Here is a 72,089-nt window from a genome sequence, read left to right as displayed (position 1 = left end):
GTTTGAGCAGGGCCTTTTCATCAGAAATGTTTGTGATGTATGCTCGTGCTGCATGGGCAGCCGCTTCACAGCCTTGGGGGATTCCAAATCCTAGCTGGATTGGTTTCAGCAATTCAGCCGCTTGCTGGCTGACAACCCTCGTAGCAGCCTTGGCAATCAGGCGTCGGAGAGTGTTGCCAACAGCGATTGGCCTGATTCCTTCGTCCTTCTTTTTGAGAGCACAGAGGGAGGCACCAAAAAAGAGAGGCCTGATGACCTCAGGTATCTCACCAGCCAGACACATGTTGACGAACCTTGTGAGTTCCATAAGAAGATCTTGTGCAGCATCACCAACCGCAGGATTTAACATTATATATATATATATATATATATATATATATATATATATATATATATATATATATATATATATATATATATATGTATTATATGTTGTTGAATATGACAAAAAGGGACATATTTAACTATTCCTCACTCACTCCCGCATCCCCTCGTCCTCTCCAACAATCCCCCCCTTCCCCATCCCTTTGTCCTCCCCACTCTACCGTGTCCTCGACCTTCTAATAATTTCCCACTCCACTGTTCCCTCGTCTTCCCCACAATCTTCCACTTCCCCGTCCCCCTCGTTCTCCCTACCATTCCCCCACTTTCCCATCTTCTCGTCTTCCCTACCATCCCCCACTCCCCTGTCCTCTTATCCTCCCCACCATTTTCCACTACACTGTCTCCTCGACCCCACCATCCCCAACTCCCCTGTCCCCTCGTCCTTCCCACCATTACCCCCTCCCTTGTCTCCTCGTCCTTCCCATTATCCTCCCCTCCTGTCCTCTCGTCCTCCCCACCATTCCCCACTCCGTCGTCCGATGCATTCCCAAATGATCTAATGTTTCCATCAGAAAATTGGGAACATCAAATGATCTGATGTTCCGATCACTTAAATTTAAGAAAAACAGTTAAAAAAGAAATGAAAATTAATGAAAAAAAAAAATAAACTATACTCACAAAATGAACTGTATGATAAACAACACAGCTCAATTCGAATGCAATTTCACACAAAATAAATGAATCACAATGAAAAGAAATAGAAATCTATGAAAATTTAATTTATCAATGAAATTGGAAACATTGAAATGGAATCAAAACATATTTAGTACAACGTGTTTTGCTCTTACGTGCAAAAGATGGCGCTGTTTCTTAAAAATGAATGTGTTTACCTGGCATAGGTGTGGCATCTATACTTTTACTTATGAAATGAACGGTATGGTAAGCATCACAACTCAATTCCAACACAATGTCACACAAAATAATTAAATCAGAATGAAAATAAATCGAAATTATTTGAAAATTAAATCGTACCTATTAGCCAGAATTGAAATCATTTGAAAATTAAATTTATCAATGAAATCGGAAACATTGAAATGGAATCATAACATATGTAGTATATCGTGTTGCTAATATGTGCAACAGATGGCACTGTTTTTCAAAAAAGCGTGCTTTTACCTGTCACAGGTGTGGCATCTATATAGCAGGTATATAAAAATACGAACGTATTCGAATGGAATATTGTGTTAAAATTTCAAGCAATCAGTGAAGAACTTTCGGAGATTACAGCGTGTTGTGCTTTTACGTCCAACAGATGGCGCTGTTATAAAAAAAGCATGTTTTTTTCGTGTCACTGCTAAGGCATGTATATATATATATATATATATATATATATATATATATATATATATATATATATATATATATATATATATATATATATATATATATATATATATATATATATATATATATATATATATATATATATATATATATATATATATATATATATGTGTGTGTATATCACGAAAATAAACACGTGATTAAGAATGTGACAATGTCAGACCACGAAGGAAAACTGAAACAGGAAATTTCCTTAAGTACTTTCGTATATTAAATACATCTTCAGAAGGTCATTTTACAGATCGAGTGATGGGTATAAATAGGCAGGAGAGAGTGGTGAAGTAAGGTGAGGTACAATACTTGGACAACGCAGAAGGCCCATTGGCCCATCAGATGCACCCAATTGGCCCATCCGATGTAGCCCAATGGCCCATCTGATACAGCAGACATACAAGCATAATACATAGGTAATTATAACATAAAGAGGTAAATATATACAATAAATTAGTGAGACAAATGTTTTTCAATGATTCTACTTAAATCGCCCTTTAGCTGATCTATTAGAAATGGATCTAAGTTATATAGACCACTGCTAATATTCAAATTACTTTCTTTGGTGATCTGTATCAAAGCGGATTCAATTATGTTTCTGTTATAGGTGCTTTTACAATTTGTTATTGAAGACGCACTCTCCCAATCAATTTGGTGAGCTTTTTCTGACAAATTTGTCAGAAAATATATATATATTTCCTCCTATATATATATATAATTCCTCCTGTTTTGCGGGTGAATTCCGTGGGACTAGAATTCTCGTGCAAGGCTGGTTATCCGGCCATTGAGTTGGTGATGTGCGACATGCTTCGTGTCCCGGTGGAGGCTGTATATGGAGTTGAGCTTGTTACGGCCCACCGGAGGTGGAGTATCCGGACTTCCTCCGGCGGAACGAAGGGCGTTCGTTGCAGTTGCCGGATGGCGCCGGCTCCGTTACGGTCTCGGACCGAAGTGGGGCCCTGACATATGTCAGTGTGCACAGTGCGCCCCTGGTGATGATGTGGCGATTCCGGGTGCTTCGCGCTCTACGTCGCTGGTGGTGGCTGATGTCCATGTGTCTGCTGTTGACGATGGTTGTGCGTCTTGACTCTCAAACCGTTAGAGGTGGGGGGGAAGTGGGGTGAACGTTGCCCCCCCCACCCACCAAGTGAGACAGTGCGCCACTGTCTTTAGGCCTCCCCCTCCTTGTGACGTCATGGGACGCCTGAGGGTGAGTGAGGCCTGTGATTGGGTTAGGCACCTCTGCTCCGAGCTGATTTTGGCGCGAACAGCTGTTATTGTAGGCGGCACCATGGTGGTGTGCCGGCTTCCTTCTGATTGGTCAAGACAAAGTAGGGGGGAGATATGGGCATTTTGAGTTTCCCTAGCCCGCGAAATCGGTAGTTTGAGCTGGGTAGCAGGTGGAGGAGGACGTAGATGGGTGGAGGTGGGAGTCTCCCATCTCCACCCACGTTAATCACGGACGTTACCATGTTGTCCAGCAGGTATGGCACTCCTGCCATCCCGGGTTGTGTCTAGGCCCAATTTTCGTGAAATTTGGGGCTGATGAGGTACGGAAGGACCAGTAAAATAGCCTCAGAGACAGTGGGCACCCATGAGGCAGCTGGCAGAGCCTCATGGTGTAACAGGTGGTTCAAATAACCTGTCTAGTGTGGATGGACAATTGGTGGAATCAGGGCAGTGTAATTGTGGTGAGATTACAGGCCCCTGTTGGACTTTGAATTCCGCCAGGCGGCGTCAGTGTGGTGACGCCGCCGGCCATTGTCACCCGAGTGTACGAGTGAGCATGCTGAGGATGGGGTGTAAAGTGATCTCCCCAAACACGTGTGTATGCTAGTGGGCGCCAACCAGCCGCCCGCGGGGCCACCCGCGCCACCCACTTTGGCCAGCAGCCTGGAGGGGGGGGCACCCACCCAGGTCCCCCGCGCGGCCAAACCCCCAGCTCAGCCGGGTGGCGTGCTATGACGTCATGCGCTACCTGTGGCCACTCCTTAGGGCCACGTGGTTAGGCCACCTTCCCCTGGACATTCTAGGGCCACACCTCGCACGAGGAGCGAGCTAGGTATTTACAGCCAGAGAGGTAGTGACCAGGAAAAGGATTGTGGTGAATACCAGGAGCCGTGAGTACTTTTAAAAGTGTTACAAGTGAGGGAGCAGCTGAGTGACAGCTGTCAGTGGCACCTCCAGGTGACTGGTAGGGCGGTACCTGGAGATGGATGTTGTACACGGTACCACACTGTAGTATAAAGTTGTATATAAGTGTGTAGACTGACTCGAGTATGTAACCGGTCAGTGTAGAGATTACCATGTAAATGATCCAGTTGTCGATTCTATATAATCGGTCAGACTGGATTAGTGCGATGGAAGTACCAGCATGTAAAATTCAGCTCCTGCAGATGTCTGATATCAGGTACCTGTGTAAAAATGTCGTCAACATACCTGCAGTATATGGCCGGTTTCAAGTTCATGTCGACTAAGACTTTTTGCTCGATGGTACCCATGTAGAAGTTTGCAAATAGGACACCTAGGGGAACAAAAAAAACGGCCAGCCTACTCATGAGAAACTCTCCAGACACAAAGCAGAACGCTTTAAAAGAGACCAACGTCGTCTATGCCTTCAAATGCCCTCTTGGGGACTGTAAGCCTCAAAAAACTCAGTATATAGGCAAGACAACAACATCTCTTTCCAGGCGTTTAATGATGCATAAGCAACAGGGCTCCATTAAGGAACATATAGTCTCTTCCCACAACCAAACCATCACCAGAGAAATCTTAGCAAACAACACAGAAATCATCGATAGATACAGCGATAGCAGGCGGCTTGACATCTGCGAGGCACTACACATCAAGAAGTCAACACCAGCAATCAACAGCCAATTAATGCACAGCTATATTCTACCCACTTCAAGACTCCACTCGAATATAGAAGCATCAAGAAATATGGGCCAATAGGCCCTTTGCAGTTACTTCCATTCTTCCCTTTAACTTACAAAATATTATACCCATTGTTTCGTGTTCTGTCATGTGTTGAAAGTTTGCTTTCACCTCATCCAAAACTGTTGTAACATATCACCTCATCCAAATGCAGGTATAAAATCGAAGATGTTTAAACTCTGTTCAGTTATAGTTGTGTGTGTGTAAACAAAAGTCTTTGAAAATGTAATAAGTTTTACGAAACGCGCTCAAGTGTCGCGTCAGACTAGAAATAAAAATGAATTTTGGAGAATTGATTTTTGAATTACCATCAACGGTGAAAAGAAACGTAAGAAAGATCGAGAAAATTCGTGAAGAATTATTAATCTTACTTTTTCGGTCATATTTAATAATATATATATATATATATATATATATATATATATATATATATATATATATATATATATATATATATATATATATATATATATATATATATATATATATATATATTAGTATATTTTGGTAGCAGTCTTTCCTGTAGACATATATTATTAAATATGACCGAAAAAGTAAGATTAATAATTCTAACACGAATTTTCTCGATCTTTCGTACGTTTCTTTTCACTGTTGGTAGTAATTCAAAAATCAATTCTCCAAAATTCATTTTTATTTCTAGTCTGATGCGACACTTGAGCGTGTTTCGTAAAACTTATTACATTTTCAAAGACTTTAGTTTACACATACACAACTGAATAGAACTTACACATCTTCCATTTGTTTATATCTACATTTGAGTGAGGTGGATGGGGTGAGGTGGTATTAATAGGGTATTAAATTCCTAAACACAAGACAGAACACGAAACAATGGGTATTGAATGGAAGTGATTGTAGAAAGCCTATTGGTCCATATTGCTTGATGCTTCTATATTGGAGCGGAGTCTTGAGGTGGGTAGAATATAGTTGCGCATTAATTGGCTGTTGATTGCTGGTGTTGACTTCTTGATGTGTAGTGCCTCGCAGCTGTCAAGCCGCCTGCTATCGCTGTATCTATCAATGATTTCTGTGTTGTTTACTAGGATTTCTCTGGCGATGGTTTGGTTGTGGGAAGAGATTATATGCTCCATAATGGAGCCCTGTTGCTTATGCATCGTTAAACGCCTAGAAAGAGATGTTGTTGTCTTGCCTATATACTGGGTTTTTTGGAGCTTACAGTCCCCAAGAGGGCATTTGAAGGCATAGACGACGTTGGTCTCTTTTAAAGCGTTCTGCTTTGTGTCTGGAGAGTTTCTCATGAGTAGGCTGGCCGTTTTTCTGGTTTTATAGTAAATCGTCAGTTGTATCCTCTGATTTTTGTCTGTAGGGATAACGTTCCTATTAACAATATCTTTCAGGACCCTTTCCTCCATTTTATGAGCTGTGGAAAAAAAGTTCCTGTAAAATAGTCTAATAGGGGGGTATAGGTGTTGTGTTAGTTGTCTCTTCAGAGGTTGCATGGCGTTTCACTTTCCTTCTTATGATGTCTTCGACGAAACCATTGGAGAAGCCGTTATTGACTAGGACCTGCCTTACCCTACAGAGTTCTTCGTCGACTTGCTTCCATTCTGAGCTGTGGCTGAGAGCACGGTCGACATAACCGTGTCGACCGACCGGGTCCTGAAAGATATTGTTAATAGAAACGTTATCCCTACAGACAAAAATCAGAGGGTACAACTGACGATTTACTATAAAACCAGAAAAACGGCCAGCCTACTCATGAGAAACTCTCCAGACACAAAGCAGAACGCTTTAAAAGAGACCAACGTCGTCTATTCCTTCAAATGCCCTCTTGGGGACTGTAAGCCCCAAAAAACCCAGTATATAGGCAAGACAACAACATCTCTTTCTAGGCGTTTAACGATGCATATGCAACAGGGCTCCATTAAGGAACATATAATCTCTTCCCACAACCAAACCATCGCCAGAGAAATCCTAGTAAACAACACAGAAATCATCGATAGATACAGCGATAGCAGGCGGCTTGACAGCTGCGAGGCACTACACATCAAGAAGTCAACACCAGCAATCAACAGCCAATTAATGCACAACTATATTCTACCCACCTCAAGACTCCGCTCCAATATAGAAGCATCAAGAAATATGGACCAATAGGCTTTCTACAATCACTTCCATTCAATACCCATTGTTTTGTGTTCTGTCTTGTGTTTAGGAATTTAATACCCTATTAATACCACCTCACCCCATCCACCTCACTCAAATGTAGATATAAACAAATCGAAGATGTGTAAGTTCTATTCAGTTGTGTATGTGTAAACTAAAGTCTTTGAAAATGTAATAAGTTTTACGAAACGCCCTCAAGTGTCGCGTCAGACTAGAAATAAAAATGAATTTTGGAGAATTGATTTTTGAATTACCACCAACAGTGAAAAGAAACGTACGAAAGATCGAGAAAAATCGTGTTAGAACTATTAATCTTACTTTTTCGGTCATATTTAATAATAATATATATATATATATATATATATATATATATATATATATATATATATATATATATATATATATATATATATATATATATATATATATATATATATATATATATATATATATGTTAAGATTTCTTTTGTGATGGTCTGGTTGTGAGAGGTGATTATATGTTCCTTTATGGAGCCCTGTTGTTTATGCATTGTTAATCGGCTGGAAAGAGATGTTGTTGTCTTGCCTATACACTGAGTTCTTTGGGGCTTACAGTCCCCAAATGAGCATTTGAAGGCATAGACGACGTTGGTTTCCTTCAAGGCGTTCTGCTTTGTGTCTGGAGAGTTTTTCATGACTAGGTTGGCTGTATTTTGGTTTTATAGTAAATCGTCAATTGTATTTTCTGATTTTTGTCTGTAAGGATAACTTTCCTATCAACAATATCTTTCAGGACTCTTTCCACCGTTTTATGAGCTGTCGAAAAGAAGTTCCTGTAAAATAGTCTAATAGTAGGTACATGTGTTGTGTTAGTTGACTCTTCAGAAGTTGCATGGCATTTTACCTTTCTTTTTATGATGTCTTCAACAAAACCATTAGAGAAGCCATTGTTGACTAGGACCTACCTTACCCTGCAGAGTTCTTCATCGACTTCCTTCCTTCCTGAGCTGTGGCTGAGAGCAGGGTCGACATAAGCGTTGACAACACTCCTCTTGTACCTGTCTGGGTAGTTACAATTGTCATTGAGACACATTATAATGTTTGTGTCCTTAGCGTAGACTGCAGTGTGGAAGCCTCCGCTCTTTTCCGTGACTGTTATATCTAGAAAGAGCAGCTTCCCATCCTTCTCCATCTCGAAAGTGAAACTCAACACAGAATTCTGCTCAAATGCCTCCTTCAGCTTCTGCAGACGTCTGACATCAGGTACCTGTGTAAAAATGTCATCAACATACCTGCAGTATATGGCATATTTCAAGTCCATGTCAACTAAGACCATCTGCTCGATAGTGTTCATGTAGAAGTTCGCAAACAGGACACCTAGGGGAGAACCCATGGTGACCCTGTCTACTTGCTTAAACGTGTGCCCATCTGGGCTCAAGAAGGGTGCCTCTTTAGTACAAGCTTGGAGTAGTTTCCTTAATCTCTTTTATGGTATGTCAAGAGAAGCCGGATCACGATACACTCTGTCCGCTATCATCCCGATTGTTTCATCCACAGTTACGTTGGTAAACAGTGATTTTACGTCCAACGAGGCTCTTATCCATGTTGCCCGTGTTCCCCACATTAAATCAACAAATTCTTTTGGAGTCTTCAGGCTGAAAGCACAAGGTACATAAGGAGTCAGCAAGCCATTGAGTTGCTTAGCCAGTCTGTACGTGGGTGTGTGTATCTGGCTGATGATTGGCCGAAGTGGGTTTCCAGGCTTGTGGGTCTTGACATTTCTATACGCATACCCAGGTTTGTATTCCCCAATAACCTTTGGCAGGTGGAGTCTGGATTTCTTGGCGTTAACAGTTTCGATTACTCTGTTTACCTTTGAGTTCAATTCGGCTGTAGTGTCCTGTACCTGTACCTTGGTCCTGTCCCAAAGCGGCCTGTACTCCCACTTTGAGCTCGGGAGGACAGTATGTTGCTTCTGTATTTGCCTCGAATCTTTCCTCCTTTTGCAATAAGTTCTGCCTGCAAGGTGTCTTTAGTGGTAACCTTCTTTTGCGTCTCGAAGTCGAATATGTCGTCCATTAGGATCTCCGACTCCACTTTCCAGGCCATCTCACTTGGTCTGGATATAACGTGACAGTTTATATCCAGATTTAGGAGAATGATTTGGTCCTCAGTGAGGTTGATTCCAGCTAGGTTCAAGAAGCCATCTCTGGGTCGTGGAATTGCTGTGGCTGTTGCTGAGCCACAGCAACCTTCCCCTGTCTCCCAGTCCTTCCCCACCATTCCCCTCGCCCTCCAAACCATTCCTCACTCCTCTGTCCCCTCGTCCTCCCAACCATTCCCCACTCCCCCATTCCCTCGTCTTCCCAACCTTTCCTCACTCCCTCGTCTCTTTTTCCTCCCTATCATCCCCCACTCCAGCATCCCCTCGTCCTCCTAACCATTCCCCACTCCACCATCCCCCTCATCCTCCCCACTATCTCCTACTCCCCCGTCCCCTCGTCCTCCCAACCATTTCCCTCTCCTCCATCCCTTCGTCTACCCCACTCCCCTGTACCCTTGTCCTCCCCACCATTCTCCATTCCCTTGTCCCCTCGTCCCCACCATTCCCAACTTCCCTGTCCCCTCGTCCTCCCCCATCATTACGCCCTCCCCTGTCCCCTCGGTCTCCACCATTCCCCACTCCCATCACCTCGTCCTTTCCACCATTCCCCACTCCCTCATCTGATGATCAAATGATCTGATGTTCCCATCAGAAAATTGGGAACATCAATTCCCAATTCTGTTTAAGGCTATTTTGATTTATAGATGTATAAGTATATAGATTCATTTAAATATGCGCAGTTTGGGTATATTATATACGCATTTGCGTATTTAAATATACGCAATCCCTTCCCCCAATACTTTGGGGGAGGGATTTCTGGTCTGTATTTCATCTGGGAATTATGTATTGTGGGGCTGGGTTTTCATCTAGTAAATCGAGGCTCTTGGGCCACCAGCTGTGGGAGCGGTGCGTCTCACCTTGGAGTAATCTTACTGACATTGGGCCTTCTAACATTTTGATGGTGTTCCACACCCCGATGGCTTGGTGCTGTAGTCTGATGTTTAGTAGCTATATGTTCAGGAGTTCATGGAGCTCCTGGATTGTCTGATCATATGGTGGACGGTGTTTAGCTGCTCTCCTTAGTGCCTTATTTTGCACTTCTTGTAGTTTTTGCATGTTAGTTTTCTTTAAGGTGTGTAGTGGTTCTCGGGGATATTCTAGATGCGGCGAAACTAGAGCCTTATATAGGTGTATGTGTATGTTTGTACTGAGGCTTCGGAATCTCCTCAGTTTTCCTAAGGCTGCTTTGGCTTTGTTTTGTCGGTCCCTTACGAAAATTTTGATCCCTGTTCTATTGATTGTGAATCCCAGTATTCTGCCAACCTCCGCATATTGTATAGGACGATTGTCAAGTATAATGGGATTCGGATTTCTTTTTGCAATGGGTATTATCTGGAGGGAAGGAAGGAATTATCAGGAGAAAGCGCCAAGCCATTATGAATATATAGCATGTATTATCTGGAACTTTTGTTTGTGCTAATTTTCCATTGCTTCTTAAAGTTGTTTATGAATTCAATTGCTGCCTTGGTCTTGTTGGCTAGTAGCGGCTTTGATGGTCCTGGTTTGCATATTATTTGGGTGACATCGTCAGCGTATGTGATGTATTCTCCATGCTGGGGTTGGGGTAGGTCAGTTGTATATATGTTGAATAGAGTGGGGGAGAGGCAGTTTCCTTATGGTACTCCACCTTTAAGTTCTATGAAGTCACCCAAGCAGCTGCCGATATTAAGCCTAGCAGTTCTCTTGTCTATAAAGCTGCAGAGAGTAGCAGTAAATCTCTGTGGGAGTCCTAGCTCTTATATCTTATATTTCAGGCCTGTGTGCCAAACTTTGTCGAAGGATTTCTAAACGTCTCTAAGCACTATATTACACTTATCTCTTTTCGACATTGCGTTAACTATATGCTCGTAGATCAGGGCTATAGCTGTATGGGTCCCTCTGCAGTTTCTAACCCATGTTATCTGGTGTTATACTTCGCTTCCTCTTCCATGTACTTCACACATCTCTGATTATTTTTTTTCGAATATTTTGCTTGATACTTCGAGGAGGGAAATTGGTCTGTAATTTTTAGTTTGTGTTGGAGGTTTTCCTGACTTGTGGATTAATCTGATTGTGGCATTCTTGAAGTATGTGGGGACTAGTCCAGATACAAGAGCTGCATTTACTATACATGTGTATTGATGGAGTGCAATCACTGGTAGGTAGGTTAATACCATCTTATTTATCCTGCTACTGAACTGGCGCCTTGTTATTGAAACCTATTATTGTTTTATGGACCTCAGCAATAGGTATGTGTTTCATAAGGTGGCATTCATTGCGACTATTGTTAAGGTCTATTGTTTGCGTCGAGAGTAGTGTTGCAGGTCTGTTATCGACTTGAGTAGTAAAATATATAACGAAACAAGTATAACAAGGCTAGTAGGTGGGGCACAAGGACCTAGACTCGTTTTCGAAAGCACCATTAGGAAAGCGCTCACACACTCGGGATTAATAAAATACATGTTGTTCTGTAGAGTTTACTTGTCCAGAACAGTTTTTGTGTGTAAATGCTCAGTGCAGCACTCAAAAGGCCAATACCGGACCGATCTTGTGTGTATAACAGTCATATGCATGTGATAAAATAAAATTGAATAATTACATTTAACTTGATAAGAAAGTAGTTTTAATATATATAATATATCAGATTGTGAATGTGATATTTAGGAAATACTTCATCAAAGTGATGATATAAACATTACATAAAACTATCAAATATGTCAGTTCACAGTTTGCAACGAAAATTCATTAGAAACGAATTTTTTTGTTACATAATAAGGAATTAACATTTGTGCATTTCATTAAACAAATCTGTGTGTCATAATATGGAATTAAAGATCTGGTTTTATTTATCTTGCTTTTAAGGTGTTAATGTTTACCTTTAACATTTGTTAATGTGTAGATTTACCATGTTTATATTTGTACTTCTAACATGTGTTAACATGTAATTTAATCATGAGTTAATGTTTCCTTTACAATGTATTAATGTGTACTTTTAACATTGTTCATGTGTACTTGTAACATATGTTAATATGATGCTTTTATATTTGTTAACGTATATTTTAACAAGTTTTAATGTGCACTTTGAACAGGTGCTGATATATACCTTTAAAATGTGTCAATGTGTGCTTTTAACATGTGTTAATGTGTATGGCCGAAGAAAACTATTAAAACAGCTAATTAACTATATTGTATCATTCATACTAATAAGTGACATTTGACTTCCGTATATTATGCTGATATTCCCTACTCTTATTGAAATTCCGGTTGTAATCACTAAAGATTTTCCATTTCTTGTTGTAGTCTTCTAAATTGTTTCACTTACTGTTGTAGTACTGTTAGCTGATAGCTATACTACCGTTCATTTTTGGTTGTACAACTCGAGGTCGTTGAGCTTGATACACTACACTTTTCAGGTTGAACTAGAACCAGATGTTGAGCCAGTTGTACCACCCGAGGTTATTGGACCCGTTGTACCACCAGAGGCTGTTGGACCCGTTGTACCACCAGAGGCTGTTGGACCCGTTGTACCACCAGAGGCAGTTGGACCCGTTGTACCACCAGAGGTTGTTGGACCCGTTATACTACCAGAGGATGTTGGGCCTGTTGTACCACCAGAGGTTGTTGGGCCTGGTGAAGTACCTATACTTGTTTGACCAGGTGTAGTACCAGGTACTGTTGTACCCTGTGGAGAACCTGGGCTTGAAGAACCCGGTGCAGTTCCTGTGGTTGATAGAATGGGGAATGCTGAAACTGAAGTGGTACTCGGGATTGCTGGAGGCGGTGTGCTAACTGGGATTGTTGCCAGTGGTGTTTCCGTGGGAACGATTGTCTGGGTTGGTGGGGCTGGAGGTATAGTTACCGTGGTTCCTCCCTTTTGGCTGATGCTCACCTGAACTACTGTGATTTCTTCCACTATAGTGGCTCTCAGAGTTCTTGCATCTATGACGATACTAATAATATCGGTAACAGTTGTTATCACCGTCGTCCGAAAGGTCTCATCGGGTATATATTGTTTAGTAATAATACTTTGTGTTATTGTAGTCGCTATGATCACCGCCGTTATCAGTTGCCCGTTCAATGAAGTTAATGCGTCAATGTTACCTAGTTTTATCACTAACTGAACTTGTGTGATGATCGTTGTAATCTTGATGATTTCATCTGCAGGGCTGCGTTTTCTTCTTCTTCCTCCTCCTATCGATGCGTTAACTGCGGCCACAAGGCTAGCCAGCTGACTCTGAAGGATTTGAAGATTTGTAATAGCGTTGTCTGTTTGATTTAAGGCGCTTAGGAGTTGGCTAAGTTGCGAAGTGAGACTCGCCAATGTTGCATTGACGGTTGAATTGTTGGCCGTAGAAGTTATGATGGCTGTAGTAGTTATGTTGGTACTCGGAGTAGTTGGGTTTGGTGCTGAGGTTGTTAACTGGCAACTGACCAAGGACTCCGGGGTGATTATCAGGGGCGAGATGGTAGGTACAATCACAGTGGTTCCTCCGAGTTGGCTGATCTGTGCCTGAACGGTGTTGATCTGGTCGACCGTACTGCTTCTCTGTGTATTAGCAGCAAATATAGCTTTGTTGACGCTGACTAGAGCAGACTGTGCGCTTGTTAGCAGGCCTGAATTGACTAACAACGACCGATTAACTGCGCATGATAATATCTGGGCTAATTTGGTCTGCGCCACAATTAGCTGGGGAAGGAAACCATTGGCAGAGGTAAAGTCACTATTTGCCAACGCGTCTGTTGTGTTGTCGATGATATATTGGATCAACAGAATTTCTTGTGAGGTGCTGCGTCTCCTCCTCCCTGCTCCAAGTATTGCGTTAATTGTGGTAATAATGTTATTAATTTGAACTTGAAGGGCTTGCAATGTTGTTAATATATTAGTTGTACCGTTTAGAGTGGCGAGTAACAGGTTGAGTTGCAAAGTGAGATTAGCCAGTAATGCTGTATTGTTCACTGTAGTTGTGGTGACTACAGTAGTTGTTGTATTTACTATAGTAGTCGTCGTGTTGGCTGAAGTAGTCGTTGGGTTGGCTGTTGTAGTCGTCGTGTTTGCTGCTGTAGTCGTCGTGTTGGCTGAAGTAGTCGTTGGGTTGGCTGTTGTAGTCGTCGTGTTTGCTGCTGTAGTCGTCGTGATGGCTGCTGTAGTCGTCGTGTTGGCTGCTGTAGTCGTCGTGATGGCTGCTGTAGTCGTCGTGTTGGCTGCTGTAGTCGGCGTGTTGGCTGTAGTTGTCGTGTTGGCTGCAGTAGTTATCACACTGGTTGCCAATGTTGTCACGTTGGTTGAAGTTGTTATAGTGTTTGTTGCAGTAGTTGAGTTTGCTGCAATAGTTGTATATGATCTTGAGGTTGTTGCATTTGACACTTGGGTTGTTGTCGAAGCTGTATCAGTCGAAAACGACAAAAAATTTAACGTTAGTAAGTACAAATTAAAACTGTACATATAAGTATTTTAAATAGGGATTATTAGATAATAATATTTCATTAAACAAAGCTTACAGAGATATTGATATGCACGTGAATGAATGTATTTATATCTAAAAGAGATCGTCTGTTGAATTGTTTGTTCGAGCTTAAGGGCCAGACACTTGGAGGTAGTTAACCTCACAAAACTTTACAGGGTGATTTATGTGTGTATGGCTGGTTTCTTAATTGGTTAGTGTCGACCCCAATGCCTCTCATTAAGTAGGACTGACTCCTATTGCGACTATCAACAACTATGAAGCCTGAAATATGGGTTTGATTATCCTTAGTGTTAATATTAGATATTTCTTCTGTTATCGACGTTGAATCAATGTATATAACATTGATTCAACATTGGAAAAAGAACATAATGAAGAAAAACAGGAAAGAGGAGGAGAGAACGTATGAGAGGGATGGAGATGAAACGTGAGACAAAGAAAATGGAAGGCAAGAGGAAAGGGAACGGAATAACTATTCTGTTCTCTCTCCCTGAGAGTCTAGTTTCTAACCAAACAAGGTTAGATGCCAGACTTTTGGGGCTAGCCTCTTGCAACTCTGTATAGTGAGTGTTGATTTTTAGTCATGTAGGGTGGGCAGGGTCGGCCCCTTTGCCTCCCTTGAAGGAGCCTCGGCCTCCACACCCCTATCCAAAAGTCTATATAAATGTTCAGCCAAAAGTACGTAGAATTTAGCATTCATTTAAATATTTGTGTATTCATGCATTAACATGCAAAACGAATGTTCAGGCGACCGATTTGCATTCTCGGTACGACCTTTCGATTATGGTGATGTAGATAATGTGTAGTGAAAATAATTGTATTCATAGCGGGATATGTGTTGAAGAAGAGGCGAAGCTTGTAAGTTGAGATGGTTATGGCACGAAAATGTTTGCAGTGATGAAGACAGTGTTGTAAAAACTGTTAAAATGATGTGGGGGAGATGTGGAAGGTGTGTGACAAGGATGACGCAGAGGGGTATGTCAGAAGAGATGGGAAGAGTATGTGTGGGGGGGGGGGGAGGGGGGAGGATGATGGTTAGGGTAGGTGTGGGGAAGACCTGGGAGAATGTGTGGGAGAGGCCTGGGCACAGGGACTACCCGGGTGTTGCCGGGTACCCCGTCCAGAACCAGAGATAAATGTTTTAGCAATTTCACTGGGCATCACATCCTGATATGTTTATGTTATTAGTTATATGAAATATTTGTTTTGAATATATTTGTGACACAATAGTCCGAAAAATTTCATTTTAAAACAATTCAGTGACAAAGAAAAATATTGGTTTTATGTAGAAATTTTTGTTCAGGTGAGAACAACATATAAATTATTTACCGATTTCATATCCTGAAGCCAACACACACACGCACACATACAAACACACACACATACACACACACACATACACACACACACAGTACCTAAGTACCCTGGAGTACCTAACTACAGTACCGGGAGTACCTAAGCAACAGGACACAGCGAGTCACCGTGAAGGGTGAGGCCTCGGAGTGGCGGGGAGTCACCAGTGGAGTCCCAAAGGGATGAGTCCTTGGACCTTTACTGTTTCGGATATACGTAAATGATCTCCCAAAAGAAATTGATACGTTCGTCTCGAAATTTGCTGATGATGCAAAAATTATGAAGAGGATCAAGACAGAGGAGGATAGTATGAGGCTACAAGAAGACCTAGACAAACTGAAGGAATGGTCCGACAAATGGCTGCTAAAGTACAACCCAAGTAAATGTAAGGTAATGAAACTTGGAGGAGGAACAAGGAGGCCAGTCACTGGATACTGAATGGGAGATGAAGTCCTTCACGAAGCGGAAAGAGAGAAAAATCTAGGAGTTGATATCACGCTAAACCTGTCTCATGAAGCCCACATCAAAAGAATAACATCAGTGGCCTATACGAGGCTGGCTAACATCAGAACTGCTCTCAAAAACCTGTGTAAGGAATCCTTCAGAACCTTGTATACCACATACGTAAGGCCAATCCAATCCGCGCCTCGAGCCCGTATCTAGTCAAGCACAAGACGAGGCTGGAAAAAGTTCAGAGGTATGCCACTAGGCTAGTCCCAGAACTAAGAGGCATGAGTTATGAGGACAGACTAAGAGAACTGCACCTCACGTCACTGGAATACAGAATAGCTAGAGAAGACATGATCACCACATACAAAATTCTTAGGGGAATTAACAGGGGTGGGCAACGATGGATTATTTAACACGGGTGGCACACGCACAAGGGCACACAGGTGGAAGCTGAGTACCCAAATGAGCCACAGAGACATTAGAAAGAACTTTTTCAGTGTCAGAGTAGATAGTAAATGGAATGCACTAGGAAGTGATGTGGTGGAGGCTAACTCTTGACGGTTGAGAGGCGGGACCAAAGAGCTGAAGCTCACTCATATAAGCAAGCACAACAAGGTGAGTACAACTAGATGAGTACACACACACACACACACACACTCAAATTTTTTCAGTGTCAGAGTAGTAGAATATGGAATGCATTAGGCAGTGATGTGGTGGAGGCTGACTCCATACACAGCTTCAAGTGTAGATATGATAGAGCCCAATAGTCTCAGGAAACTGTACACCTGTTGATTGACGGTTGAGAGGCGGGACCAAAGAGCCAGAGCTCAACCCCCGCAAGCACATCTAAGAGAGTACAACTAGGTGAGTACAGTGAGTATACCTTTGATACAGTACTACGTAGATGGGTACTATATAAACTTGAGAGGCTGGCGGGAGTAGACGGAAACGCACTATCATGGGTAAGGAATTACCTAGCAGATAGGTGTCAGTGACACTGAGGGGCGAGGAGTCCGACTGGCATAGTGTAACATACGGGGTGCCTCAAGGATCGTTGCTGGGACCCATTCTATTCCTTATTTATGTAATTACTTGATTACAGGAGTTGAGACTTTTAGGTTGATGTTTGCAGATGATGCAAAACTAATGAAGAGGGTTGAGACAGATGAGGATTGCAAGATTCTCCAGGACGACTTGAACATGTTGAAGAGCTGGTCCGAGAAATGGCTGCATGAGTTCAACACTAACAAGTGCAAGGTGATGGAAATGAGAACAGAAGCCTTGGGACCGAAAGGTCAATACACATAGGAGAGAAACTATCTCCCTGTAACAACTAGAAGAAGAGACCTGGGAGTGGACATAACACTGAACCTAAATCCATAGACTCATATAACGAAAGCCACAACAGAATGATGTCCGCCGCATACGCTGGCAAAAGTTAGAATAAGAGACACTTGAATAAGGGGGACAGTTATCTACAAATTAGCTACCATTAGAATAAATATGTATCAGAAATAATAAAACTCCCAAAATCAAACGAGTGCTGTTATAAAGATTGCCTTTAAGAGTACTTTGAGAAGCTGCCGAAACTTTGGCAGTTGTACATGGTCTTCCAAGGTGGCTATTGAGGTTAATATCAGTTACTGAAGTCTAGATTCCAAACAGCAACCATGAAAAGTAAATATTTAATGTAAATCCGATCACAGATGTTCAAGTATATGCTTAAGTGATGGTAATCGGATGTCTTACCTGGATAACAACAGAGACAGTTGGTTCCCTTGCAGCCCTTTTTGTTTATCAATCCTGTGCAGAGTTTCTTATTGTCGACACAGTGACCACCAAGAACATTGCAGGCGCTCAATGGCTTGCAAGCCTTGACACAGCAGACGCAATTCTTCTTGGAGCAGCCCTTGGCTATCTGGCGCTCCTTCGTCCCGCACTTCTTCTTGCACACGCCCTTGTATTTCTTACACTTCTTTTTGGGTTTCAGTGCACAAGCTGTTAGGAAGATAATTATTACAAACTTATGTTCAATAATACTAAAAGAATATAAATATTTTGCTATCTCAGTATTGGCTTTCATATAAATTTAATCATTGTCTTTATTATTGTTACTATATTTTATTATTGTTTTCTCTAGAGCTATACGGAATGTTATGAAAGTAGGAGCATTATGTGAAAAAACACAAACAATTGCAGTACATAAAATGACGGGAATTAAAACTACAGAATTTTGCATTATTCCAGACTATCAATTCGTAGCCTATCCTCTCTCTATGAACCTGATCATAGATATACAGTCCCTAAATATAAAAGAGCATTGCAGGCGATGAGTCACAATAACGTGGCTGAAGTATGATGACCAGACCACACACTAGAAATTGAAGAGACGACGACGTTTCGGTCCGTCCTGGACCATTCTCAAGTCGATTGTGATGAGGACAGGTAGGAACAGGAATTAAATAGGCAAGAGAGAGCTGAGGAGGAAAGTCAGGTGTAGGGGATAGTAGTAATGAGAACTGCAGCAGGCCTATTGGCCCATACGAGGCAGCTCCTATTATAACCACCGAAGGAGATGGTAATAGGAAAAAGAAGAGGATAGTAAGGGAGCGTAGAAGACAATGAACTGAATGAAATGACAATGAAATGAAGACAATGACAATTCCTGCCTCTACTCTACACAGACGCCGTCTTGTAGAATCGGCTCTTATTAACAATGTACCCAACATGAACTTGAGTCCTGGCTTTGTTGCTGTGGACTCTTCCCTTTCACAGTATATACTCAAATGCTCTAATCTTTCTAACAAACGTGACTTAACATAAGCTTTCCCCCTTCCATTTCTTTCTTTCTCTTTCCCTTTCTTTCTCTCTTCTCCCTTTTTCTGTTCATTGTCTTCTACGCTCCCTTACTATCCTCTTCTTTTTCCTATTACCATCTCCTTCGGTGGTTATAATAGGAGCTGCCTCGTATGGGCCAATAGGCCTGCTGCAGTTCTCATTACTACTATCCCCTACACCTGACTTTCCTCCTCAGCTCTCTCTTGCCTATTTAATTCCTGTCCCTACCTGTCCTCATCACAATCGACTTGAGAATGGTCCAGGACGGACCGAAACGTCGTCGTCTCTTCAATTTCTAGTGTGTGGTCTGGTCATCATAAAAGAGCATTGTCTGAGAAAGCTGATAGAATCGTAACTACATTTGCAGATGTGTCTTGAATGAATACCCTGTGATAGAGGTGACCAATGCACAATATTACATCACTGTTGGTAGATAAGAATATTTATAAGACAGAGGATTTGAGGATAAATAGTAGTGGACCCCAACAGATCCCAAGTAAACAGCAGGGGGACCGAAGAAGTGTACGTAAGGTCAAACATAAAGCTGTAAAGTGGCAAGAAGAATGATTATTAAGGTAAAAAGGAAAGCAGCAACAGTGACAAGTAGAGCGGAAGCAAATGAATGGCCGGCTCTACAATATGCAGCTCGAGCTCTGCTCGTCTCTGCGATCACAATAACCTGCTTGAGAGAGTCCTGGGTATTATACTAGAACATTGTTGTCAGAAGTAAGAGCGCTGAGCTCAGAGGACAGTTTAAGAGATCTGAATCAGACAATACTAGAGTCGAGTCTCTCTCAGTACGTGACTTCCGGAAGGAGAAATTGTCGTAGTGATGTCAAACAACTTTACAAATAAAATACTGTCACAACTACTTACTATAATTGAGAGTCCAGCAAATGGGTCATTATAATTATCTACTTAATGATAATTTTGGTTTCAATATTCTTGTTCCACATTGTATCACTTAACCTAAATTCCTTCTGATAGATCTAGTTTGAGGCCGATGTATATTTCAAATAAATTCATGTTACAGACTTAAAATATATTTTTGAGCAGGTTTTGTATCTCTCCATAGAACAGACATCAGTCATCATATGTATCTGTGCAAATAAAGTTAACTACAAATAAATCTTGAGCAAGTTTCACTTTCAAGTATTAGACTAATAGCTGAGACATCCAGAAAAAGCTAACATCTCTTATCCTAAGCTAATTATTAAAAAGTATTATAATCGCGAAATTATATTACTATCCCACGTATAGTGGAGAGACACACTACACACAGACATCACAATAGCGTGATGCATCATATGAACAAATCCACAAGGGCTATGGCGAGGGTTCGAACCCTCGTCACAGCCCTTGTGGATTTGTTCATAGTGGAGAGATAATGGATAGATGGATTGAATCACCAGGCACAAAATGTAGAGGCAAAAGTTTTATTGTTAAAAGCAACTGTCATGCTAATAACTTCCTGCTCCTTCCATTCCAACAAAATGAACCCATCAAACATTGAAAACAAATAGACACTTACGTAAGAGGCAACACTCGCACGACTTCCCCTTGCACTTGACAGCGACAACTTTAGTCTTGCAGGTCTTTTTCTTCTGACACTTCCCGCCGGCTTGAGTACACTTTTTGTGAGGTTTGCACTTTCTTTTGGAGTCAAAATCGTCACCATGACTCTCACCCGAAGCTGGATAACCTTTCCTCCCGTCAGACTGCTTCCCTTCCTCCTTTACTGCCGGCTCGTCACCTTTCTTACCCGCCTTGGATTTACTTTTCTTGGGCTTTTTATTGTTTTTTTTAGAGTTCTTGCTGTTTTTAACTTTGGTTTTATTCTTCTTGGTATTTTTGTGTTTCTTGCGTTTGTCCTTATTTATGGTTTTAAGGTTTTTCTTAGTTTTTTTGTTAATTTTCATCTGGTTCTTGCTAGCTTTGTTTTGCTTCTTTTTGTGTTTATTCCCCTTTACTTTAATGCCTTTAACTTTCTTAGCTTTCTTCCCATTCATCATATTCCTTTGTTTATTTGACGCAGGCTTCTCATTTTGATTTTTTCGGGGTTTTGTTTTCTTTGAGTTTGTTTTCATTGATTTTTTATTTTTTTTCTGTTTTCGGCCGCCTGTCTTTCGATTTTTGTGTTTCGACTCTTTTAAATTTTTTCTTGATTTCTTCTTTTGTTTTTTCTCTGTAGTAACTTTTCGTCCCTTAACGATCTTTTTGGCAGTGGGAACTTCTTTATCAGTCTTGTCACGTCCCTTAGCAGCCTTCTTGACAGTGAAAACCTTTTTGCCATTCTTGACGCGACCATCTTTCTTCTTCTTCTGCCGCCGTTGTTTGCCACGTTGGAGTTTATCCTTATTCTTGCCTCCGCGATCTTTCTTTCCGCTCTTGGTGCGACTAGTTTTTTTCTTACTCCTGATGGGTTGATCTACACTATTCTTTATGCCTTTCTTGCTTCCTCGACGTTTTTCTCCTTTCCTTTTGATAGAACTTTTCCTCCTCTGCCCTTCATGACGCTTTTGTCCATTCTTGGTGCGAAAACTCGTTTTCTGTTTTTTAGTTCGATGTTTTAACGATTTCTTAACATTTTTAGTTTCTTTTTTCTTGGAAGGAACAGGTTTTCCTCCATTCTTGTCTCGGCGACCTGTTCCTACTTCTTCAATTCTGCCGTGACCAACACTTTTCCCGCCATGTTTGTCAGTACCTGTATCTCTTCTTCTCTGAGTCAGCAGGTCTTGACCATTTACCTCCTGACGATTTGCTACATTTCTTTCCCCATGCACCTGTTCCTGCAGAGTGAAAATACTTTGAACAAAACATATTATATATACATGCCCGAATGCCCGAAACGCTTTGCGTAATAGTGGCTTTAGGCATTGTATGTACTAGCTCTACCTATAAGTCTACCAATCCTTGTAAAAATTTATTGTATGTATGTACCTTACCTAAATAAAATTGTATTGTATTGTATTGTATTGTACACACACATATATATATATATATATATATATATATATATATATATATATATATATATATATATATATATATATATATATATATATATTTATATATATATATATTATATATATATATTATATATATATATATATATATATATATATATATATATATATATATATATATATATATATATATATATATATATATATATATATATATATATATATATCAATCCTTCCACGGAGGAAGAATTGAGACAGGAATTTCCTTAAGTACTTTCGTATTTGATAAAAAATCTTCAGAAGAATGGACTTACATAGATTTATATATAAGGGGAAAAGACGTGAGGTGAAGTACAATGTCATTAATGAGATGAAGAAATATTAATAAGGTATTAGTGAGAAAAATGTGTATCAGTGATCCTACTCAAATCGCCCTTTAACCAATTAATCAAAAATGAATCCAAATTATACAACCACTGCTAATGTTAAAATTATATGATTTTGTAATATGTATTAAAGCAGAATCAATTATGTTCCAATTGAAAATGATTTTACAATTCGTTACTGAAGAAGCGTTCTCCCAATAAATTTGCTGAGAACTTTCTGATATATGAACAAACAAAGCATTATATAATTGGCCATTTCTTACAGAGTGACATGTGACAAAATTCAAAATTTTAAATCTTTAGATGTTCCCCCTACATAGAACCTATTACAGTTTTACTAGGTGTTTTGTAAATGACGCAATTATCATTACGAGGGCTATTTCTAACTAATAATTTTCCAACAGTATTTTCGTAATTAAACTATACATGTATATAAAAAAGTTTCAAAGCCTTGACAATATTTTCGAACCTAGAAAAATATAGTAAACATAATATATTTTTTTGGGTGAATTTTCTCACTACATATAACATTATAATATGTATGACGTTCTTTGTTATGGCAAACTTCGAAAAAACTCGGTGGATAACAAAGCTTGAGATCAATAGAATCAATATTCTTGAACTCTTCATCCAAAATTTTTGGAGTAACAACACGAAGAGCTCTTAGATAGAGGAAAAATAGATTGTTTCACATTGTATCTATGCCCTGAGAAATATTGAACATAACATAAACTATTCGTAGGCTTTCTGTAAATACTGAATTTTAGTGAAAAATCTTCCCTATGAATAAGAATATCTAAGAATGGCAAACATTTGTCAATTTCAGTCTAGATAGTAAATATTATAGAGATGACTTGGTCATCACGTTTAGCTACAAATTCGTCTGAACTTATATTTGCAGGCAATATTTACAAGATATTATCAACATATATATAAATATATATATATAGCCTACATTGCCGACATTACGGATGAAAACGCCCTGATAAAACTGGACTTCAAAAATGCTTTCAATCTGGTTAGAAGGGATGCAGTACTCAGTGCGGTTCATCGCCTTTTTCCTTCCCTCTACCCATTTGTAAACTCATGCATCTAACTCTGCTATTCGGGGAACATGAAATTGAATCACAAGGTGTCCAACAGGGTGACCCCCCCCCCCCTTGCTCCTTTTCTTTTCTTTTTTGCCTAGTCATCAAGGAAGTCACCGATAACCTGTCCAGTGAGCTCAATATTTGGTTTTTGGACGATGGTACTCTAGCCGGCTCCCCAGCCTCACTCTTGGACGACATAAGAATAATTCAGGAGCAAGGAGCAAGCCTAGGCCTCACCCTGAACCCTTCCAAGTGCGAAATAACCTCCACCAACCAGCACATAATAGAGAAAATAAAGGTTGTTTTGCCTGACATTCATACAACCAACCCTGAGGACAGCACACTCCTAGGTGCTCCTCTTGGAAGGAATGCCATCAACGGGGTCCTTGGTAAGAAGATCACTGACCTGAAGAGGATGAACGAGAAGATTGAAGACATCGATGCTCATGATGCACTTTACCTCATCACCAGAGGCTTGTCTCTCCCCAGGCTGACCTACTTTCTAAGATGTTCGCCATCTTTCAACAATATTAAATTAGAAGAGTACAACAGCTTGCTGAAATCAACGCTAGAAAAAGCCCTCAACATTTCCCTCAGCGACTCACAGTGGAAACAGGTCTCCCTTCCTGTCAGACTCGGGGGCCTTGGCATGCGCACAGGAACACAAATTGCTGTACCAGCGTTCCTGTCCTCTTCAGTGGGGTCTGACAACTTGTTGAAGGAAATCCTACCTGAACACCTAGTTCAACAGGCAGGGGTACATGATAAATGGCTCACAAACTGCACAACCAAATGGGTCTCTCTCGCAGGACCAGCACCTCCAACCACCGCCTTTTGAAGCCCATAAGCAATCCAGCTGGAATCGCCCCATTGCCGACCAAGAAGCTGCGACTTTGCTAGAAGCTGCGACAACACCACATGACACTGCCCGACTTAGAGCTGTAGCAGCGCCCCATGCAGGTGACTTCCTATTAGCAACCCCAATATCAGCAACCGGCACCCGTCTCACACCGCAGGCCCTCCGAATTGGCGTGGCTCTCCGCCTCGCTGCCCCAATTCACACCGAATACAGGTGTATTTTCGGCGAGGCAGAGGCCGACAGGTACGGACGGCATGGCCTTCTCTGCTAAAGGACAGGAGGATGGTATGCAAGACACGGCGAGGTTCACGACCATATTAATTGAAGCCTTACCACAGCCGGTTGTCCAGCAGAGAGAGAGCCCCGTTACCTAATGTCCCGCAACTCTGATGAGCCTGTCAGTCGCCCAGACGGAATCACGGTGAACCCCTGGAAGAATGGTAGACAGTTGGTTTGGGACTGCACTTGCGTCTCAACTGAAGTCAACACCTATGTTGACTTCAGTGCTACACAAGCAGGAGGTGCTGCCAATCACCGAGAAGCAGCCAAGTCATGTAAATACAGAGACCTTGAACACCACTACAATTTTGTCCCCATTGCCTCAGAGACACTTGGTGCCTGGGGTAAAAGTGCTGCTAGTTTTTTTTAAGGAGTTGGAGTCCAAGCTAATTGAAACAACTAGAGACCCTAGAGCTGCCAGTTTTATCTTTCAGCGCCTTAGTGTGGCGATCCAGAGAGGAAATGCTCACTGCATCCATGGTTCCTGCCCGCCATCTGAGGAGCTGGAGGAGCTATATAACCTGTGACAAATAGTCTTGAGATGTTACTACTGCTCGGCTTAGACTCGGTTACAAGTATCTCTGGGAATTCTCATTATCTGCTGATGTAGACCTGACCAAATGTAAACTGTGTCAACAAAATTATTCGCACACCCTCCGTCACTATGTGATGGAGTGCGAAAAGATACGTGAATTTAGAGACAATTCTATAACCAATGTTCCAGCGATGTGTCAATATTTCATTCAAAATGATCTGCTACCAGAAATTTTAGCCAAATATCCCCAGTTTGCTAACTGTAGGTAGTAACTGAGTGATTGTAACCTATCCACCGCTGCCCACTGGATGGGGGGCGGTGTGCAGGACAAACATATAAATTTTGACACTAGCTCTCCACATATGTCAGTTGCTTAATTTAGAACCTGTTCTTGAGGTCGATCTCGAACCCATTGTTGATGTGATGACTTATATTGAATTTTGTAACTAGCTCATCAAGATTGTAACTTGCTTAGCTAAATGAATTGTGGGGTTCAGTCCCTGAGCCCATTATGTGCCTCTGTAACCTTTTCCACTACCGCCCACAAGATGGGTATGAGGTGCATAATAAATGAACTAAACTAACTAACCCTGCATGTAACCAATGTTGTAACTTTTGTTTGTGTAATGACATTTTCAAATAAAATTAGATATATACACACATACCAAAAGAATAGGGGTGGTAGGAGAAGAAAATATCAAAGTGTTCAGTGAGGATCCACAAGGTCTTCTCTGAGTACTCTTTATTTTCTTCTCCGAGGCTACGGGTGCCTACAATTGCACCAGAGGTGGTACCCCTTCTTTTATATATATATATATATATATATATATATATATATATATATATATATATATATATATATATATATACATATATATATATATTATATATATATATATATATTTATATATATATATATATATATATATATATAATATAAATATATTATATATATTTAAATATATTATATATATATATATATATATATATATATATATTTATATTATATATATATATATATATATATATATATATATATATATATATATATATATATATATATATATATATATATATTTATATATATATATATATATATATATATATATATATATATATATATATATATATATATATATATATATATATATATATACAGTATGTCGTACCTAGTAGCCAGAACTCACTTCTCAGCCTACTATTCAAGGCCCGATTTGCCTAATATGCCAAGTTTTCCTGAATTAATATATTTAATATAATTTTTTTCTTATGAAATGATAAAGCAACCCTTTTCTCTATGTATGAGGTCAATTTTTTTTATTGGAGTTAAAATTAACGTAGATATATGACCGAACCTAACCAACCCTACCTAACCTAACCTAACCTATATTTATAGGTAAGGTTAGGTTAGGTAGCCAAAAAAAGCTAGGTTAGGTTAGGTTAGGTAGGTTAGGTAGACGAAAAAACATTAATTCATGAAAACTTGGCTTATTAGGCAAATCGGGCCTTGAATAGTAGGCTGAGAAGTGCGTTCTGGCTATTAGGTACGACATATATATATATAATATAAATATATTATATATATTTAAATATATTATATATATATATATATATATATATATATATATATATATATATATATATATATATATATATATATATATATATATATATACTTAGCTGCTACTATCACAAATAATAATTGGTCATATTACATGTGTGAGCGTTGCAACGCTTAAGGCAATTGTGTGCTCAGAACCTGCCACACACCTTAAACACCAGGTCTGAATTTCTTCTAAGATAACCTCTGGTGATTTAGTTATGTTATTAACAGAGCATACCTGGTTCACCAGAGGTTATCTCAGGGGGAGTGAATTGTCCTTGTGTCGCGACAAGACCGCTGCTATAGACGGTCTTAGCTCAACCCGGTCTCTCGTGTAATGTGTATCATTAGAATACGTTACCTTAGAAGACTGGCTTGGGTTTGTGCATTTCTGGTTAGGTTAGTACTTTGTATTTTGTGCGTTGTAGCAAATCAAGAGAACTGGCTGTTCCGCAAGTTCCTGTACTTTATTTCAGCTTTTGAACTTTTCAAGCTTTAGATTTAGGATATTTTCTCATTTTTGTACCTATTACTTTTATTAAAGGTAGTGACATTTGTAAGTACTAAACTCTAAACATTGCTGATGCGTTTTGAAGTGTTTGTCATATGACTCTCCAGCAATTAACTCCAATTCATTCAAAATACAGGCATCATCTTGTTTAATTAACTATGAATATTACTCGTAATTGTTCTTTGTTTATCTTTCCCCTATTCTTTTTTTATCACTACTGCCCAATACACCGGCCTGTGAGGTTCATACCGACAGTACTCTTCATAACATAATATTGCATTTAATGTGGGTTACACGTACGAGATCATACATACCTGCACCAGAAGGAAAATACAGAAGACTAAAGCAGATAAAATTATGCTTTTCATGTTGGAAATGTGCAGCTGATACTGCAGGTGTGATGCAACTCTTGACTCTGCTGTGCAGGAGTACACTGGCGTGTAGCTAAGTGGTCAAGTCCCACCGACAAATGGCAACAACAGGGGTTGGGAGCTCAGTCTCTCCGGTGAATGGCAGCAATTGAGGCTGGGAACGCAGTTCCAGAACGTTCAATGGCTGGCCAACGACGAGATGCACTGACACTGTAGGTACTGTGGGAAGATCTTTTATACTGGATCAGATCATTCATATGCAGATTAGTGGGTTTGATTAACAGGTGTTGTGTTCTGTGACGCAGACGGAACACATAGTACTCCCATCGGTTAGGGCCCTAATTGTTTATTCAGCCCGTTGTTACGATGTAAATATCGTCCAATTTATATGCGTTTACTATATATAAGTAATTTTCGTAATCTATTCCATATGAGCTAACCTATAAAAACAGACTACACATTTTAACAGAAAATGTACATTAGCAATGCTTTAAATTTAAAAAAAAACATTCAGTTTATACGATGTATATCGAATGTTCAAGTACAGCCTCATTTAGTATAAAATCGTTTATATTACTATTTTGACTTAACACTTACTTTCCATGTTAACATACTGTTAGACTGAATAGATTTTATTTATTAACCAACAGCTCCTCAACTTCACATAGAAATTAACAATACATTCTATCATGCTAACTTTTTTCCTTGGAAGCGTTAAAATTAAATAATTTTTCTCAAAACTTTAAAATACGAAATATATTTTTTCGTGTCCTGTTAGTCAATTATCAGTACCGAAGAAGGTTAGCTAAAAACAGTGCTTCTTATCGACAGGTCAGTTTCAGGGTGATCAGAACGTCAACGTACATTACCACATATTTGAAACACGTACTAGATATACATGTGAAGATGCTTTAGTCTCCTGTGTTATATATGTTTTAGTTAAAACGGCTTGAAAGGCCAATTTGAATAATTAATTGAGTATTCCTGACCTTTAATAACCGTGGAGCTAAAAATTCATATACTCACCTAGTGCGTAGATGAGTACGTGAAAATAGGAACTGTTCTCCCTTAAGTTTGTATATTTATTTAATAAACTACATATTACTTTTTAATTAATTTTCAGAATTTAATATCGATTTGCTGAAATTATAATGTGTGGAAAAGAATACATCAGTTGCTCTACAATTTTGTGCACAAGAACACAGCAGCTGCTTTACAATTCCTTCATTGATACGAATTTTAATGAAGCACTTTATCGTTTTCATGCCTATTTTCCAGTTCTCCTTCAAGATTCGCAAGATATATAAATAGAAAATGTGGCCCATTTGTGGATATAATATGGCCAAGATGCTTTTCAGAATACTTTATTAGACTATGCCAATAAATTTTAGTTTAAGATCGGGATAAAAAGAGTTCAGTTGAAAAAAGTACAGACATTTATCAGGATTGAATGTGAGGTTGTATTCTGCACTATATCTTTCTCAAAGTTTTCTTAATTAGCGTAAGGTTTCACATAGGAGATGAAATGAATCCTAGCGCTTTCGTTTTTCTCTCCTATGTGGATAGTTATGCATAACTAAATCATGTGTTTTTGTTATTATTCTTGCATTTATAAATTTTTCAATGAGACTAGAGTCAAGCTCAACAGGGTTTTCTTTCCCCGCTGTTTGTTTTGCCCTGTGATTACTTGTGTTGGTGACATCAATGACTTTACTACAATGGTTTACTACATTAACAGTATTCTCATTTTGATTGTGATCTTTTAGTTGTTAACTGGTAAGATTTGTGAAAACCTACATTAACTAATGATTTGTTATTGCTAATTAGTACATAATTTATATATAAGAAACTTATTGACTTTTGGAAACATATATTATTGATTTGACAACCTTATTTTTAAGAGAGGTTAGACGAAACGGCAATTTAAAAGGTAATTCCTGGTATTTAAGTATATATGAAAAATCTTCATTAATTTATTCAATGAATGCACATATAATTAATGTTGTAATGATGTGACTTGGTGGATATAACGCATGTGAATATCTGGGTTGTGTAATGTCACCAGAGTTATCCAGTACATATGTGACCGAGGTCATGAGAGGGGTCACGAAAATGTTGCTAGATAGGGAACATAGTCCTCCCGAATGGTCACAACGGACAGAAAATGATGTTCTAAATTTCCCGAACCTAGTATAAACTAACGTAACCTAAGACCCACGCATAAAAACAAACGTGAATGTTAGCGAGCCGCTATGATATTTATTACACCATGTATTGTCCGTTGGGAATTTTGACGTCAAACTGCGATGACGTCAAGATTATAGAGAACTGGTTGAGATAAAGGTGTAAATCAAGCGTATATATACCTAATATTTGGGTGTTGGGAGCATGTTTGGGTGTTTGATATAAGAAGAATAACATTCTTTCAGAAAAAAGAGTGAAGTATGTAATTATCAAAAGATAGCTATTTTGATATATAATTAATAACTTTCATTATTATTTCAGAGATAGCAAAGAGTGATAACGAGCAATGCAGACTACTTGAACGTTGTATTGAGGTTTGTGAGATAAGAATGTTAAAAGGTGATTATGGACAGAAGTAATGTTATGAGAGCGGAGAGAAAAGGCATCACTATATATTATATATTTGTAAATATTTAAATGACGGAAATGGTCAAGATAGTTCATACCTGGAGCATGTGAGTGCTAAAACAATTACTTGTTCAAACAAAGTTGAGAGAAGAGTCAGCACAGGAAGGAAAGTGGCTGTGGCAATAGCAAACCTATTTAGTAAAAACAAATAAGAATGGGCACAGCCATAGGTGTGCATAAAAGATTGGTGATGTCAGCTCATATAATAGCGGTAGTGGATGGTAGTGTTCAGTGAATGCTTTTTAGTTTGTTTTCCAGTATTCTCTTGCCGGAGGGTTAACTCCAAGACTTCTCCGTAGTCTTTTAATTTACATGACATAGTCTACGGCGGAAACATCCAACCGTTTCTCTCTTCTGCAGCAGCTAAATTTGTGTCGGGACTCAGATGGTGAGAAAGTTGAATTTGGCAACAAAGAAAGTAGAATTTTAGTTGTTGAGTATTCTTTGGTGCGTTATATGAATAAGGCCTTCTGTTCCAGGGATTTAAGAAATATAATTAAGGTATGATATCCTGACAAAAAGTGAGTGACATAGTAGGTAGAATGGATAATTTATTGTCAGGTAATGGGATCAAGTTCAGTGCCTGCCTCTCAATATTTGGAAACGATATTTGCCGAGGTAGGAGGGAGTTCTTGATAAAAAAAAATAATATTAAATTATCAATAAACCAGGTGCTCTGAAAAGTGGGTTAACCTCCTGGTGAACATGTATACAAACGATAAGATCAACAATGTTACCTTTACTCAGATTGGTCACGCAGCCGGTGTTAGGTCACGCCTCCTGGACAACGTGGCTGCTTTGGGAGGCGTTCAATGTGCGGTTTCCACTGGATATGTTCCCGGGCAAATATGTACACTGATTTCGTGTTACTGTAGTTGTTGTTTTTGTTTGTATTCTTGGCTTGTTGGGTGCTGTGCGAAGTGTCTTGTTATGTTTCTTGATGTACTTTATGTTGTGTTTTATTCTCGGTCCTTCAGGCCAGTGCATGTATATTGTTGTGTTTGTACCTGTTTGTTTTCTGGTTTGCGTGGTTTGCTTGTTTATTTTGGCCTCGCCCTTTGTTTGTTGCGGGGTGGATGGTTTGGTGTGAGTGTTTTTATTCCTGTATTGTTTCTGTGCTGTACGTTTGCACTGGTGTTTTCATATTGCTTTACCTGTTGTACGTGTTTGTTCTTTATGTTTTGTTTGGTATGTATTGTGATTGTCCTGTTGTGTTTCCTGTTATGCCTCTTGATGTATGTTTTATTTTATGAAGGTTTTGTTTTGTGATGTTACTGTGCTTGCTTGTTTGCCATTGTATTATGTTTTGTGCCTTGATGTATGCAGTATTTTTCTATGCATTTATCGTGTTTGTGTTTTGTTGTGCTGTGCTGTGAGCCCTTCTGGCCGGTGGTCTATTGTTTTAATTTGTTCTGTTCTGTTTTCTGTGTTGTTTTTATTGTATTTAATTTGCATGCTTTGCATGTAAAAAAAAAAAAAAAAAAAAAAAAAAAATTGGACGGTCGGGGATGGAACGCCAACCTGCGTGCAGCATGAAAGGCGCATACCTCGCTAAAAAGAGGAGGTCCGGAAACTGTAGTTTGCGCGAGCACATATACACGAGTACAAACATTCGGGATAATTAAACACAAGCTTGTACTGTCAACTTTACTTTGTAACAATTTTGTTAATACTTAGTGCAGCACTCAAATGGCCAACACAGGGCCAGAATATTGTGTCCTATAGCTATGTATCAACGTAAATATACATTTATATATTTACCTTCATTAATAAATAACACTGGGCAAAGGGTAAGACAAATATATAATTTTCAGCAATCTCTTCGTTATTAATATTCAAGAAACAATTTGAAGCTTAGTTGTACTATGCTCTAAACTTAGTTTATTTTTGTATTTTTGTTAATATGTGTATTGCTAAAACATGGTAGCTTAAAAATTGACATGACAGTATAACTATGTCTCTCTAATCAGCTTGATAAACCATTGTTCAGCAGCTGAACATACAATAAACTTGAACGGAAGCTTTCAGTATCTGAAAGTTGGGTGGGTGTGCAGCAAGACTAGTAACTGTGTGACTCACTATAGATATAAAGTGCCTCGTATAGTGACTGTTGTGAGCCTCTTGTAATGTCACTTAATTGTGACACCTCTTTGTGTCACTTGTGACACAAAGATTATTGATGTGTGTAATTGTGTGGGTGATTAGATATGTATGTGTATGTATATGTGTATACGTATATATATATATATATATATATATATATATATATATATATATATATATATATATATATATATAAATATATATATATATATATATATATATATATATATATATATATATATATATATATATATATATATATATATATATATATATATATATATATATATATATATATGTACATGTATGTATGAGGGTGTGTACATGTGAATACAACATTGATAATTTTGTAACTAGCGTCAAAAATTGTTATTTACTTAGCTAAACGAACTAGAGGGTTCAGTTCCTGAACCGATTATGTGCCTCTGTAATCCTTTACATCACCGCCCACGGGATGGGTATAAGGTGCATAATAAAGAAAGAAATTGAATTGAATTGATTCAGTATCTGTACAGCATTTCAATACTGCTTAATCGACTGTTTCCGTTGATCTCTTGACTTTGCCATTAACATGCCGCTCCGTTATTATGAGCGCGAGGTGCTGGATTATCAGACCAAGCTGTGTCTCAGACCACCTGGTTGTTGAAGCCACAGTATTTAAAACAGTTATTGTAACTAAAGTTGCTGTTGCCAGAGTATTTATGACTATTGTACTGCTCAAGGTTGTAGATGTTTTCGTAGTTACAGCTGTTGTTGGAGGCGTGGTAATCATAACTGTTGTTCCCGAGGTCTTGGTAGCAACGATAGCTCTAATTATTGTTGCTCAATTTAAATGGCAGTGAAAGTTATGTCTTGTAGTTCCCGAGGTTGTTGTAGTCATGATAGTTATAGCTGGTGTTGTACCCGAGATCGATGTAGCCATGGAAGTTATATTTGTTGTTGGACACGAGGTTGTTGTAGTCGTTGTAGTTATAGTTGTTGTGCTCGAGGTTTCTGTAGCCATTGAAGTTATAACTGATGTTGTAGCCATGATAATTATAGCTATTGTTGTAGCCATGGTAGTTATAATTATAGTAGTACCCGAGAATGTTGTACCCATGGTAGTTATAGCTGTTGTAATGGTAGTTATAAATATAGTTGTATCCAAGGTATTTATAGCTGTTGTAACTGGGGTTGTTTCTATGTTATTTATATAGCTGTTGTAGTACCCAAGGTTGTTGTTGCTATGGTAGTTATAGCTGTTGTTGTACCCGAGGTTGCTGTTGCTATGGTAGTTATAGCTGTTGTAGTACCCGAGGTTGCTGTTGCTATGGTAGTTATAGCTGTTGTTGCACCCGAGGTTGTTGTTGCTATGGTAGTTATAGCTGTTGTTGTACCCGAGGTTGTTGTTGCTATGGTAGTTATAGCTGTTGTTGCACCCGAGGTTGTTGCTGCTATGGTAGTTATAGCTGTTGTTGCACCCGAGGTTGTTGAGCCTGATGCTGATATGTCCTCCCGCCTGTAATCACTTGATGGCTGTTGTTGTTCGTGTGTCTGTATTATCTTCCAGTAGCTTAGGCTGTAGTTGATGTAGTACTGGTAGTTGATGTATCGGTAGTCGATGTGCTGGAAGTTGATGTGTCGGTAGTCGATGTGCTGGTAGTTGATGTATCGGTAGTCGATGTGCTGGTAGTTGATGTGTCGGTAGTCGATGTGCTGGTAGTTGATGTGTCGGTAGTCGATGTGCTGGTAGTTGATGTATCGGTAGTCGATGTGCTGGTAGTTGATGTATCGGTAGTCGATGTGCTGGTAGTTGATGTATCGGTAGTCGATGTGCTGGTAGTTGATGTATCGGTAGTCGATGCGCTGGTAGTTGATGTATCGGTAGTCGATGCGCTGGTAGTTGATGTAGTACTGGTAGTTGATGTATCGGTAGTCGATGTGGTGGTAGTTGATGTGTCGGTAGTCGATGTGCTGGTAGTTGATGTATCGGTAGTTGATGTGTCGGTAGTCGATGTGCTGGTAGTTGATGTGTCGGTAGTCGATGTGCTGGTAGATGATGTATCGGTAGTCGATGTGCTGGTAGTTGATGTATCGGTAGTCGATGCGCTGGTAGTTGATGTATCGGTAGTCGATGCGCTGGTAGTTGATGTATCGGTAGTCGATGTGCTGGTAATTGAAGTACTGGTAGTTGATGTACTGGTAGTTGATGTATCGGTAGGCGATGTGCTGGTAGTTGATGTACTGGTAGTCGATGTGCTGGTAATTGATGTACTGGTAGTTGATGTATCGGTAGTTGATGTATCGGTAGGTGATGTGCTGGTAGTTGATGTACTGGTAGTTGATGTGCTGGTAGTTGAGGTGCTGGTAGTTGATGTACTCGTAGTTGATATTGTGCTAGCAGTCGATGTTGTAATAGCAGTTGATATTGTAGTAGTTGTTAAGGTTGTAGTAGACATTGAACCAGTGGTAGACGTCGTTGAAGTAGTAAATATTGTTGAGCCAGTAGTAGTAGATGTTGCTGAAGCAGAAGTTGATGTTGTTAAAGATGTAGTAGAAGTGGTTGCTGCACCTGATGGACTAGTTGATGTTCCCAACGAGGTTGAGCTAGTGGAAGTTACCGGGGTTGTTCCTGGACCTAAACTGGTTGTAGATGTTGTTCCAGATGAAGATACTCCCGAAGTAGACGTTGATGAATCTGTCGTAGAGCTCGAGGTCGTTGAGGAACCTGTTATCGCTGAGGTCGTCGTTGTACTGACTCCAGCAGTTGGCAGCGTTGGCGGCAGTGTTTGTACAAGCACTGTGATTCCTCCCAGTGAGCTGATCTCCTGTTCTAATGTCTTTAGTTGATTTATTATATTATTTCCAAGCACTTCTGCAGCGGTGATGGCAGCGTGAACGCTGGTAAAAGCTGATTGCACAGCTGATTGAAGGGTTGCATCGACGGTCGAGGTCCCTATGGATTGCTTTATTTGATTTAACGTATTCACCGCTGCAATTATTTGCGGGATAAGACTTTCTAAAGTAACAAAGTCATGCTGATTTATTGCTGCTGTACAGTTGTCGATCACACTTTGAATGTCCTGTACGTCAGTTAGGGAACTACGCTTCTTCCGTCTCCCAAGTAGTGTGTTAATTGCAGCTGAAATATTAGCAATTTGAGCCTGGATGGTTCGCAGATGCGTAATCGTATTAATTGTGGTATTTAAGTTAGAGAGCAGTTGGTTGAGTTGTACATAGAGAGAAGCAAGTGTTGCATTTATGGTTGTTGTTGAGTTTGCTGCAGTAGTTGTCGTACTGGACTGTGTGGTTATTGTATTTGATCCTGTCGTTGTTGTACTTGATCCTGTGGTTGTTGTACTTGATCCTGTCGTTGTTGTACTTGATCCTGTTGTTGTTGTACTTGATCCTGTCGTTGTTGTACTTGATCCTGTTGTTGTTGTATTTGATCCTGTCGTTGTTGTACTTGATCCTGTCGTTGTTGTACTTGATCCTGTCGTTGTTGTACTTGATCCTGTCGTTGTTGTATTTGATCCTGTCGTTGTTGTATTTGATCCTGAGGTTGTGCTTGATGCCGAAATAGTCGAGCTTAATCCTGTTATTGTACTTGATATTGAAGAAGCAGTGTTTGATCCTGAAGATGTGGTGTTTGATCCAGATGATGTGGTGTTTGATCCTGAAGATGTGGTGTTTGATACTGAAGATGTGGTGTTTGATCCAGATGATGTGATGTTTGATCCAGAGGATGTGGTGTTTGATCCAGATGATGTGGTGTTTGATCCTGAAGATGTGGTGTTTGATACTGAAGATGTGGTGTTTGATCCAGAGGATGTGGTGTTTGATCCTGAAGATGTGGTGTTTGATCCAGATGATGTGGTGCTTGATCCAGATGATGTGATGTTTGATCCAGATGATGTGGTGTTTGATCCAGAGGGTGTGGTGTTTGATCCTGAAGATGTGGTGTTTGATCCTGAAGATGTGGTGTTTGATCCTGAAGATGTGGTGTTTGATCCTGAAGATGTGGTGTTTGATCCAGAGGATGTGGTGTTTGATCCTGAAGATGTGGTGTTTGATCCAGAGGGTGTGGTATTTGATCCAGATGATGTGGTGTTTGATCCAGATGATGTGGTGTTTGATCCAGAGGGTGTGGTGTTTGATCCTGAAGATGTGGTGTTTGATCCTGAAGATGTGGTGTTTGATCCAGAGGATGTGGTGTTTGATCCAGAGGATGTGGTGTTTGATCCAGAGGATGTGGTGTTTGATCCTGAAGATGTGGTGTTTGATCCAGAGGATGTGGTGTTTGATCCTGAAGATGTGGTGTTTGATCCAGAGGGTGTGGTGTTTGATCCAGATGATGTGGTGTTTGATCCTGGGAGAGTTCCGGTTGGGTTTGAGGTCGCGAGTGTCGTCGATACTAAAATTTTAAAGAATATTACAATATTAGATATTTATCATCTAGAAAAATCGTCAGTCAAGAAAGCCTCATGGTGAGACAGTTAATTTCAGTAACACGATCGACAACGCTAAGTTCGTTGTTGATCGTGTTACTGAAATTAGCTATCAAATTGGTAAAGATTTCTTAGGCTAATTCATCTTAACCCTTGCACTAAAACCCTCAAGAATTTCTTTATTGAAGGTCAACATTGTTCCAAATGAATAACTAGAACTGGAACTGAACTCAGAACGTATCATATTTATAATTTGTACCAAGAGAGACCACAACGGACACTCTCCTGCACCGTGGGAGATTACTCCCTTTCCAACTTTAATCCCTCCCTTTCGACCCAAGAAGCAAATCAGAGATCAGCCCAAGCCTCGTCTTGAGGCAAAGCTTAACGCCTTAAACCATATTGATGCTCTGTCCACAGAGCATTCTCTCTCTCAAATCATTATACAGTGATGGTTCCGTACACCGCACCACTGGCGCAGGTGGAAGTGCAGTTGTCCTGACAATGGGCGATGGCTTTTATTTTGAGTGGGGACGTCCGTATAAACAACTGGTCCTCTATCCTTCAGATCGAACTATTTGCCTTGCTTCTTGCACTGAAATGTGTAAAAGTCTCCAAACTTGATATATTAATTATAAGTGACTCTTTGTTATCCATAATTGCTCTCAACTCTTTAAGACATAACTGTAACATGCTAGTGTCCGAAGCTAGACACAAATAAAACAAAATTATTTATGATGGTAAGAGAGTCCATTTTATGTGGACTCCATCTCATGTTGGCTTCCGAATATATGATAGAGCTGGTGAGTTAGCCAAAGAATCTGCCTTTAAAGGAGAAATTGAGTATTGAGTAAATACTCAATTGAAATTGAGAAATTGAGTAAATTTAAACAAAATTTTGTAGATCTGAGGCAAAGTGAAATCGACACCAGTAATTCCATTTATCATCATACTATCATGTAAGAGGAGCCACACATCTATGGTTCATTCAATAAAATCAGCAGAAATCTAGATATTACTACTGCTCGGCTTAGACTCGGTTACAAGTATCTCTGGAAATTCTCCTTATCTGCTGATGTAGACCTGACCAAATGTAAACTGTGTCAACAAAATTATTCGCACACCCTCCGTCACTATGTGATGGGGTGCGAAAAAATACGTGAATTCAGAGACAATTCTATAACCCATGTTCCAACGATGTATAAATATTTCTTTCAAAATGATCTGCTACAGGAAATTTTAGCCAAATATCCCCAGTTTGCTAACTGTAGGTAGTAACTAAGTGATTGTAACCTATCCACCGCTGCCCACTGGATGGGGGGGGGGGGGTGAAGGACAAACATATCAGTTGTGACACTAGCTCTCCACATATGTCAGTTGCTTAATTTAGACACTACTTGTAGTCGATCTCGAACCCACTGTTGATGTGACGACTTATATTGAATTGTGTAACTAGCTCATCAAAATTGTAACTTGCTTAGCTAAATGAATTATGGGGTCCAGTCCCTGAGCCCATTATGTGCCCCAGTAACCCTTTTCACTTCCGCACACAAGAAGGGTATGGGGTGCATAATAAATGAGCTAAACTAACTCTTGGTGAGACGTTCCGCTCCTTGCACGAATTATGTACAAGACTGAATTTCTTCCATTGGTTATTACCCATCATTCCTTCCATACATCTCACATGCTCTAATAATGTTCCATTTGTATTTTTTAAGACAAAATGATTTGTCTTGACGTGTGGGTTTACGTGTTATTGTCTTCAATAAAACAAGTTTGAAATAGACAATAAGTCTAGTGAAGGTGTCTTGTACTACCGATGGTGTTGAGTGAAGGTGTCGTAAAACACACAGTGTCGAGTAAAGGTGTCGAAGGTGATTTGTAAAGGTGATTTGTGGCGAAGCTTGGTAGCGAGGGTCTTTCCACAAGGACTTGAACCTTAAGCTTCTCGTCTGCGAATTGAATACACTAACTCGTAAAATTATATTTTGAATATTGTAATATGTAATTACATGCACATGTAACTGTTAGTACGCGTTATGACAAGGCTTATGATGTTTGTTTTACGAAAGCTTTCTGCTGGTCACTTGTGTATTCTTCGAAATCGAAACCTTTGGAGACCCAAGTGTTTCATACAGCTATTCGGAATATTTTGGAAGAAAAAAAAGGAAAAAAATATCCGGCAAATACTGCAGTGAATGTTTAACCAGTTACAGCTTCATTAATTCCAAACTCACCAACAAGTTGAGTCACAACGTAAATCTCTTGAACATACATGTATATGAAAAGACAAGTTCGAATATATTGTATACAGGTAGTAATGTAGGTATTACCTGGATAACAACAGAGACATTTGGTTCCCTTGCAGCCATCCTTGTCGACCCGTCCTGTACAGGACTTCTTCTTGTCCACACAGAAGCCTCCGTTAGTCTTACAGTGGTCCGTGGGCTTGCAAGCCTTGGCACAGCAGACACACTTCTTCTTGGTGCAGCCCTTGGCTATCTGGCGCTCCTTCGTCCCGCACTTCTTCTTACACACGCCCTTGTATTTCTGGCACTTCTTTTTATGGCTCACTGCGCAAGCTGTTTAAAGGAGATATAATTACTTTTAAATCTGAAAGAATAACGTGAAGATTCCAATCAATACCTGGATTCTTTCAAATGTACCACAGCTGGGAAAGCTAGACACACAAACACAAGTTACAGAGATAAGATTCAAATGGAAATTCAGATATATATAAACGCAATGTTCAAGTGAATAGCTACATAATGAGGAGATATATATGGATACAATACATAACTTAGTCATAGAGTGTCAGTAAGATCATTAACTTAAGATCGGCAAGTATATATGATGGAATAGACGTATTTGATAGTGTAAGCGTATGTAGGCGAGTACACACACACACGTACAGTATATGAGTCCTGGAGTATAGAGAACCAGTATGGAGAGTTCGCTTCGCTAAACCCCCCTTAACAAACTTGAAATGAGCCACTTGCGAAGACAGATTAAGAGAACTGGGCAGGATTCATCAAGCACTAAGATGTAAATTTAATAATAATATACAATCACGAGCTCCGAAGCACTAAGAGGTCATCAGTAACAACAATAACATTTAGATCTCGTAAACAGTTTAATAAAGACTGATGAAGTAGTCATGATCGAGGTAAGGGTGTACAGATCTTGTTAGTGAACTTGTAAGTGTTTAATTAATCATGAATCTTAAGCACTGTTGGAGACAGGACACAGGAAGAGTGCAAAGCATTTCCGCAGCTAAGATATAGCCCGTCACTATGAGAAATTACCCACTACTAAAAATACACCCCTTCCAACTGAGAAATACCTTCTTGCACAAAAACATATTCTCTGCCAATATGAAATTGTCCAAAAAAAAAGGCCTATCCCACAAAAATGTGAATACTTTTAAGAAATTACAAAACCAAAAAAACACGTTGCCTTCTGGTAATTTTTTTAAGCCAGAATAACAGTGAAATGTACACTAGCTATATCATCTATATTCATACTGCTATGTAGAAAGAGCGACAAATCTTCGGATCATCTCGTAACGTCGGAAGACCTCTAGACGTTACTACTGCTATGCTTAGACCCTGCTACAAATACCTCTGGAAGTTTGCTTAACTTATGTACAAAGAAATTACATTAACATGATGAATCTCATTCACGTTACTGTGATTATTTTATGCATTTGAAGTGTGCGTTGGGGGAGAACTCTTATACCACAAAAGAGTGCAGGCAGGTATGTGTGAAACATTGATCATCAGCTCGAGGCCTCAAGACCCCTTGTGGATTCAGTTATCTCAGGTTACAATACTTAGAGCGTATTGTAGTTTAGTGGTTAATGTGTGGACTTGGGAGAACCTACGTTATAGGTTCGAATCACTCTCATGGCTCCAACTGCTTTTCTCATTGCTTAACTTATTGAAGTCAATATGCCCAATTGTTAACTGTCAACAGAACAAATCACATATCCGCCATCACTATGTAACTGGATGTGAAAAATCCAAAAATATGAAGGTAACTCAATTACTAACGTTTAATAAATTTTCAAATATTGTTCAGAGAAGACTTATCTACCCCAAAGCCAGGCTAGGTATCTCGAGTTTACCAATTTCATATAGTGCACACACGGTGTATAGGCTTGCTCTGCCGGCAAGACTGTTACCTGCTTATCTCATGACTATACAATAACGCAACTTTAGCTAATGTAAAGCACAACCTTTAAAACACAACCCTCGTACCTTTATCACATATTAAAGGCAATTAAAACTGTATTAAGTGCACAACACACACATGTTATGAGACTCTTGCTAATCAATCTAAACTAACCAAAATTGTTAACAAGCTTTAATATCCAGCTCATCAGTCGTGTTAATTACTTAGTTAAAGGAATATTAGGGAGTCAAGTTCGTGAGCCCATTAGGCACCTGTGTAACCTTTTCCTCTACCACACACAGGATGGGGTGCATAATAAATGAACTAAACTAAACTTACATGAGAGGCAACACTCGCAAGACGCTCCTTTGCACTTGCCAGCGGCAACTTGGGTCTTGCAGGTGTTTTTCTTCTGGCACTTTCCACCGGCCTTGATGCATTTTTTCTGATGCTTGCACTTTCTCTTGGGACCTAAACCACTGTTCTCCCCCGAGTGAAGATTAACTCTGCCACCAGCGGACTGTTCTGCATTCTTCCCAGCAGACTTTACTGTTGCTTTGTTACCTTTTTTACCCTTTTCCTGTTGACCTTTGTTGGAATCGTTTTCTTTGTTGATTTTGGTTTTATTTTTTCGTTCCTTAACATTCTTATGTTTCTTGAGTTTGTTTCTCTGTTGCATTATCGGCTTTCCAGTCTTTTTGCCTCGCGTTTTATTGTTTTTTGTGCGAACATTCTTATGCTTAAGGGCAGCGTGGATTAGCGTCTTCGTTTTCGTTTTTCCATTTCTATTGCCTTTTTGCCTGTTGTTTTTTATCTTTTTAGCCATTTTTTTATGCTTTACATCATTGGCTGTTGGTGACTTATTTTGATTTCCTTTGGATTTTGCTTTGTTTCCTTTTCTCTGCTGATGGTTGTCATTCTTGTGTTGCTGGTTTTTCAACTGATTTATGTTCTTCCTAGAATTCTTCTTCCGTTTTCCCACATCGATGGCTTTCTGTCCCTTGACGTCGTTCTTGGCGGTGCGAACTCTTACTTTCTTGAGGCGGCCATCTACTTTCTGAGTCTTAACACGGCCAGTTCCTTGCTTAGTCTTGACGCGGCCACTTCCTTTCTTAGTCTTGACGCGACCAGTTCCTTTCTTAGTCTTGACGCGACCAGTTCCTTTCTTAGTTTTGACGCGACCAGTTCCTTTCTTAGTCTTGACGCGACCAGTTCCTTTCTTAGTCTTGACACGACCAGTTCCTTTCTTAGTCTTGACGCGGCCACTTCCTTTCTTAGTCTTGACGTTGCCAGCTACTTTCGGAGTCTTAACGCGGCCAACTACTTTCGAAGTTTTAACTCGACCAGATCCTTTCTTAGTCTTGACACGGCCAGTTACTTTCTGAGTCTTGGCACGGCCAGTTACTTTCTGAGTCTTGACACGGCCAGTTACTTTCTGAGTCTTGACACGGCCAGTTCTTTTCTTAGTCTTGACGCGGCCAACTTTTTTCAGAGTCTTGTCACGGCCAACTTTTTTCAGAGTCTTGAAGCGATCTGCTCCTCTTTTATCCCGGGCGCGGCCAGCCCCTTTCTGAATCTTGACGCGGCCAGTTCCTTCTTGAGCTCTAACGTGGTCACTCTTTCCAACACTGACAACAGTGTCCGCATCCTTGCCAGCCAAGCCACGTAGGTCTGGATTCCTCTCCTCTTGATCTTGTATATTTTTATTTCCGTGTACATTATCCTGTGAAAAAAATGCAATTTAGCGAATGAAAATTTATGTAATTTACAAAAATTGCATATATTATATAATCTATTAAATTTATAATGTTACTAAAACTAAGTTTTTTTTTACTGTACATAAATTATAAATATTTGTATCATAATCATAGGTATTTTATATTTATTTAACCGTTTCAGTCTTACTGAATAACAATTATCTATAAGAAAGACTTGTTGAAAATGAAAAACTCTTGACCCCTGAAGGATTTGAACCCAGTGAGCCTTGACCTCCCTGCCCCTTGGCGTGTCCAGTACTATAACAACTCGACCTCAGACTATATAAAAGTACTGGCAAGTTGTCTGACTTTTTAACCCCAATACCCGACAGCGCTCGTGACTATTATGGGCATGCAAAATAAATATTTATACTCAGCTCCGCAGATGGAGGATTGAGTCGACTAGAAGAAAGTTGACTGGAGCTCCCGGTATGTACAATGACCAAGATGGTTGTGACGGTTTCATATGTTATTATTTTGACTTCATATTAATGATAATGAATGAGTCACTAAATGATTCTTCCAGAGCACCGGTTATATCGTAAGGGTTATTACCCCTAAACTAAGTACGTGGTGAATGATTTAATATATTGTTTATTAGTTACTATATTTGAAATAATATTATACTGAAGAGAATTGATTCTTGAGACTAGGCTACTGATAATTATTGTTGGTCATCACGTGAGAGGCAACGAACCAGTGCCTCGCTATCTTCTTGAGGTTATTTTGAGATGATTTCGGGGCTTAGCGTCCACGCGGCCCAGTCCTCGACCAAACCTCCATTTTGTTACACATCCTCAGGAAGCAGCCCATAGCAGCTGTCTCTCTCCCAGGTAACTATTTACTGCTAGGTGAACAGGCGCATCAGGTTGTAAAAAACTCTGCCCATTTGTTTCGGTCTCCGCCGGAGATCAAACCCGGAACCGTAGAACTACGAATGTCGAGCGCTGTCCACTCAGCCGTCAGGCCCAGTCCACTCAGCACTTGTCGATTGTCTATATATAAATGAATTGTGTGCTAATGTGGGACCTCTGGTCAGGTGCCTAGGAGCAGCGCTAGCATACCTGCACTCTATATCTTTTTTCTTCTTTTATATATATACATATATATACATATATATATACATATATATATACATATATATATACATATATATATATAAATATATATATATATACATATATATATACATATATATATATATATATAAATATATATATATATATATATATATATATATATATATATATATATATTTATATATATATATATATATATATATATATATATATATATATATATATATATATATATATATATATATATATATTGGTAGCAGTCTTTCATGTAAACATATGTTATTAAATATGACCGAAAAAGTAAGATTAATAATTTTAACACGAATTTTCTAAATATTTCTTATGTTTCTTTTTACTGTCGATGGTAATTGAAAAATGAATTCTCCAAAATTCAGATTTATTTCCAGTCTGATGCGACACTTGAACGCGTTTCGTAATAACTTATTACATTTTCAAAGACTTTAGTTTACACACACACAACTATAACCTGCAAACACTAAAGAGAGTTTTACTATGCTATCATTTAAACAGCTTTCGTCTTATATACTCGCATTTGGGTGAGGTGATATGTTACAACAGTTTTGGATGAGGTGAACAAAACTTTCAACACAACACAGACCATACTTTCAACACAAGATGGAACACGGTGCAATGGGTATAGAATGGAAGTAACTGCAAAGGGGGTACAGGTGTTGTGTTAGTCTAATTGGGGGTACAGGTGATGTGTTAGTTGTCTCTTCAGAGGTTGCATTGCTTTTCACCTTCCTTCTTATGATGTCTTCAACGAAACCATTGGAGAAGCCGTTGTTGACTAGGACCTCCCTTACCCTACAGAGTTCTTCATCGACTTGCTTCCATCCTGAGCTGTGGCTGAGAGCACGGTCGACATAAGCGTTAACAATACTCCTCTTGTACCTGTCTAGGCAGTTACTGTTGGCATTGAGGCACATTCCGATGTTTGTTTCCTTAGTGTAGACTGCAGTGTGGAAATCTCCGCTCCTTTCCATGACTGTTACATCTAGAAAGGGCAGCTTCCCATCCTTCTCCATCTTGTAAGTGAAACGCAACACATAATTCCGCTCAAATGCCTCCTTCAGCTCCTGCAGATATCTAACATCAGGTACTTGTGTAAAAATGTCGTCAACATACCTGCAGTATATGGCCGGTTTGAAGTTCATGTCGACAAAGACCTTTTGTTCGATGGTTCCCATGTAGAAGCTCGCAAACATGACACCTAGGGGAGAACCCATGGCGACCCCATCTCAAATGTCCACTTGGGGACTGTAAGCCTCAAAGAACTCAGTATATAGGCAAGACAACAACATCTCTTTCCAGGCGATTAACGATGCGTAAGCAACAGGGCTCCATTAAGGAACATATAATCTCTTCTCACAACCAGACCATCACTAGAGAAGTCTTAACAAAAAACACAGAAATCATCAATAGATACAGCGATAGCAGGCGGCTTGATATCTGCGAGGCACTACACATCAAGAAGTCAACACCAGTAATCAACAGCCAATTAATGCACAACTATATTCTACCTACTTCAAGACTCCGCTCCAATATAGAAGCATCAAGAAATATTGGCCAATAGGTCCTTTGCAGTTACTTCCATTCTTCCCTTTAAACTTTCCCAATATTATACCCATTGTTTCGTGTTCTGTTTTGTGTTTTTACCTCATCCAAAACTGTTGTAACATATCACCTCACCCAAATGCAGGTATATAAAATGAAAGCTGTTTATATTATAGCATTGTAGGACTCTGTTTAGTGTTTGCAGGTTATAGTTGTGTGTGTGTAAAATAAAGTCTTTGAAAATGTAATAAGTTATTACGAAACGTGTTCAAGTGTCGCGTCAGACTTGAAATAAAAATGAATTTTGGAGAATTGATTTTTCAATTACCATCGACAGTGAAAAGAAACGTAAGAAATATTGAGAAAATTCGCGTTAGAATTATTATTCACACTTTTTCGGTCATATTTAATATATATATATATATATATATATATATATATATATATATATATATATATATATATATATATATATATATATATATATAAATATATATATATATATATATATATATATATATATATTATATATATATATATATATATATATATTATATATATATATATATATATATATATATATAATATATATATATATATATATATATATATATATATATATATATATATATATATATATATATATATATATATATATATATTTTAGTAACAGTCTTTCCTGTAGACATATATTATTAATTATGACCGAAAAAGTAAGATTAATAATTCTAACACGAATTTTCTCAATCTTTCTTATATTTCTTTTCACTGTTGATGGTAATCGAAAAATCAATTCTCCAAAATTCATTTTTATTTCTAGTCTGACGCGACACTTGAACGCGTTTCGTAATAACTTATTACATTTTCAAAGACTTTAGTTTACACACACACAACTATAACTTGCAAACACTAAACAGAGTTTAAACAGCTTTGATTTTATACCTGCATTTGGGTGAGGTGATATGTTACAACAGTTTTGGATGAGGTGAAAACAAACTTTCAACACAAGACAGAACACGAAACAATGGGTGTAATATTTTGTAAGTTAAAGGGAAGAATGGAAGTAACTGCAAAGGGCCTATTGGCCAAAATTTCTTGATGCTTCTATATTGGTGCGGAGTCTTGAAGTGGGTAGAATATAGTTGTGTATTAATTGGCTGTTGATTGCTGGTGTCAACTTCTTAATGTGTAGTGCCTCGCAGATATCAAGCCGCCTGCTATCGCTGTATCTATTGATGATTTCCGTGTTTTTTGTTAAGACTTCTCTGGTGATGGTCTGGTTGTGGGAAGAGATTATTTGTTCCTTAATGGAGCCCTGTTGCTTATGCATCGTTAATCGCTTGGAAAGAGACGTTGTTGTCTTGCCTATATACTGAATTCTTTGAAGCTTACAGTCCCCAAGTGGGCATTTGAAGGCATAGACGACATTGGGCTCTTTTAAAGCGTTCTGCTTTGTGTCTGGAGAGTTTCTCATGAGTAGATTGGCCGTTTTCTTGGTTTTATAGTAAATCGTCAATTGTATCTTCTGATTTTTGCCTGTTGGGATAACGTTTCTATTAACAATGCCTTTCAGGACCTTTTCCTCCGTTTTATGAGCTGTGGAAAAGAAGCTCCTGTAAAATAGTCTAATAGGGGGTATAGGTGTTGTGTTAGTTGTCTCTTCAGAGGTTGCATGGCGCTTCACCTTCCTTCTTATGATGTCTTCAACGAAACCATTTGGAGAAGTCGTTGTTGACTAGGACCTGCCTTACCCTACAGAGTTCTTCATCGGCTTGCTTCCATTCTGAGCTGTGGCTGAGAGCACGGTCGACATAAGCGTTAACGACACTCCTCTTGTACCTGTCTGGGCAGTCACTGTTGACATTGAGGCACATTCCTATGTTTGCTTCCTTAGCCAGAACTCACTTCTCAGCCTATATATATATATGTCGTACCTAGTAGCCAGAACGCACTTTTCGGCCTACTATGCAGGGCCTGATTTGCCTAATAAGCCAAGTTTTCCTGAATTAATATATTTTCCCTAATTTTTTTCTTTTGAAATGATAAAGCTACCCATTTCATTATGTATGAGGTAAAAAAAAATTTATTGGAGTTAAAATTAACGTAGATATATGACCGAACCTAACCAACCCTACCTAACCTAACCTAACATATCTTTATTGGTTAGGTTAGGTTAGGTAGCCTAAAAAGTTAGGTTAGGTTAGGTTAGGTAGGTTAGGTTGCCGAAAAACAAATATTTCATGAAAACTTGGCTTATTAGGCAAATCGGGCCTTGCATAGTAGACTGAGAAGTGCGTTCTGGCTACTAGGTACGACATATATATATATATATATATATATATATATATATATATATATATATATATATATATATATATATATATATATATATATATATATATATATATATATATATATATATATATATATATATATATGTCGTACCTAGTAGCCAGAACGCACTTCTCAGCCTACTATGCAAGGCCCGATTTGCCTAATAAGCCAAGTTTTCCTGAATTAATATATTTTCTCTAATTTTTTTTTATGAAATGATAATGCTACCTATTTCATTATGTATGAGGTCAATTTTATTTTATTGGAGTTAAAATTAATGTAGATATATGACCGAACCTAACCAACCCTACCTAACCTAACCTAACGTATCTTTATAGGTTAGGTTAGGTTAGGTAGCCGAAAAAGTTAGGTTCTTTCCAAACGAAAGCGTACTACATACACACAAACCTCCGTATATATTTGAAGTTTGACTCCAGCCACCCAGCAGGTCCGAAGATTTCCCTGTCATATTCTCTAGGCCTCCACCTAAAGAGAATAAATAGCACGGATGAAATATTGCAGCCCCAGCTACGGGATCTCTGGGAGATGTTCAGTGTTAGGGGCTATTCAGACAAGACACTACATAAAGCCCAGTCTAAGCCGACAACATAAACCCGAGCGCAACTCCTCGATCCTCCGACTCCAAAACCAAACGATATGAGATAGATCCTCCTGACTTGGTTTTTCCAGGCTTAGCAACACATCTGAAGCAAAAAATGACCAGAGTGTTGTCCTGGATGAAAGGGACGTACGAAGAGCATCCCATCCTGGTTGAACTTCCCTGGAGATCCTCCTATGATCGCTTGGAAGAGAAATAAATATCTCAAGGACCACCTGGTCTGAGCAGGTTTTAAACAGGAGACCCAGCCTGCATAGTAAAGGAGCTAGTAATGCAGCAGAACTAGCCTCCCCTACCCTAATCTGCCGGTGGAACAAGTTTTTGGGTCCCCCCAAAAGATTTTCCTACAAGGCTTGAGGAGTGGTTAGACGAGACCCCACATGCCAGAGATAAGGACCCCACCATGCCAGAGATAAAGAACGCTTATAATGTCCCTAAGAACCTTCGTCCATACCTGTAACAGAAGTAAAATGCAGAAGACCAAGCCAGCAAAAATCAGAGCCTTCATGCTGGTGGCGTATTGCTGGGGCTGACAGAGTTTCCCGGGTCTTGTCTTGTCTGTGGTTCAGAGCTCGGTCCAACAACCTCCACTGCCGAACGCAAAAAAAACTCTGATACGCAATTTAGGACCGAGGCTTTATACCAGAGTTGCACAGGTGTAACCAGTTGTGACGTAGGCTTGTTGCCGAAGCATAAAAATCTCTATGAGTGAAACAAATGTGTACATGGAGTGTACAACTACTGACCTGACAGTTTTGGCATTTATTTACCCAAATATATTTCTTAGGTATTCTGTGTTTTATTTTAATATAGCTATATCTATATAGAGATGACTCATATATTACAAGTTTAAAATACAAACAAAAATGATAAAAAAGGACCATATAATAAAAAAAAGAGCAAAAACAAAAAATTAATTGGTTTTGCCAATATCGAACAACAACAATTTGCCTCAAACACACGCGTGGCGTCCCCATCATCCCACCACACAAAATACTAATTCAAATAAGTAACAAATAACTATATGACAACAAAAGGTAGATGGGAGTTGATTTTGGGGACATAGAGTGAGATGAACACCACCTCACCCGGACAACACTCATCTTGAAGAATGAGAATTCAAGGATGGAAAAGAAAAGTACAGTAGCGTCTCAGCATTTACCTATCAGTGACATTTGTGTGGTTATTATTTACACACACACACACACTACCAGGTGCCTGGTAGCCTGGTGGATAGCGCAGGACTTCTGTGGCGCGGGATCGATTCCCGCACCAGGCAGAAACAAATGGGCAAAGTTTCTTTCACCCTGAAAGCCCCTGTTACCTAGCAGTAAATAGGTTCCTGGGAGTTAGTCAGCTGTCACGGGCTGCTTCCTGGTGTGTGTGTGTGTGTGTGTGTGGTGTGGAAAAAAAAGTAGTTAGTAAACAGTTGATTGACAGTTGAGGGGCGGGCCGAAAGAGCAAAGCTCAACCCCCGCAAACACAACTAGGTGAATACACACACACACACACACACACACAGGCTATTTACACAAGGGGCACACGCACAAGGGGACACAGGTGGAAACTGAGTGCCCAAATGAGCCACAGAGATATTAGAAAGAACATTTTAGTGTCAGAGTGGTTGACAAATGGAATGCATTAGGAAGTGATGTGGTGGAGGCTGACTCCATACACAGTTTCAAGTGTAGATATGATAGAGCCCAATAGGCTCAGGAATCTGTACACCTGTTGATTGACGGTTGAGAGGCGGGACCAAAGAGCCAGAGCTCAACCCCCGCAAACACAACTAGGTGAGTATAACTAGGTGAGTACACACAAGACGGCTAATGTGGTCCCAATAAACAAAAAGGGTGACAGACAAGAGGCACTGAACTACAGGCCAGTGTCCTTAACTTGTATACCAAGCAAGGTGATGGAGAAGATCGTGAGAAAATACCTAGTAACAAATCAGGAGAGAAGGGACATCGTAACAACCCTTCAACATGGGTTCAGGGAGGGTAAATCTTGCCTTACAGGCTTAATAGAATTTCACGACCAGGTGGCAAAGATTAAGCAAGAAAGAGAAGGCCGGGCGGACAGCATTTTTTTTGGACTGTCGGAAAGCTTTTGACACAGTCCCCCATAAGAGGCTGGTACATAAGCTGGAGAGACAGGCAGGAGTAACTGGTAAAGTGCTCTAGTGGTTAAGGGAATATCTAAGCAATAGGAAGCAGAGAGTTACAGTGAGGGGTGTGACCTCAGATATGCGTGAAGTCACTAGTGGAGTCCCACGGGGCTCTATATTCGGTCGTATTCTGTTTCTGATATACGTAAACGATCTCCCGGAGGGTATAAACTCATTCCTCTCAATGTTTGCTGACGATGCCAAACTTATGAGAAGGATTAAGACAGAGGAGGACTGCTTGAGGCTTCAAGAAGACCTGGACAAACTGAAGGAATGGTCGAACAAATGGTTGTTATATTTTAACTCAAGCAAATGTAAAGTAATAAAGATAAGTGTAGGGAGCAGGAGGCCAGTTAGAAGGTATCATTTGGGAGATGAAATTCTTGAAGACTTGGCGGATGATATCATGCCAGACCTGTCCCCTGAAGCCCATATCAAGAGGATAACATCAGCAGCATATGCCAGGTTGGCCAACATAAGAACGGCATTTAGAAACTTGTGTAAGGAATCTTTCAGAACTCTGTATACCATATATGTCAGACCAACCCTTGAGTATACAGCCCCAGCATGGAGTCCATATCTGGTCAAGAATAAGACTAAACTGGAAAAGGTTCAAAGGTTTGCCACCAGACTAGTACCCGGTCTGAAAGGAATGACCTACGAGAAAAGACTACGGGAATTAAACCTCACGTCGCTGGAAGATAGAAGAGTTAGGGGAAACATGATCACCACGTACAAGATTTTCAGAGGAATTGACAAGGTAGATAAAGACAGACTATTTAACACAAAAAGCACACGCACTAGGGGGCATAGGTGGAAATTGAGTTCCCAAATGTCAGAGATATTAGATTTTTTTTTAGTGTCAGAGTGGTTAACAAATAGAATGCATTAGGCAGTGATAGGGTGGAGGCAGACTCCATTCACAGTTGCATGTGTAGATATGATAGAGCCCAATAGGCTCAGGAACCTGTACACTAGTTGACTGACAATTGCGAGGCGGGACCAATGAGCCAGAGCTCAGCCCTCGTATGCATAAATAGGTGAGTACACACTCGAGTCATTAATGCACACATCCCAGTGTCGGTCGTTCTCCAATAAATTCAGAGCTTGCCATGCATTTCGGAAAGTGGTATGTGTAACTCCGTTGACAAATCTCAATTGCAGGAAAGACGTTAGACCGGGCACATTTACCAACAGCATGCGAAGAGAGAAGCATTCTTCATGATTGGGATGCACGGTGTAGCCTGCCTCTCGTATTTTGTTTGAATATGCCAGGAAGTTTGGCGAATCGCTCTTCTCGTTTGCGTCGTTCAAATGATTTTCTTCTCGCATTCCATGTGTGTGTGTAATACGTAGGCAGCTGTGCACTAAAGCACACGAATACAGCAGTGTTTTTGCAAACACGTTATTTTGATAAAATGTGAAAAAGACAGTTAACGTTGTAGCCGGTGGGTTCATGGCTATTTTGTTGCACATTTGCAGCCGTTATATAAACACATTGTCCATTTTATTGCTTTCAAACCCAAAGCCAAAAAACAAAACAAAAAATACTAAATAAATATTTCAATTCAAAGGCAGACCAATCGACTCAGCTCAATCCCACGCCAATTGCACTGAAAAATACGAACAGTTAAAAAAACGAAATGAAAAAGTTAAAAAAAGTCATCTTTATTCGCTATATGAACAGTATGGTAAACAACACAACTCAATTCCAAGGCAATGTTACACAAAATAATTAAATCAAAATGAAAATAAATCGAAATCAATTGAAATTAAATTTAACAATGCAGTAGGAAACTTTGAAATGGAATCGTAAAATATTTAGTATATCGTGTGTTGAGTTTATGTCCAACAGATGGCACTGTTTTTCAAAAATGCATGTTTTTACCTGTCACAGGTGTGGCATCTATATAGTAGGTAAATAAAAACGTGCGCATATTCGAATGGAACATTGTGTCAAAATTTCAAAGCAATCTGTGAAGAACTTTTGGAGATTTGTGATTTTGAACAAACGAATATTTACATTATATATATATATACTTGCTGTACCCAGCCACAGCCACAACAACTTTCCCCTGTCTCCCAGTTCTCCTCACCATTCACCCCTCCGACGTCCCCTTGTCTTCCCAAGCATTCCTTACTTCCCTATCCCCTCGTCCTTCCAACCATTCCCCATTTCTCCATCCCCTCGTCCTCCCTACCATTACCCCCCCCCCCCTCCTCCATCCCTTTGTCCTCCCCACTATCCCCCATTCCACCATCCCCTCGAACTCCTAACCAGTCCCCACTCCACCATCTCCCATTTCTCTGTCCCCTTATCCTCCCTACCATTTCTCCTCCCTTGGCCCCTCATTTTTCCCATCATCCCCCACTCCCTGGTTTCCTTTTCCTTTCTACCATTCTCCATTCACCTGTCCCCTCGTCCCCACCATCCCCAACTTCTCCGTCCTCTCGTCCTACCCGCCATTACACCCTCCCCTGTTCCCTCGTCAGTACAACCATCCCCCACTTCCGTACAACCATATATATATATATATATATATATATATATATATATATATATATATATATATATATATATATATATATATATATATATATATATATATATATATATATATATATATATATATATATATTTATATATATATATATATATATATAATATATATAATATAATACCCAAGACTTTCCAATCTATTTGACCCAAAAAATTTCATAGGCTATTAAAATCAGCTTTTCGAAAATCTGGCACTTTAACAGAATTTTCTCCTACAGGCCTATTCCATTCTATGCTAAATCTGATTATTTTGTGATCACTGTTCCCTAGCTCACTCCCTGTTTCGATGTCATTAATTTGTGTTTCCCTGTTAGTTAACACTAAATCTAAAATATTATTTTCCCGCGTTGGTTCCTTAATGTGTTGCGTCAGAAAGCAATCGTCAATTAATTCTAGAAAATCTTCTGCTTCACTATTCCCTGTTTTGTTCACCCAGTTTATTCCACTAAAATTAAAGTCACCCATGACATAAATACTGTTAGATCTAGATGCTCTAGATATTTCATCCCATAGATGCTTTGCTTCCATTCTGTCTAAATTTGGTGGCCTATATATAACTCCTAATATAATAATATTTGCTTTTTCGTTTAATTCTATCCAAATAGTTTCTGTGTGTGGCTCAGTTTTGATTCCCTCTTTGAGACTACATTTCAAATTGTCCCTAACATATATGGCTACTCCCCCTCCTCGTCTAATATATCTATCTGTGTGAAATAGTTTAAATTCATTAATCTGATATTCAGCTAATAGTTCTCTATTTTCTACATTCATCCACGTTTCGGTAAGTGCAATAATATATATTTTTTCTGCGCAGACAAGAGCATTTAATTCATTAATTTTATTTCTTAGACTTCTACTGTTAGTGTAATATATCCTAAGTGAATTGTTATTTTGAGGCCCTTTTCTTTCCCTGATCATTTTGCCAATTCTTTTCTCCCACGAACACATACTTTTATTACCTCCTTCCTCCAAATCAAATCCCATACCACAATCTACTAACAGTTTAAACCCAAACAAACACCTCTAACCACTGGTTCCAACGAGTTCGCAACAGCAACAACCCCAGCCCTCCATAGATGCACCTCATCACGAGCATACATTTCATTTCTTCCATAGAAGCGTTCCCAGTTGTCTATGAAAGATATTGCATTTGATTTGCAATATCTTTCCAGCCGGCAATTGACACCAAGTGCCCTCGACATCCATTCATTTCCCACTCCCTTTCTTGGAAGAATGCCACATATGATCGGGATTCCTCCCTTGCTCCTAACTAATTCAATGGCTGTCCTAAATCTCTGTATTAGTTCCTCACTCCTAACTCGCCCAACATCATTACCCCCTGCACTAATACAAATAATGGGTTTGTTCCCATTTCCCGTCATAATATCATTCATGTTTTCAACAATATCACCAATTCCAGCTCCCGGATAGCAAACCCTTAATCTGTTCCCCCTATCTCTGGCACAAATCGTTCTGTCTAAATACCTCACCTGGGAATCTCCCACAACCAAAATTCGCTTCGGTACCGCCCTAACTTTCTGAGCAGCCTGAGGGGCCTGTGCTCCGCCGTTCCTCGCTGATTTCTTCGCTGCAGGCGCACTACAGCACTCGTCCTCCAACACGGCAAATGAATTTGCCGTCCTTAGGGCGTCTGTAGGCGGCCTTGTCAAGGTCTTCTTAAGACCCCTGTCTTTCACTACTCTCCACGATGAGGTCTCGTCAACACTGGTCTCCTCCTTCGTTTCCTCTTGAAGTCTCAGCCGTCGTACCTCCTCCCACAGGGAGTCCATCTCTGCTCTCTGAGCTCCAACCAAACTCACCAAATCATTTACTAATCCTTCCATTATTGCAATAAGAATGTTACTCCAGAGCTCCAGCTAACACAACCTCTCACTGTGACAGCACCTGACTGACTCGAGTCCACGGAAACATCAAATTTATCCTAGAACACGACGACACCACAATGAATTTTATCAACACCACAATGTACGTGGACGAGACAACCCGACACCTTAACACGATGGCATATTACATCCCTACGAACCTTCACACATACGTGAAGTTCGACTCATTCCATCCGCTAGCCCTAAAGAAATCATTACCCTTCTCCCTAGGATTACGCCTTAAAAGAATAAACAACAAGGACGAAATCCTCTACCCCCAGCTAGACGACCTGTGAGTGACGTTTAGGCGCAGAGGTTACCCTGAGGAAACGCTGAACCACGCCCAGGAGAAACTATGCGGGAAGACCATAGAACAACTTCTCAGGCCCCCGGCCACACGGTTGGAGGATAGGAGACGGCCGGATCCTCCTTACCCCTGTTCTTTCCTGGTTTTGCGGGGAACTAAAACAGACAATCTGAGAAGTATGGACCTAATTGAGGGAGACATACAGTGACCAACATTCTTGGAAGACTTTCCCGCAAAATCCACCAATGATTGCTTGGAGGCGAGGAAAGTCCATCAAGGACCACCTCGTCCTAGCAGGTCTACAACCCAGCATCCACGACCAGACATGGGAGGAGGACAATCATGCCAAAGAACCGTCGAAACCCACCAGTGCCGACCTAACCTGACACAGGAGCCTTCACAACATACCAAAGTAACCGAAGTATGTGAAGTGGTTAGGAAGGACCTACATGCAAACAACCACCAACTGCACTACGAGACTAGGAGGATAATAATTTATATAACCTGTGATTAATATTTAAGAAAGACGGCTCATGAGCTTGAGTTCAGCCTCAGCAAATATAAACGTTTGCTGCATACATGTGTAACTAAATACTGTTACGGCCCTATTGGGTCGCAACTGGGGTTCTTCTCTGATGTTATTAGAGTTTGGGTGTCCGGCCCCAAGTTAGTAGTGGCTTTCAAGGGGTGTGTTCCGTAACGCAAGTAAATTAAAGGGGAAGGGATACAAATACACTAAATTAAATATATATATTAACCACCACCATAAATATATATCTCACAGTCACACGCTGGTGCTATAACTACACTTATATACAATAACTTGTCTCCCTCCTAAGACACAGGATGCTCTACGGTGCTCAAGATGAGTAGCCCTGGATCTCTTCTCGTGGCCTCACGATGAATCCTTTGATTCTCTAGGCGAATCTACCCTGGCCACAGGCCAGCCAAATCACAGTCCCACTGGGTGCACCGTCGTTGAGGCCTTCAACCACAAATCCAGCCTGTAGCTGGCCGGTTCCAATCAGCTCCGCTGCATAGGCTACTCCACAACCCATACTAGGGTTGCGAGCCCTAGGCAGGAGCCTCGTGTGATTCCGCTGATCACTCTCCTCTCTATAGCACCACAGTGGCTAGTCTCTTCCACCAGTCAACCCCCGGGTACGACGATTCCTCAACTCTGCCACGTCACAGGCAGGCTAACACTCTCAGCAGTGTTCGTCCGGGAGCAACTCACAGCTTCTGCAGCAAACACGTGGAGAGACTATGGCTGCCTTGGGTAGACTGCCCCATCGTCCAATACAGCAGTCCCAGGTCGACTCTGTAATCAGACACGTCATTAGTACTAGGGACACTCTAGGGCACCTCACTTACAGGCTTAGACACAAACGTCCACCTATCCACTCCATAGATGGCGTTCTGTCTAAGCGCCACCTCACCAGAAGTCAGCAGCGGCTATGTTACGAGGTGATTAAGACGGGAATCCAGCCCCTGTGGCCGGTATATCCCGTCCTCACTAGATGGCGTCGTCCATTTATAGGGGGTTTCGGGAGCTGACTCACGTGGCGTGGACGTCAATGCTCCGTGCTACGACGCTGGGCTCGGGTCCGTAACAAATACACATACAAAATCGCAAAAGCAATGTACATAATCGCTTAAACATATATATTAACGCGGGATAATTAAACACAATCCTGAACTGTAGATTTTTAATTGCCTAGAACAGTTTTTGACAATGCTTAGGACAGCCCTCAGAATGGCTAGCACAGAGCCGGAATAGTGATCATGATAGTAATCAACATCAGAATAATACACATATTAGTTTAGTCACCCATTTCATTGTTCTCATAAACATACGTGTTTAATGTAAAATAATTAAAATAATTGATAATATAGTAAAATACACATTAATAAATAGGAATCACACGAATAGCATAAAAAATATGAATTACATCATTATCAACAAAGTAGAAAATAATTTTTTAATTGAAGTAATATTGACGAATTAAAGCTTGTTGAAGTATATATTGTCCCTACTATTGTTAGACCTGCTGTTGTAGTAGCCATGATTGATGTACCTGTTGTTGTAGTGGCCATGATTGGTATACCTGTTGTTGTAGTGGCCATGATTGTTATACATGCTGATGTTGTGGCCATGATTGTTATACCTGCTGTTGTAGTGGCCATGATTGTTATACCTGCTGTTGTAGTGGACATGATTGGTATACCTGCTGTTGTAGTGGACATGATTGGTATACCTGCTGTTGTGGTGGCCATGATTGTTATACCTGGTGTTGTAGTGGACATGATTATTATACCTGCTGATGTTGTGGCCATGATTGTTATACCTGCAGTTGTAGTGGCCCTGATTGTTATATCTGATGTTGTAGTGTCCTTGATTGTTATACCTTATGTTCTAGTGGGAATGATTGTTACATCAGTTATTGTAGTTGCCTTGATCGTTATTGTGGCCATGATTGCTATACCTGATGTTGTAGGGGCCATGATTGTTATACCTGCTGTTGTAGTGGTCATGATTGTTATATCTGCTGTTGTAGGGGCCATGATTGTTATACCTGCTGTTGCAGGGGCCATGATTGTTATGTCTGCTGTTGTAGTGGTCATGATTGTTATATCTGCTGTTGTAGTGGCCATGATTGTTATACTTGCTGTTGCAGTGGACATAATTGTTATATCTGCTGTTGCAGTGGCCAAGATTGTTATACCTGCTGATGTTGTGGAAATTATTGTTATACCTGCTGTTGTAATGATCATGATTGTTATAGCTGCTGTTGTAGTGGCCATGATTGTTATACCTGCTGTTGTAGTGATCATGATTGTTATAGCTGCTGCTGTTATTGTTGTAACCTAGGTTGTAATGGTCACGATTGTTATGGTGGTTGTTACAGCTGAGGTTGTTAGTACTCGCTGTTGTTGTAGCAGCACTAGCCGCTGGCAGCAGTAGTGTCTGTTGCTGCAACAGTAGAGTCTGTTGCTGCAACAGTGGTGTCTGTTGCTGCAACAGTAGAGTCTGTTGCTGCAACAGTAGTGTCTGATGCTGCAACAGTAGAGTCTGTTGCTGCAACAGTAGAGTCTGTTGCTGCAACAGTAGTGTCTGTTGCTGCAACAGTAGTGTCTGTTGCTGCAACAGTAGTGTCTGATGCTGCAACAGTAGAGTCTGTTGCTGCAACAGTAGTGTCTGTTGCTGCAACAGTAGTGTCTGTTGCTGCAACAGTGGTGTCTGTTGCTGCAACAGTAGTGTCTGTTGCTGCAACAGTAGTGTCTGTTGCTGCAACAGTGGTGTCTGTTGCTGCAACAGTGGTGTCTGTTGCTGCAACAGTAGTGTCTGATGCTGCAACAGTGGTGTCTGATCCTGCAACAGTAGTGTCTGATCCTGCAACAGTAGTGTCTGATCCTGCTACAGTAGTGTCTGATGCTGCAACAGTGGTGTCTGATCCTGCAACAGTAGTGTCTGATCCTGCAACAGTAGTGTCTGATGCTGCAACAGTAGTGTCTGATGCTGCAACAGTAGTGTCTGATGCTGCAACAGTAGTGTCTGATGCTGCAACAGTGGTGTCTGATGCTGCAACAGTAGTGTCTGATGCTGCAACAGTAGTGTCTGATGCTGCAACAGTAGTGTCTGATGCTGCAACAGTAGTGTCTGATGCTGCAACAGTAGTGTCTGATGCTGCAACAGTAGTGTCTGATGCTGCAACAGTAGTGTCTGATGCTGCAACAGTAGTGTCTGATGCTGCAACAGTAGTGTCTGATGCTGCAACAGTAGTGTCTGATGCTGCAACAGTAGTGTCTGATGCTGCAACAGTAGTGTCTGATGCTGCAACAGTAGTGTCTGATGCTGCAACAGTAGTGTCTGATGCTGCAACAGTAGTGTCTGATGCTGCAACAGTAGTGTCTGATGCTGCAACAGTAGTGTCTGATGCTGCAACAGTAGTGTCTGATGCTGCAACAGTAGTGTCTGATGCTGCAACAGTAGTGTCTGATGCTGCAACAGTAGTGTCTGATGCTGCAACAGTGGTGTCTGATGCTGCAACAGTGGTGTCTGATGCTGCAACAGTAGTCTGGAGAGGAGCCGAGTTTACTGGCGCCGTTGTGTCCACGGCCACTGTCGTTACCCCTAACTGAGTGAGGCTCTCCTGAACGCTTGCGATTTCGCTGGCCATGTTATTGCTGGCCTGAGCGGCGGTGCTGGCGGCGGTGTTCACTGAGGCAATGGCGCCCACCACGGAGGCTTGAAGGGAAGCATCCACTGTCACAGACCCATTTTGAATCGCTTGGGTAAGTTGCGTCAGAGTGGCCGCCGCCGCTTTAAGCTGCTCAACCAGAGTAGGGAGACCGGTGAAGTTTCCCGAAGAAATGGCTTTTGAAATTTGATCTGCGATGGATTGTATGGCCAGGATGTCGTCCGCGGCGCTGCGTTTCCTCCTCCCTGGAAGTGCTTCCTGAACTGCGCTTGCAAGAGTGGTGAGGGTATTGTTAGCCTCTTGAAGTGCCAGAGTCGCGCTATTTGTGGCATTTAACTCGGATTGTAGTTGGGTGAGTTGTGAAGTGAGGGCAGCTGCTGATGTATTACTGTTGGTAGTGTTTGCTGTAGTTGTTGTTGCAGTGTCTGCTGTAGTTGTTGTTGCAGTATCTGCTGTAGTTGTTGTTGCAGTGTCTGCTGTAGTTGTTGTTGCAGTATCTGCTGTAGTTGTTGTTGCAGTATCTGCTGTAGTTGTTGTTGCAGTATCTGCTGTAGTTGTTGTTGCAGTATCTGCTGTAATTGTTGTTGTGTTGTCTGCTGCAGTTGTCGCGTTGTCTGCTGCAGTTATCGCGTTGCCTGCTGCAGTGGTCGCGTTGCCTGCTGCAGTTGTCGTGCTGCCTGCTGCAGTTGTCGTGTTGTCTGCTGCAGTTGTCGCGTTGTCTGCGGCAGTTATCGTGTTGCCTGCTGCAGTGGTCGCGTTGCCTGCTGCAGTTGTCGTGCTGCCTGCTGCAGTTGTCGCGTTGTCTGCTGCAGTTATCGCGTTGCCTGCTGCAGTGGTCGCGTTGCCTGCTGCAGTTGTCGTGCTGCCTGCTGCAGTTGTCGTGCTGGCTGCTGCAGTTGTCGCGTTGTCTGCTGCAGTTGTCGCGTTGTCTGCTGCAGTTGTCGTGTTGTCTGCTGCAGTTGTCGCGTTGCCTGCTGCAGTTGTCGCGTTGTCTGCTGCAGTTGTCGTGTTGTCTGCAGCAGCGCCTGAAATTGTTGTCGCTGAACTGTTTGTGGAACTTGTGGATGAAGTGACTGTGGTGGCGGAGGTGTCCTGTGTCTGGGCGGAGGGGACAGTGACGGTGGTCCCGCCCTGCTGGACGATGGCTTGCTGAACGGCGTTTATATCACTCACTATTTTGTTTCTCTCAGTTTGTGCGGCGGCTAAGGCAGCGTCGACGCTGCTCAACGCTGCCTGCACCTCAGCTTGAAGGGTTGTATTGACTACCGAAGTATTGCTTGATATCAGTTCTGTTAATTGGGTTAACGTAGCCTTCGCGGCAATAAGTTGTGGAATTAAACTATTTAAAGCGGTAACATTTCCTTGTTCCAGGGCGTTAGTGGCGTTGGCAACGAGAGTTTGGATCGCCAAGACGTCATCATAGGCGCTGCGTTTTCTCCGGCGTCCATTTAAAGTGGTGTTAATTATTGTTAATATATTATTAAGTTGATCTTGAAGAGCTTGTAGAGCCGAAATCGTACTATCTGTGGCGTTTAGGGAATTTTGAAGCTGACTGAGTTGTGAATAGAGCCCAGAAAGTGTAATGTTTACTGCAGTAGTAGTAGTATTGTCCAGGGATGTTGAAGCTGTAGTATTAACGGAGGTTGTTGAATTTGTAGCATTAGCAGAGGTGGTTGAAATTGTACCATTAGCGGAAGTCGTCGTAGCATTAGCGGAAGTCGTCGTAGCATTAGCGGAAGTCGTAGTAGCATTAGCGGAAGTCGTCGTAGCATTAGCGGAAGTCGTCGTAGCATTAGCAGAAGTCGTAGTAGCATTAGCGGAAGTCGTCGTAGCATTAGCGGAAGTCGTCGTAGCATTAGCGGAAGTCGTCGAATCGGTAGCATTAGCAAATGTTGTTGCATTCGGTGTTGTATTTGAGGCTGTTGAATTCGTTATATTGCCAAGGGTTGTTGTAATCGTTGCGGAACTTGAGGTGCTAGTGACGGTCAGGTTGGGGGGAACTGTGATGGTCGGAGGAGCAGTGGGTAAGGCCACTGTGGTTCCACCGAGCTGGGTGATGCTCTGCTGAACCGTATTAAATTCACTGGTTGTACTGGCACGCAAAGCTTGGGCAGCGGTTAAAGTAACATTAACGCTGTTGAGAGTCGACTGCACGGCCTGCAGAAGGCTCGGATCAACTGTTGATGGATTGCCAACTACCGTCACTAGTATCTGGAGCAGTGTTGCTTCCGCAGATATCAGTAACGGTAACAGGGTATTCAAACCGGTAATATTTGCCGTTGTTAACGCTACGTTGGTGGAGGCGATAAGCATTTGAATCGCCTGAATGTCTGTTAAAGAACTGCGCTTCCTTCTTCGTCCAGTTGTTGGGCTAAGCGTAGAAATAGTACTGTTAAGTACAGTTTGAATGTTTTGAAGAGAAGTGATTACATTATTGGTGGTGTTTAAGGTAGCGAGCAGTTGGCTGCGTTGCGCAGTGAGATTCCCAAGTGTTGTATTCGCAGTTGTAGTGGTGGGAGCAGCAGTTGTAGTGGTTGAAGCAGCTGTTGTAGTGGTGGAAGCAGCTGTTGTAGTGGTTGAAGCAGCTGTTGTAGTGGTTGAAGCAGCTGTTGTAGTGGTTGAAGCAGCTGTTGTAGTGGTTGAAGCATCAGTTGTAGTGGTTGAAGCAGCTGTTGTAGTGGTTGAAGCAGCTGTTGTAGTGGTTGAAGCACCTGTTGTAGTGGTTGAAGCAGCTGTTGTAGTGGTGGAAGCAGCAGTTGTAGTGTCGGAAGCAGCAGCTGTAGTGTTGGAACCAACAGCTGTAGTGTTGGAAGCAGCAGCTGTAGTGTTGGAAACACCAGCTGTAGTGTTGGAAGCAGCAGCTGTAGTTTGGGAACCAACAGTTGTAGTGTTGGAAGCAGCAGCTGTAGTTTGGGAACCAGCAGCTGTAGTGTTGGAAGCAGCAGCTGTAGTGTTGGAAACACCAGCTGTAGTGTTGGAAGCAGCAGCTGTAGTTTGGGAACCAACAGCTGTAGTGTTGGAAGCAGCAGCTGTAGTTTGGGAACCAGCAGCTGTAGTGTTGGAAGCAGCAGCTGTAGTGTTGGAAACACCAGCTGTAGTGTTGGAAGCAGCAGCTGTAGTTTGGGAACCAACAGCTGTAGTGTTGGAAACAGCAGTTGTGCTTTGTCCCGAAATCGTCGTGTTTGATCCAATGGCTGTTGTATTTGATCCTGAGGCTGTAGTATTCGACCCAGCTGTTGTATTTGATCCTGAGGCTGTAGTATTCGACCCAGCTGTTGTATTTGATCCTGAGGCTGTAGTATTCGACCCAGCTGTTGTATTTGATCCTGAGGCTGTAGTATTCGACCCAGCTGTTGTATTTGATCCTGAGGCTGTAGTATTCGACCCAGCTGTTGTATTTGATCCTGATGCTGTAGTATTCGACCCAGCTGTTGTATTTGATCCTGAGGCTGTAGTATTCGACCCAGCTGTTGTATTTGATCCTGATGCTGTAGTACTCGACCCAGCAGTTGTATTTGATCCTGAGGCTGTAGTATTCGACCCAGCTGTTGTATTTGATCCTGAGGCTGTAGTATTCGACCCAGCAGTTGTATTTGATCCTGAGGCTGTAGTATTCGACCCAGCTGTTGTATTTGATCCTGATGCAGTTGTGTTTGATCCTGATCCCGGGTGTGTTGTGTTTATTCCAGAGGTAGTCAAGGGTGGCCTTGATGTCGGTTTCAATTCTGGAAAAGACAAAATATTTAACAAGCACATAGTTTCTCTGTTTACTTTTGAAAATGAGTTAATGTTAACAAATCTTTCACCTAGGGGCCTCCTCTACTGAAGAGGCCTCGAAATGAAAAGTAATTTTAAATTGTCAATAAGAAAAGTTAATCTTATTGACAATTCCGGCCCATTCTTGAGCAACAAGCAGTTGTGCACTTTTGACCAACAAGCAAAGTAGTTTTATGACCTCGTGATCGTTCGTTTTGACCTTCCAGCTGGATGTGTCTTCTGTCATCAAGTGTAAGCATTTCCGGTCTCAGTAGACCGTGGTTGCCTATATTTTAACATTTTCTATTTGGCTGGCAAATTTGTTTATGAGTGGGCACAATACTACAGCTGCGCACGTCACGTTGGTCCAATTTGTTTTTTTATGACTAATATATGCCGCATTTCTTTTTCCTTACACTTTTAGGCCTTCCTGAAATTTATTGACAGCAAAAATCGCATCCTAACAGAACTAATACGATTTCCTGCCTAACTTTATTTTTTAATTTGTAATCATTCTCAGACAGCCTTATTTTTATATCTGATTTCCTTAAAATTTGCTCATAGTTTACGTCCTCAACTGCAATACCATCATTCACATTCATTCTTATTTCCTCGTATTTATCTATATTAAATGTTATTATCCATTTATGACTCCATTTGTTTAATTTCTCTAAATCAGTCACCCTTTACACTGTTATGTGCTTTCATATGTTCTCTTCCAGCATAGCATTCCTCAACATTTATTGAAATTCTACCAAATCCACCAGTGTTCAAAAATTTCTAGACTCCCTCTCTGTTAACCTATCAAACAAAATGACATATACACTATAATCTTTCTCAAATACTTTCCCTATCATTAGTCTCATTGCAGATATCTCATCCACGCAATCCTTTCCACATCAAAACCCATGTTGTTCATCATTCCAAAACTTTTAGTTATCAAGGCTCATCCACTCGCTATTCTGATATACAATTTGCCGACAACATTTAGTAGTCTAACTACATTTTATATGCCTCATCTGTGCCTGCAGCAAAGATCATGTTTTACCATGACCTATAAACAAGTTACATATTCTAAATTTAAATATGACACTAGTATGATCCAGTAACAACATTCTGGTGTCATATATAACGTAGCAATTTAATTATTCTAAGTACTTGTGCCAGTATTCTCTTTATTTTAGCAGCAAATGAGTGATTTAATATTAGAGTCTACGAAATGCAACTAGAATTTTCAGCAACACAGAAACTTGGATAACCTGGGTAGCTGTTTTGAAGATGATAACACTTGTTCACTCTGGGATATCAAGCAACAAACAAGGTAATGCAGAAACTAAATATTTTGGATCACTTCACTAATGTACATTGATTTACACATGCACATATATATGCACCAATATACTGGAAATAATTACAAATGGTAAGCTTACCTGGATAACAACAGAGACATTTGGTTCCCTTGCAGCCATCCTTGTCCACCCGTCCTGTACAGGACTTCTTCTTGTCCACACAGAAGCCTCCGTTAGTCTTACAGTGGTCCGTGGGCTTGCAAGCCTTGGCACAGCAGACGCATTTCTTCTTGGTGCAGCCCTTGGCTATCTGGCGCTCCTTCGTCCCGCACTTCTTCTTACACACGCCCTTGTACTTCAGGCATTTATTTTTCGGTTCTAATGCACATGCTGTTTGAAAGAAAGATTGTTGTATATGTATTTATTGTAAAATGTAGTTAAGGTCTTCGTTATTGCTTAATCTGATTATTAAACTTGAGAAAACTTAGTCTTATCTGCTTTCATACAGTTCCAACCAATGCCTTGTCATCGCCCACCCCTACTCCAAACACACACACACACACACACGCTCACACATACACACATACACATACACTTAGGAAGTGATGTGGTGGAGGCTGACTCCATACACAGTTTCAAGTGTAGATATGACAGAGCCCGATAGGCTCAGGAATCTGTACACCTGTTGATTGACGGTTGAGAGGCGGGACCAAAGAGCCAGAGCTCAACCCCCGCAAACACAACTAGGTGAGTACAACTAGGTGAGTACACACACACACACACACACACCTAAGGGGCCGTGGCTGAGTGGACAACGCTTGGGACTCGTAATCCTAGAGTCCGGGTTCGATCCCGGCCGCCGGCGGAAACATATGGACAGTTTCTTTCATCCTGATGCCCTTGTTACCTAGCAGTAAATAGGTACCTAGGAGTTAGACAGCTGTTACGGGCTGCTTCCCGTGTGTGTGTGTGTGTACCCACCTATTTGTGCTTCCGGGGGTTGAGCTTTGGTTCTTTGGTTCCGACTCTCAACTGTCAATCAACTGGTGTATAGATTCCTGAGCCTACATTTCATATCTATATTTAAAACTGTGTATGAAGTCAGCCTCCACCACATCAGTGCCTAATGAATTCCACCTGTTAACTACTCTGACATTGAAAAACTCTTTCTAACGTCTCTGTGGCTCATTTCGGTACTCAGTTTCCACCTGTGTCCCCTTTGTTCGCGTACCACTAGTGTTGAATAGTTTATCCTTGTCTACCCTGTCAATTCCCCGAGGATTTTGTAGGTAGTGATCATGTCTTCCCTTACTCTTCTGTCTTCCAGTGTTGTAAGGTGCATTTCCCGCAGCCTTTCATCGTAACTCATGCCTCTTAGTTCTGGGACTAGTCTAGTAGCATACCTCTGAACGTTTTCCAGCTTCGACTAAGTACGGGCTCCATGCTGGGGCCGCATACTCCAGGATTGGTCTTACATATGCTGTGTAAAGAAAGGGCCGAAAGAGCAGAGCTCAACCCCCACAAGCACAACTAGGTGAATAAACTCACACTCAGAGTAATTAACAAAAGGAATGCATTAAGCAGATATGTGGTGGAAGCAGACTCCATCACTGTTTCAAATGTAGATTTGATAGAGCCCAATAGGCTTATGTATGTGTACACCAGTTGATTGACAGTTGAGAGGCGGGACCAAAGAGCCAAAGTTCACCCCTCCGTAAGTACAACTAGGTGAATACTTACACACACATTCAAAAGAACACACACAAGCACGCACACAGATATATCTCTCAGTAATACGGTTTGTGTACCAGCGACCCAGACAAAAGACAAGCCTGTTATACCACACAGCAAATTGTTCCCAGAAATAGTACATCGTTGCCCAATTATAGCACACGGCTGCTCAAACACAACACACTTCCCTAAGCACAACACACGACTGCCCAAACACAAATACCTTATCCAGACACAAAACATGGCTCTCCTTCACTCCAGTCGCCATCACTACCACCTGTTGACCCTCCGTCACTACCTTCAGTGACTCACTTTACAAACGCCCTTACAATATAGTTCTGTGGCGCCTCTCCTGCCATGATTTTGAGAATATAGGCAACAGTAACTAGCGTACCATAAACATCAACTCAAACCAATTGCATCTTTGCTCCTTCCCAACCATTGTCATTCTCTCTGCTATGTGCAAGTGGTCCGTAAGTTTATGGTAAATATGTAGGTATTTAAAAAAAAAAAAAAATATATCTTCTAGTTCGGGAAATGCACACTCAGACAAACCACTTCTAGTGAAAACAAATAGTAGAACTGTCCCCCATACCAAGTTATATAACATGGTAAAAGAAAGAAAATATATATATATATATATATATATATATATATATATATATATATATATATATATATATATATATATATATATATATATATATATATATATATATATATATATATATATATACGGGAATGAGTTCTCTTAGACCTCAAAAATAATTATCTGTGAAACACTTACAGGAGAGGCAACACTCGCACGACTTCCCCTTGCACTTGCCGTTGACAACTTTAGTCTTGCAGGTGTGTTTCTGGTTGCACTTCCCGCCGACTTTGGCGCATTTTTTCGATGTTTTGCACTTTTTCTTGGGAGAGGCGTCGTCGTCGTCATCGCCGTGGCCACCACCAGAGGAAGGATAATAACCATTGCCACCCGAAGTCCTCCCGATCTTTTCTACAGCTTGTTTAACTTCTTTACCCGTCTTGGGTTGTTTTTTCTCGTATTGCCGTTCCTTGTTGCTGCTTTTGACTTTCTTTTTGCTCTTTTTAATATTTTTGGATTTCTTCAATTTGTTCTTGCGTTGTTTCCCCTTTTCTGCAAAATCTTTTCCTCGCAGATTTTTGTGTTTCCTAAGACCATTCTTTTTTACTTTCTTTTTGCTCTTTTTAATATTTTTGGATTTCTTCAATTTGTTCTTGTCTTGTTTCGCCTTTTTCGCAAAATCTTTTCCTCGGAGATTTTTGTGTTTCGTGAGACCATTCTTTTTGACTTTCTTTTTGCTCTTTTTAATATTTTTGGATTTCTTCAATTTGTTCTTGCGTTGTTTCGCCTTTTTCGCAAAATCTTTTCCTCGCAGATTTTCGTGTTTCCTGAGACCATTCTTAAGTTTATTGGCAGATTTGCTTAACTTTTCTTTCTTGTTACCTCTTGTGTTTTTGTTTGTTTGTCTGCCACTTTTATCATTATCTGTGATTCTTTTATTTTGTTTAGATTTCTTCAAAGGTGCCTTGCCATAAATTTTGGATTTTGTTTTCTTTGATTTGTTTATTTTTCCTTCTTCACGATTGTCTTTCCTGTTTTTGTTAAGCTTACCTAAAGTGGGGTCTTTCTGTCCCTTAGGGACTTTTTTGAAGGTTCGACTTATTTTGCCACTGTCAGTACTGTCGACTCCTCGCCCTCCATTCTTGGTGCGGTCAGCTCCTCGCCCTCCATTCTTGGTGCGGTCAGCTCCTCGCCCGCCATTCTTGGTGCGGTCAGCTCCTCGCCCGCCATTCTTGGTGCGGTCAGCTCCTCGTCCTCCATTCTTGGTGCGGTCAGCTCCTCGTCCTCCATTCTTGGTGCGGTCAGCTCCTCGCCCGAAATTCTTGGTGCGGTCAGCCCCACGTCCTCCATTCTTGGTGCGGTCAGCCCCACGTCCTCCATTCTTGGTGCGGTCAGCCCCACGTCCTCCATTCTTGGTGCGGTCAACTCCTCGTCCTCCATTCTTGGTGCGGTCAGCTCCTCGTCCTCCATTCTTGGAGCGGTCAGCTCCTCGCCCGCCATTCTTGGTGCGGTCAGCTCCTAACCCGCCATTCTTGGTGCGGTCAGCTCCTCGCCCGCCCTTCTTAGTGCGGTCACCTCCTCGCCCGCCCTTCTTGGTGCGGTCAGCTCCTCGCCCGCCCTTCTTGGTGCGGTCAGCTCCTCGCCCGTCACTCCAGATTGTACTACTTGCCCCATTCTTTCCCTCAGTCTTATGGGGGTGAGGTTTTCCCACATTCTTGACAAAAAGTTTTAATTTCCCTTTTCCTCGAGGTTTCTCATCTCCATTAATGCTTGAACTTTTCCCTTTCTTTCCTATGCGATGAATCTCATTGTCCTTAGTATACAAATTTCTACTCTTCTTTTTCTTGAGAAATTTTCCCTCAATCTTGTTACGTTCCGCTTCTTTTTTACTCCCGACAAAATGGCGTTTTTGTCCGTTGTTGACCTCAGGCACTCCTCTTTCTTGAATAATATCAGTAGCATCATTTTTATGGCTGATTCTATGAGCAGCGTTTCCAGAATCTCTTGGCTTATCTTTGAGGCCTCTCAGTTTCTCAGAATGTCTGTGCTTCTTGGGCTGCAAGTCTTGAACGCTCTTCTCCTGACGGTTGGATACATTTCTCTCTCCATCCACAGTTACCTGCAGAGTAGACTGTTTTTAAAATAAAACAAATAGTTTAACGTTCAGAGGTAATTATTTTTTATGTTCAGTAAGATTTAGAAATTGTATCAGAAAGGTATGAAGTATCATCAACATATGAAACATTTGTAGATTTTATTTTAATTACATTAACAAAACAATTAAAAACACACACACAAATATAATTGAAAATTCCACACCCCAGAAGTGACTCGAACAGAGACAGCCAGGAGCACTATGCAACTGGCAAACATGGTACCTTAACCACTTGACCAACCGTGACCGTACAAAAGATGTTGGTAGCCGAGGCTATATGCCCAATATTCCGACGGCACTTGGTGGTAAGCTTTGGCATAGTTATTTCATCGAATCACCTTACTTTGTGGGGCTACGTGAGCAACACAAATGGGAATGTACTATGGAACATGAACACTAGCTGCTTAGTGCTCTTGACTGTCTGGGTTCGAGTCACTTATGGGGTGTGGAGTTTTCCGTTACACATATGCTTGGGCACCATTTAAGCTTGTTCGCATTTGCGTTACTCACGTGGCCCCACAAAGTGAGGTGATTCGATGAAATGACTATGCTCATGCTTACCAAGTGTCGTCGAGATATTGGGGATATAGCCTCGGCTACCAACGTCTTATGTACAGTCACGGTTGGTCAAGTGGTTAACGTATCATGTACGCCAGATGCATAGTGCTAGCTTCTTGGCATATATACATATATATATATATATATATATATATATATATATATATATATATATATATATATATATATATATATATATATATATATATATATATATATGTCGTACCTAATAGCCAGAACGCACTTGTCAGCCTACTATGCAAGGCCCGATTTGCCTAATAAGCCAAGTTTTCCTGAATTAATTTAATTTCTCTATTTATTTTCTTATGAAGTGATAAATCTACCCATTTCATTATGTATGAGGTCAATTTTTTTTTATTGGAGTTTAAATTAACGTAGATATATGACCAAACCTAACCAACCCTACCTAACCTAACCTAACCTATCTTTATAGGTTAGGTTAGGTTAGGTAGCCGAAAAAGTTAGGTTAGGTTAGGTTAGGTAGGTTAGGTAGTCGAAAAACAATTAAATCATGAAAACTTGGCTTATTAGTCAAATTGGGCCTTGCATAGTAGGCTGATAAGTGAGTTCTGGCTACTAGGTACGACATATATATATATATATATATATATATATATATATATATATATATATATATATATATATATATATATATATATATATATATATATATATATATATATATATATATATATATATATAGATATATATATATATATATATATATACACACACACACACACACATATATATATATATATATATATATATATATATATATATATATATATATTTATTTATATATAAATATATGTATGTATATATATATATATATATATAAATATATATTTATATATATATATATATATATATATATATATATATATTTATATATATAGAACCATGGAGGTTCTATATTTCATGTGAGAGAAATCTTCAAACCTCTTTACCGATTGCTTTGAAATTTTGACACAACGCTGCATTCGAATTGGCGCGTCTTTTTATATATCTACTATATACATGCCTCACCTGTGACAGGAAAAAATAGTTTTTTTTAAAAAACAGCGCCATCTTTTGGACGTAAGGGGCAACACACGGTGTAATCTCCGAAAATTCTTCACTAATTGCTTTGAAATTTTGACACAACGTTGCATTCGATAGGGGCATCTTTTTATATACCTACTATATACATGCTACCCCTGTGACAGGTAAAAACATGCGTTTTTTTTAAAACAGCGCCATCTGTTGCACATAATGGCACAACCCGTTCTCGCAAATTTAATAAGTCAATATTGACTTATTAAATATGTGCATAGGTGACATACTTAAAATAATAGATATCCTTAAAAAGATTCATAGAAAACACCGACCTTACCTAACCTACTTAGTATGTTAAGATAAGCATCTTATTGCTTCGTAATTACAATTATTACCTTACCTATAATAGGTATAGGTTAAGTAATAATTGTAATTACGAAGCAATAAGATGCTTATCTTAAGATACTAACAAGGTTAGGTAAGGTTGGCGTTTTCTATGAATCTTTTTAAGGGTATCTATTATGTTTAGTATATCACCTATGCACGTAGTTAATAAGTCAATATTGACTTTACGAATTTGCGAGAACGGGTTGAATGGCAACATGCACGCTATACTAAATATATCAAGAATTCCATTGAAATGTTTCCGATAGCATTGATAAATTGTATTTTCATAGATTTCAATTTATTTTATTTTTATTGAATTATTTTGTGTGATATTGTGTTGGAATTGAGCTGTGTTGTTCAATACCGTTCATTTCGTAGGTATAAGTATAGATGCCACACCTGTGACAGGTAAAACTATGCTTTTCTTGAAAAAACAGCGCCATCTGTTGCATGTAAGAGCAACAGACATGCTATTCCAGTATGTTACAATTCCATTTCAATGTTTCTGATTGCATTGACAAATTGAATTTTCATAGATTTTGATTTATTTTCATTTTGATTTAATTATTTTCTGTGAATTGCATTGGAATTGAGCTGTGTTGTTTACCAGATCGTTCATTTTGTGAGAATAGTTTATTTTTATATTTTTTTCATATTTTCATTTCATTTTTTAACTGTTTTTCTTATATTTCAGTGATGGGAACATCAGATCACTTGATGTTCCCAATTTTCTGATGGGAACATCAGACCATTTGGTAAGGCATCAGACGAGGGAGTGGGGAATAGTGGGAATGATGAGGGGACGGAAGTGAGAGATGGTGGGGAGGAAGAGGGGACAAGGGATGTGGTAATGGTGGGAAAGGACAAGGGGACGGTGGAGTTGTGGATGGTGGGACGAGGGGATGGGGGAATGGAGAATAGTGGAGAGGACAAAGGGACAGAGGAGTGGGGCATGGTGGGAAGGAAGAAGGGATGGTGGAGTGGGGAATGGTGGGGAGGACGAGGGAACGATGGAGTGGGGAATGGTTGAGAGGCCGAGGAGACGAGTGAGGGGGGAATGGTGGGGAGGAATGGGGGACAGGGAAGGTTGCTGTGGCTCAGCA

The 72,089-nt window shown here is 40.3% G+C and overlaps 4 protein-coding genes across 4 annotated transcripts; 3 read left to right on the top strand and 1 right to left on the bottom strand.

Annotated features, from left to right (window-relative positions):
• The first annotated feature begins 24,695 nt into the window (after positions 1-24,695).
• LOC138356805 (calphotin-like) lies at positions 24,696-35,205 on the top strand. Its single transcript, XM_069313126.1, has 4 exons — positions 24,696-24,876; positions 33,235-33,434; positions 33,590-33,872; positions 33,974-35,205. The coding sequence occupies exons 1-4, from the start codon at positions 24,696-24,698 to the stop codon at positions 35,203-35,205; spliced, it is 1,896 nt and encodes a 631-aa protein (XP_069169227.1).
• A 411-nt stretch (positions 35,206-35,616) lies between these two features.
• On the top strand, positions 35,617-36,846 carry LOC138356804 (uncharacterized). The gene has a single exon (XM_069313125.1). It carries the CDS (start codon positions 35,617-35,619, stop codon positions 36,844-36,846), a length of 1,230 nt encoding a protein of 409 aa, XP_069169226.1.
• A 1,751-nt stretch (positions 36,847-38,597) lies between these two features.
• On the bottom strand, positions 38,598-45,062 carry LOC138356803 (DNA ligase 1-like). Its single transcript, XM_069313124.1, has 4 exons — positions 45,003-45,062; positions 41,316-42,699; positions 39,137-39,385; positions 38,598-38,755 (listed from the first exon to the last, which is right to left on the bottom strand). Exons 1-4 carry the CDS (start codon positions 45,060-45,062, stop codon positions 38,598-38,600), a joined length of 1,851 nt encoding a protein of 616 aa, XP_069169225.1.
• A 12,263-nt stretch (positions 45,063-57,325) lies between these two features.
• On the top strand, positions 57,326-58,132 carry LOC138356802 (uncharacterized). The gene has a single exon (XM_069313123.1). The coding sequence runs from the start codon at positions 57,326-57,328 to the stop codon at positions 58,130-58,132; it is 807 nt and encodes a 268-aa protein (XP_069169224.1).
• The last annotated feature ends 13,957 nt before the right edge of the window (positions 58,133-72,089 follow it).

This window comes from Procambarus clarkii, chromosome 74 (assembly GCF_040958095.1).
Source record: "Procambarus clarkii isolate CNS0578487 chromosome 74, FALCON_Pclarkii_2.0, whole genome shotgun sequence".
Taxonomy (NCBI): Eukaryota; Metazoa; Arthropoda; class Malacostraca; order Decapoda; family Cambaridae; genus Procambarus; species Procambarus clarkii.
Note: the sequence above shows the minus strand (reverse complement) of the source record. Positions and strands in the feature narration are given on the sequence as shown.

Excerpts from the sequence above, each read along its gene's own strand:
- LOC138356805 (XM_069313126.1), top strand. The coding sequence starts at position 24,696 with ATGTCCCGCAACTCTGATGAGCCTGTCAGTCGCCCAGACGGAATCACG. Across the intron at positions 33,435-33,589 it reads TAGCTATTGTTGTAGCCATG|GTTGTTGTTGCTATGGTAGT; the intron begins GTAGTTATAATT and ends GTAGTACCCAAG. Across the intron at positions 33,873-33,973 it reads TGATGCTGATATGTCCTCCC|TCGATGTGCTGGAAGTTGAT; the intron begins GCCTGTAATCAC and ends ATGTATCGGTAG.
- LOC138356804 (XM_069313125.1), top strand. The coding sequence starts at position 35,617 with ATGGTTGTTGTTGAGTTTGCTGCAGTAGTTGTCGTACTGGACTGTGTG.
- LOC138356803 (XM_069313124.1), bottom strand. The coding sequence starts at position 45,062 with ATGGGTTCTCCCCTAGGTGTCATGTTTGCGAGCTTCTACATGGGAACC. Across the intron at positions 39,386-41,315 it reads TTGCGAGTGTTGCCTCTCAT|CTTGCGCAGTGAGCCATAAA; the intron begins GTAAGTTTAGTT and ends TCCTTTAAACAG. Across the intron at positions 38,756-39,136 it reads ATGTCTCTGTTGTTATCCAG|ACGAGAAGCTTAAGGTTCAA; the intron begins GTAATACCTACA and ends TTCAATTCGCAG.
- LOC138356802 (XM_069313123.1), top strand. The coding sequence starts at position 57,326 with ATGATTGATGTACCTGTTGTTGTAGTGGCCATGATTGGTATACCTGTT.